The sequence below is a fragment of the Thamnophis elegans genome, chromosome 9 (genome assembly GCF_009769535.1).
Source record: "Thamnophis elegans isolate rThaEle1 chromosome 9, rThaEle1.pri, whole genome shotgun sequence".
In the NCBI taxonomy this organism is placed as follows: Eukaryota; Metazoa; Chordata; class Lepidosauria; order Squamata; family Colubridae; genus Thamnophis; species Thamnophis elegans.
The window spans coordinates 64,636-130,661 of NC_045549.1; the positions used below are offsets into that span (position 1 = coordinate 64,636).

At 56.5% G+C, this 66,026-nt stretch overlaps 6 protein-coding genes across 6 annotated transcripts in view; 4 read left to right on the plus strand and 2 right to left on the minus strand.

The window, feature by feature from the left end:
* Positions 1-889: 889 nt before the first annotated feature.
* On the plus strand, positions 890-15,034 carry M1AP (meiosis 1 associated protein). The gene is made up of 9 exons (XM_032224282.1): positions 890-1,381; positions 3,987-4,172; positions 6,053-6,227; positions 8,876-9,052; positions 11,401-11,562; positions 13,743-13,951; positions 14,138-14,347; positions 14,436-14,579; positions 14,874-15,034. Exons 1-9 carry the CDS (start codon positions 1,130-1,132, stop codon positions 15,006-15,008), a joined length of 1,650 nt encoding a protein of 549 aa, XP_032080173.1. The 5' UTR covers positions 890-1,129; the 3' UTR covers positions 15,009-15,034.
* Positions 15,035-15,855: 821 nt separating this feature from the next.
* DOK1 (docking protein 1) lies at positions 15,856-24,387 on the minus strand. The gene is made up of 5 exons (XM_032224011.1): positions 24,250-24,387; positions 18,618-18,914; positions 17,587-17,686; positions 17,131-17,303; positions 15,856-16,912 (listed from the first exon to the last, which is right to left on the minus strand). The coding sequence occupies exons 1-5, from the start codon at positions 24,316-24,318 to the stop codon at positions 15,881-15,883; spliced, it is 1,671 nt and encodes a 556-aa protein (XP_032079902.1). The 5' UTR covers positions 24,319-24,387; the 3' UTR covers positions 15,856-15,880.
* A 3,142-nt stretch (positions 24,388-27,529) lies between these two features.
* Positions 27,530-48,555, plus strand: LOXL3 (lysyl oxidase like 3). The gene is made up of 14 exons (XM_032224496.1): positions 27,530-27,616; positions 36,064-36,383; positions 36,609-36,772; positions 37,965-38,176; positions 41,443-41,662; positions 41,758-41,938; positions 42,162-42,316; positions 45,726-45,899; positions 46,302-46,461; positions 46,676-46,919; positions 47,013-47,128; positions 47,278-47,414; positions 47,718-47,829; positions 47,920-48,555. The coding sequence occupies exons 2-14, from the start codon at positions 36,080-36,082 to the stop codon at positions 47,991-47,993; spliced, it is 2,253 nt and encodes a 750-aa protein (XP_032080387.1). The 5' UTR covers positions 27,530-27,616; positions 36,064-36,079; the 3' UTR covers positions 47,994-48,555.
* Positions 48,556-48,911: 356 nt separating this feature from the next.
* Positions 48,912-51,941, minus strand: HTRA2 (HtrA serine peptidase 2). Its single transcript, XM_032224288.1, has 8 exons — positions 51,616-51,941; positions 51,287-51,491; positions 51,008-51,202; positions 50,827-50,859; positions 50,568-50,676; positions 50,246-50,315; positions 49,859-49,954; positions 48,912-49,776 (listed from the first exon to the last, which is right to left on the minus strand). Exons 1-8 carry the CDS (start codon positions 51,939-51,941, stop codon positions 49,611-49,613), a joined length of 1,200 nt encoding a protein of 399 aa, XP_032080179.1. The 3' UTR covers positions 48,912-49,610.
* Positions 51,942-52,026: 85 nt separating this feature from the next.
* Positions 52,027-55,415, plus strand: AUP1 (AUP1 lipid droplet regulating VLDL assembly factor). Its single transcript, XM_032223862.1, has 12 exons — positions 52,027-52,189; positions 52,281-52,424; positions 52,511-52,658; positions 52,769-52,956; positions 53,055-53,127; positions 53,215-53,288; positions 53,430-53,496; positions 53,575-53,683; positions 53,961-54,101; positions 54,667-54,812; positions 54,903-54,991; positions 55,100-55,415. Exons 1-12 carry the CDS (start codon positions 52,122-52,124, stop codon positions 55,146-55,148), a joined length of 1,296 nt encoding a protein of 431 aa, XP_032079753.1. The 5' UTR covers positions 52,027-52,121; the 3' UTR covers positions 55,149-55,415.
* A 6,103-nt stretch (positions 55,416-61,518) lies between these two features.
* DQX1 (DEAQ-box RNA dependent ATPase 1) overlaps positions 61,519-66,026 on the plus strand; it is a 5,840-nt gene continuing 1,332 nt past the window's right edge. Inside the window, exons 1-9 of the mRNA XM_032223861.1 lie at positions 61,519-62,024; positions 62,667-62,860; positions 63,053-63,428; positions 63,693-63,929; positions 64,476-64,575; positions 64,664-64,822; positions 65,106-65,297; positions 65,388-65,513; positions 65,594-65,784. Of these exons, the coding sequence (XP_032079752.1) occupies positions 61,767-62,024; positions 62,667-62,860; positions 63,053-63,428; positions 63,693-63,929; positions 64,476-64,575; positions 64,664-64,822; positions 65,106-65,297; positions 65,388-65,513; positions 65,594-65,784 (1,833 nt within the window). The 5' untranslated portion in view covers positions 61,519-61,766. The remainder of the gene's footprint in view (positions 62,025-62,666; positions 62,861-63,052; positions 63,429-63,692; positions 63,930-64,475; positions 64,576-64,663; positions 64,823-65,105; positions 65,298-65,387; positions 65,514-65,593; positions 65,785-66,026) is intronic.

Consider the following 66,026-nt stretch of genomic DNA (forward strand, 5'->3'; position numbering starts at 1 on the left):
CCTAATCTATGCGATCGGATGGGACGCAGGGAGGTTATTGGCAGAAGGCGGTCTCTCAAATAGCCAGATCCACTACCATGGAGCGCTTTATAGGTGGTGAGTAAGACCTTGAAGTGCACCCGGGGACCAACAGGTAGCCAGTGCAGCTCACGGAGGATCGGTGTTATGTGGGCGAACCGTGGTGCGCCCACGATCACTCGCGCGGCCGCATTCTGGACTAGCTGAAGTCTTCGGATGCTCTTCAAGGGCAGCCCCATGTAGAGCACATTACAGTATTCCAGCCTAGAATGTGTGGGGGGGTCCTTGGTGCTCTCCTCCGCGCTTGGTGGTTTTCCGGCAGACGCCTCACTGCCAGACCAGATCAGATCACCAGGGCTGGCCTAGAAGGGCTTTGGCTCTCCTGTTTTCCTATGTTGGAGTCATATGCGCCACAAGAGTTCAGAGTATCAAGGCCGCCACAGCTCAGCCCTGAGCTACAGATAACCTTTTATGTAGGATCCGCTGCGGCACAAGATCTCCTCTCAAAGGCTCCCTGGGCAATCCTGGGGCTGCCACGGGGGTTGGGGAAAAAATACAATCCGTTTGTATTTGGAAATTTGGAATTAACTTCTCATGTGTTTGGGTTCACACTCTTTGATTTGGGGTTGGCTTAATATTATGTTTGAACCCAGGTAATTCAACAAATGTTGATCAAACCATGACTTAATGTAATGTTTAAACCTAGTTTGTGCATATATAAGAATTATTTTGGAATTGCAGTCTTGTATGGAAGAACCACCAGATCTATTGAGACCAGCACCCAAAATTCCCAACCAGAATTCCCCTTAACTATTTAGGCCAAGAATCCTGAAAGTGGCCGTATGAACAGATTTGGATAGTCTTGAAGGTAGGAATTGCTGCACGCAATGCCCACATTCATACCGCACGGTTTCCACTCTCACAACAGGCAGGGTGCTGCCCTGCATCGGATGTGGGGCTGCTGGTCTTTACACCCTGATGCTCTTCTTCCACCCTTCCATTTCTCTCTCTGGCATCCTCTGTCTTCACCAGTGGCAATACACTGTGAGAAGAGCCAGCCCTTGACTTCTACTTTCCAGGCAGCCACAATCTCAACTGCGTTCAGAAAACCATGGGTCCCGGAAGGCAGAGACCTGGTGTTGTGGAGAAATGTCCTGCCACTCCCACTGCTCATTCCAGGCAATCTCCACGGATCTTGGTGATAGACATCCATCCTCCCCATTGGGACAAGACCTGCCACAAACTCTGTGAAGCCTTGGAAAATGTCTTCTGCTTAGCTTGCAGCTTGACAGGCTCACCCCGCATCCCTTCATTCAGCCTCTACGTGGTCCAGAACCAGCAGGAATGCCTGCTGCCCTTTGTGGTGAGTGCTCCGTTACACACGTAAGCCCATCTACAGCAGAGTAAAATATCTGAAGGTCCCCGTTCTACTTTTTCATTAGTGATAGCTATTCTGCTCTCATGCAACCTTTGGTCCTTTGGGAATGTGATTTCTCTCGCTTGGGAGATTTTATGGATTAAATATATGGAGTTTAGTGTTCCTCTATCCATGGTGGTCGGCAGCCCAAAGGCCTAAGATACTCAGGTCTTGCAACAAAACAGTCTTTTGTTGTAGTAAAGCTCATATCCTAAGCCCATCTTGCCATGTTTGAGTGTGATGCCATTCTTTGCCCGCTCCAGTTCATTTGGAGGTTAAGTTTGGGCTTCCATTTCTGGTTTATCAAATATGCACACTAAATTATACTCCGTCCAGCTAAATATCAGGAATGGTTTACTGTGGGAAGACAAGAGAAGGGAGGAGAAGACAGGCTGGTAATGGAGATGCAGCTCTCCATCAAACTACCCACTTTAGTAAAGCCACTCAATGTATTTGATGAAGCAAGCTGCAAGTCACAAAAACTGACACCTTTTTACAAAATGTTTTAGTCAGAAAGGGTGCTACCAGATTCTACTTAATTTTTGGTCACCATAGACTGTCATGGTTCTCCTCAAACTGTCCAGCTAAAGGTTATTTTTAATTGCGTCATTTTTCATTCTTTGCTAATCTATTCTGCAACTTTCACTTTTGAAATCCTTGGTGTTCGCTGAGCTTGTTTGTTAACCAGACATTTCATTACCCAACTAACACTATCAGTGCAAACAGTGTGCAGTTTGCACCCTGTTTATATACAGTGCCTTGCGCTGCCAGTGTTGATGGGCGTGTGGTTTCCCCCTTGGTAGTTCCTTGATAAGGGTGTTTCTTTTCCCCTTGATTATTTGTCTGGTGTTAATCCCTTCTTATTTGAGAGTTGGCTGTTGGCAAGGATATCGTCTTGCCTTTTTCTTTCTTTCTTACCTTTTTTATCGTCTCTTTTGACATCAGCTGTTCCAAGTAAAACTGCCTTTTGCAATTGACTGATGGTGATTTTGTCTGTATCTCAGTGGTATTCAAATGCTGCTCCAGATGTGTTGGAGTTTTTACACCGTGTTTCCCCGAAAATAAGACAGGGTCTTATTTTCTTTTGACTCACAAAATATGGCTTGGACCTTATTATCAGGGGAGGGCTTATTGTTTTGGGGTTGCCAGGCGGCTCCTCTCTTGCAAGCGGGCTCCCAAAGAGCTGGGCACAGCCTCGGGCGAATGGCTGGGTCGCACTGTCGCAGCAGCGCAATATAGCAGCCATGAAGCGACCATGCTCACAAGCAGCCACCCGGCAAACCCCCTTTCCAGCCTGGCACAAACAACTGACCTAGGGGTATTGCCAAGCCGCGTGAGCGCCTGTTCACCGCCTCCTGGCTCCCGTGGCTTGGCGCCTTCAAAATGCCAGTGAATAGCACTGTGCCTGGCTGGAAAGGGGGCTTGCCAGGTGGCTGCTCGTGTGCGTGGTTGCTTCATGGCTGCTGTATTGCGCTGCTGCGATAGCGCAGCCCAACCGTTCACCCCTGAGGCCCTGCCCGCTCGCAAGAGAGCAGCCACCCGGCAATTCCCCTCTCCAGCTGGGCATAGCGCCGCTCACCAACCTAGCGGTATCCCAAAGGCGCCAAGCAATGCGATCACCTTTGCCCTCCCTCCGGTTCCCGCGACTTGGCACCTAGGTTGGCTAGGTTGGTGAGCGGTGCGCTGTCTGGCGGGGGGAGGAATTGTCCAGGGGGCTTATTTGCGGGGGAGGGCTTATATTTTTGCCCACCAGAAAAATGTGGCATGGCCTTATTATCAGGACATGTCGTATTTTCGGGGAAACACGGTATGTACCTCCCGATTCCCAACAGCTCTGGATGACTCACGACAGTAAGACAAATGAGTTACAATAAAGCCAAGAGAAGGTGATAAGGGTGCAAGCCAGCCAGACTGGATGGAATGAAGCAGGTGGTCTCGCATCCCCCCCCCATTCACCAAAGGTGCTGAGAAGAGTCACCAGGGCTGCTCTAAGCAATGGCAGAGGGAGAGCTGCCTGGATCTCAGCAGGAACCTCCTGCCAGGGGCTGGGATTCAGCTTTGCTGAAACCAGAGTTATTGCCTCTGCAGCATTCCCCTTTTCACTCACGTCCTTCTCTGGACAAAGAGGGTGGGAAGTTCATTCCTGACGTGTAAATGCTTAAGTGCTGCCTTCCGTATTTTGTCCCTTTAATACGGGGGAAAGCCCAACGTTCCTCTAGTGGAACGTTGCGATGGTTTTTACTCCCCATTGTGCCACATTTTCTCTGGTGCGTTATCTAGCCCCCTTTAACTTTTTCTGATACAAAACATAGTTTTCAGACAAGCATATTTAGCCCCAAACACGGGTAGCTTCTTTCTGCTACTTTTTATGCTGATTTCAAGAGTCGTTTCACGTAAACCGTATCAGGGGGCAACATTTGAGCAACATTTCTCAGGCCCAGCCAAGGTGCCCTGGGTGGTGCAGGTAGTGGGGGGGGGCGGTGCCCTCTTCGCCAGGGCAACTGGGAGCAGGAGAGCCACCTGTTGTGCTTCTTCCCCATTTCCCCCGCAGGCTCTTAAAGGGGGCTTCGCTCGGCTCAAGAGCTGCTTTGCGGAGCTTTGTGCCTTGCCAAAAGAAGGGGCCTTCCAGCCCAGAGAAGAGGCGGTGGTTCAAGCGGTGCTGGACGGGTTGCAGCAGTTCAAACAGTTCACGGGTGAAGGCATGGCCGGAGCCTCTCTCAGCCGCTCTTCTGTGGAGGTAAGGAAGTGGGCGGGGCCGAAAGGGCGGAGGTCCGGCGCATCTGAAGAGGGGCCCAAAGCAGAGACAAGGCAGAGCAGCCCAAGCGTCATCCAGAGAATTCCACAGGGCCCCCCCCCCCTTGGGGCCGTCATGGGCAGACCCTGCTGCTGTTCTGCCGTAACCGTGGCCTGCTGGGTGCATCCGGTGTAAGGCTTTGGGCAAAAGCAACCAGTATATATTTTGGATAAAAGTTCGCTGGGAGTTCTTGGAGTTGGTTGCACCCAATGGATGCCAAGAAATGTTTCTGAATATTTCTACAAAGAATTTTTCTAGAAGAAAATAACAATTGTAAAAAAAGGTTTTTTTATTTTTTTCCTTGTAAAACAAACATTTCATCATTCGTCAATTAGTGTGTCGCCTGAGTACAAATTTTTTGTGTGTCATAATAGCTACAGCTTACCACCAAATTCTTTATATACATCTGTTTTTATTTTAACATTATACATATCTCCTGTTATAACATTTTTCTTCCTAAATTATTTAATTTTATGCTTTTTATCCATATTGATTTTCTAACCAATGATAAAATAGCCGCCATATATTATAATAATCTGATTCTTACTTTCTTTTAACTGCTAGTGTTAATCTACTCATTTCTGCACAGTCTAATATTTTCTTAATCACATTTTTATCTTTAGGGATTTCTTCAGCTTTCCAATTTTGTGCAAATACAATTCTAGCCGCAGTTATTACATGAATAATCAAATATACATTTTCCTTACTATGTTTCCCTGGTAAGATAGCCAACAAAAACAGTTCAGGTTTTAAGTCAATATGTTGCTGCGTCATCTTCTCCAACCGCATTCAAATTCTTGCCCAATATTTTTTCACTTTTGTACAATTATAATGAACAACTCCACCTTTTGGAAGAGATTTATTGTTATATTTACAAGGCTTATAAGCTGCTCTAATCAGATCCAATCCGAGCAGCATACAATTCCTTATCTTTAAGTTACAATAATAATGTGCAGAATGGTGCAGTCTGTTACACCCTTCTTTACTATAATCAGTATCTCAAGGAAAAAACACAGTCAGGCAAACTCTTAACAGCCAGCTCTTGCCAAATATGCGGTTTCATGGGGAGGGGGCAGTGATAGAGAAGACGTGTCGCACTGCTTGAGCGAGGGGACATAGAGGGCCTGCCCCTCTTCACCTGATGGGGCAGACAGACATTATTGGAAGAAGGCATCTGGCATATGTCCATGTCCTAAACCAAGAAGGGCTTTAAAGCTGCATTGAATTGCATCCAGAAGCCAACTGGTCACCAGTGCAGCTCCCACAGCGGTGGTGGGCCCAGCAAGAAGCGGCTGAAACTACTCAGGCTGCTGCATTTGGATCAAAAGAGTTTCTGGATGCTCTTCAAGGTCAGCCCCACACAAAGCGCATTGCAATCATTCTCTCCACCCAAGACTGAGTGATTAAGCAAAGCCTCCTGTTCCGGGTGGGGGGTGGGGGAGTGGGGTGGGGTGTTATAACTGAAAATTTCCTCCATGGTGATCAACCACCGGAAGTGTCTCTGAATCAGGGTTATTTAAAGGCCACCAAAACCCAACCAACCCTGGGAGGTAGGCTAGCTTAATAAAGGGCAGCTTTGGACCAAGGAGATTTTGTGGGATTTCTAATTAAATAGGGACTTGAGCTAATCTCCTTTGGACGAGCCGTCTCCTTCTCCAATGCATCTGACGGGCACTGTAGCTGCCCACCGGACACGGCAAGGACTGGGGAGCAGCCATCATGCCGGGCTCTGCTTGGAGCAGTTGGTACGAGGAGCGTGAGTGTGCTGTCGGTTAGTACGGCGAACCCTCCTCTGAACTGCTACGGTTTGACTTTTCTTCCAGATTACGATCCTGACTAGCCAGCCCAGCAGAAAAATAGCCAACCAATTGGATGTTGGATTGCAGGGTGTTGACCTGGTTAGCCTCCACCAACTACAGGTGGTTGAGGTTTCTCAGCAGGCAGTCCAGGAACTCTTGGGGGCACAGTGGGGCGGAGAAGTGCCCAGCAGCAGTGGAGGTGAGTACGGCAGCCTGACGTTTACGCCTAGAAATTGGAAAACCTGACACCGGCTACACCTAAGTCTGATGGGCGCGTTCAGTCTGCAAAATCTCTCCAGATATGGAATCTGAGCCTCGGAACCCAGGACAATATCAGCTGTTCTTCATCTGCCCCTGAAATCCCAAAACAAAAGGCAGCCTGTCATTAAATTGGCTCCCCTCACTGCCAGAGCAAGTGGGGGGGGGGAACCCTGTTCGCTTGTCCACCGTTTATTTCATTTTGTAACAACCTGTTGATGCAGAACCTGAAGCTGGCATGCCACAATTATTAGTGCATTTAGCTGATCTAATAAAGGTACCTGCTCAACTCTTAATTTTGGAATGGATTCAGATTTATTTTTCCATTTTTAAAAGAGTGAATCTGTTAAAATGGACTAAGATGCAGATTGTTGCCATCAACTGGATAGCAGTAGATTGTTTTCTTCCAGCTTCATTACTCCAAGATCTCGTTAGTCCCTGCTAGCTCTGATCCCATTAATCTGTATGAATAATCAGAATTTTGGCACCAGTGTGTGCAGCTGTTGCTCCCTTCAAGCACCTGTGAATCCAAAGCACCCTTTGCCCCTATATTACATTTGAATCGATCTTCATCACATGATCCTATGGCTCACCAACTCTAGTATCCTGATGAGGATATTGAGAAAGAGGCCACCCTTCATTCACTGTGCTGCTGCCCACCATGCAGCCATACCGGCTGCCCTCTTTTCTCCCCTGCGGCTGCTGAGACGGGCTGTAAATGCAAGCAGGCTGCCATGTATCCATGTTTTGGTCACGTGGCCACAAGGTCCCTCCAACAGCTGTAACCTCAAGGACCAGCTGGAATTACCATTTGTTCAGTGCTGTCCTAAGACTTGGTTCTTGGTTCTGTTAATGGACCCCAAAGTAGCATTTGCCTATCCCAGGCATTTTTGAGGTGCATATTCTCTGTATCCCAATTTTCTCTGCTTTTGGAAAGGATAAGGTAAGGGTAGGGTAGGGAATGGGGAAGAGTAGCTTAACACGTTGCACTGGAACTTCTTATACTAGGCAGAATTAGGATTCTGCCTAGTATAAGAAACTGCTTCACCTATCCCCTTAGGAAAGCATGGCTCTTGAAACTGTTATCAAAAGGAATTTTTACTGAGAGAAAGTGATTGCAGAGAAGTCAGACGGAATCTGAACCCTAACCCGTCCACCGGTAGCCAATACAATTCTGCATAGGTGTTTTGCCAGCTCTGAGGCATTAGCTTGATAGCATCCCCAGGCCAGTGGGGGATTCCGGATTCCATTCCAACCAGTACGGTTGAAACTGCCTCAGTGTTACCCACATGGATGCGCGCGGATGCGTCATACTTGCCTGCGACGCTTCAGCTGTTTGGTGGAGCGTCGCACAGGCACCGTATATGCCATGCGTGTGCACAGAAGCACCAAAGGCTTAAAGGACAGGTAAGGAGCTCGGGCGGGCGGGTGGGCCCTCTGGAGGCTCTGGTACATCCATACTGGGGCGTACCGCCTGCAACCCACCACTGCCCCAGGCACAGCGACCTTGGTGTTAGGCTGGAACCCGCTGGGAGGAAGCCCATCTGTCTTCAGGACAGCCCCCCTCCCTGAAACCCATGCGGTTACAGCAAAAGCATGCAGAGAATGGAGCAGCCCCCATAGCCCCCTCCCCACTTCTCCATAGGAATGGCAGCCTCCCAGCAGGGGGCCTAGCAATAGGATAGGACAGAATAGGAAATACGATGGGAGATACGGTATGATATATGACACAATAAAATAACATACAGTAGAGTAAAATAACAGAAGAGAATAGAGAACATAAAATAATTGAAAATATAAAATAATTGAAAATAGAAGAAAATAGAAAATAAATAGAAACAGAAAACAGAATAGAATACTTTATTGGCCAAGTGTGATTCAACACGCAAGGAATTTGTCTCCCGGTCATAAGCCCTCAGTATACATACATACCAACAATAAATAAATAATAAAATCAGTGTGCATACGAACATATAACCAACATGTACATATAAACAAGGTAATAAGAAACCAATAGGAGAAGGGGACATGCAAGATGGAAAGGACATTAGCAGTACAGCCCTACTCCGTGGATAAATATCCTCAGGCATAACAGAGAGAGCCGTGGGAACAGAGGGTTCAGCAAAGTGATGGCACAAGAGAGAGAAAAATGCCTTTGTGTCTAGTTGTTTTGGCATGCAGTGCCCTTTAGCGCCATCCAGAGAGGAGGAGTTGAAACAGTTTATGTCCAGGATGTGAGGGGTCTGTAGATATTTTCTGAGCCCCCCTTCAGACGGGTGCAGGTCCTCAATGGAAGGCAGGCTGGTTGCTGTTGTTTTTTCTGCAGTCCTAACTATCCGTTGAAATCTGTGTCTGTCCTGTTTGCTTCCTGTGCCAAACCAGTCACTGACGTACAAATGACAGGCTTGAGAATTCCCTTGCAGAACAGTATCAGCAAATCCTTGGGCTCTCTGAGCTTCCTGAGCTGGTGCAGGGACAGCATTCTTTGTAGTGCCCTTTTGATGATGACGATGAGCCTCTTGAGAGTGGGCGGCATACAAACCCAATGAATGATGATGTCCTATTTGATCTCCTCCTCGCCTCTTGCAGAGGGCACCACAATCCTGAGCACAGAGGTTGATCTGCAGGCTGTGGAGAACGATGTGGTGGCCTTAGAGGACTTTTTCAAATCCTGGCTGCACGACCATGCTCCGGATCAAGAGCACCTTCATCTCCTCCTGCCTGCCAGGACCACCAGCCGCTCTGAGGCACCAAGCAGCGATGCAGGTAACCTACCCTTGCCCGCAGGTGCCCACAGGGGCATCCGTGACACATTGGTGCCATTTTCTTGGCAAACAAATTACAATAAACAAAAGTAGTAAATCGTAGAAGGAACCACTGTCCAGGGCAATAGCCCCACCGTGTGTTCTTGCCGGCCAGGGACTGAGCGTCATGTGTCCCTGGCTCTCAGGGTATGTCCTTCTGCCCTCCCGAGTCAGTGCAACGTTTGCCAGGCAGAAGTTAGGAAAGGAATCTGCAAGGGCGTCCGAGGGGCTCTCTGCTCCCCAGATTGAACTGTCCCCCAGGAAGGAGGGGCCCAGGGAGAAATAGGGCCACGTCCCAGATAAGGCTTTGCATGTGGCTATTCCCTTCCCTTCAGGCTCTTCATCTAAGTCCCCCTAGACCTCACATCCATGTTATACCTTCCGTGTTCCGTGCCTTGGGGGGGGGGAGAGGCTATTCTCCCTTTTTCCCTCTTTCATTTTACTTTCCTGTCCAAATAAGGTTTGTTCCATTCTTGAAAAAGTGGGGAAAACGCTCTGACTACAACAACAGGAAAGATGCAAGGAATACAAGTCTCCTTTATTCAGTGGCAGCTGTTCTTTTTCAATTCATTTTCTTTCTTTTAATTATACATTTAATTTATAAATAATTCATCATCTCTCTGGAGCGGGGTCGTTCTGCAAGGCTGAAAATCGGAGGGCAAAAAGATATCAAAGGAAGGGCTTCTTCCCAAAGCTGCCCTTGTTGGTGCTGGGCGCACCTCGGCCGCTGGGGGAGAGGCGCCACTTTCTCCGCCCCAAGACGCCGGCTGGGCCGCGCCTCCCCAGAGTCCTTCGGCTGCCTGCAGGGCTGCTGGCTGCACTTAAACTTAGCGCTTGCACAATGGGGGGGGGGCTCTCCTCCTCCTCCTCCTCCTGGAGCCCCTTGCAAGGCGGGGCATCGGCTGCAGCCAGTGTCTCTCGGCAGGGGAAAAAAGTCCCGCCTCTCCCAACAAGGGCCGGAGAAAGAGGCAAGCAGGGGGGAGCTTGGCTTCCGCTCAGGAACGCAGAACGACCCTCCATCTGCCCCACTCGCCCTTCTCTTCTCAGGGCAGGCGGGGTGGGTGGGGGGGGGGCAGCTGAGGGGGATCCAGAGCAGGGGGGGGGGCGAAAGAGCTTCATTTATCTGGGAACCTGAGACGATTCTTCATTTAAATTGTATGGTAAAAAAAACACCCAGAAGAAGAAGAAAGAGCAACATCAGCAAACCCCCTCCCACCTCTCCTTCTTCTTCTTCTTTTTTTAAAATGGTTGAAGAGAGAACACACACATGAGAGAGAGAGAGAGAGAGAGAGAGAGAGAGCTCCTCTTTCCCGAAGTGGAATTGAGTGGAGGAGCAGTCCGGCTGGCTTTCTTTTTGGCCGGGGGGGGGGACGGACGGACACACAATAAAAATCCAATTTCCCCCAATAAATGGGGGGGGGGGAAGGCCCGGCAGTCCAGAGTCCAAAAGGGGGCAGGGGTGGGGTGGGGTCTGTTCGTTGGAGGATGGGGGAGGAAATCCCTCGAAATCTGGGCAGGAGGCTATTCAGAGAGGGATCTGCCTGGGTCTCTTCTTTCCTCCCCCTTAGGCCCCCCCCCTCCCGGCTTTCTTCCTTAGGCTGATTTTAAGGGGAGGGGGAAGCAACGTGGGACAATAGCTGCTAAAAGGCTGTGAGGGGGGAGAGAACCCCTTCCGTGATATCGACCAGCTCTTTGCTTCCCCACCGCCTTTGAGCATAAAACGCAGCAGCCCCAGACCCATTTAATTTATTTTCAGAGTCCCAAATCTTTTTTTTAAATCTTTCGGTTGAAATAATAAGATCAGCTTTCAAGGAAAGAGACGGGGAAGGGGGTATGTTTCTGTGGTGGAGTGGCCTCCATGGAGAAGACAGGATAATTTTTCAGGAAGGAAGGGAAGGAAGGAGGGTGAAATAAGAGGAGGGAAGAAGGAAGGTGAAATAGGAGGGAGGGAAGAAGGAAGGAAGGTGGAATAAGAGGGAGGGAGGGAGGTGAAATCAGGAGGGGGGAGGAAGGTGAAAGGAGGGAATAAGGAAGGAAGGTGAAATCAGGAGGGGTGATGGAAGGAAGGAAGGGTTGAGGATGTGAAGGGGGGGGGGGGTCGTGTGACTGGGTAGGAGTGCATGAGTTGGTCACCCCCACCCAGGTTTTGGCTCCCAGTGTGGAAAATGGGTCCAAATGGCTCTGAGTGCTTAAGGTTGCTAACCCCTGCCCTGGGCTAAGGGGGGGTTGCTGGACAGAGAGACAACACCCGCACACCTGCTTGAGTGATGTGCCACTTGGGCCCTTCGCTCTGCTCTCCTACCTCCACAGCATGGCTGAAGTGTGATGTCCAGGAAAGATTTCTCAGCCCTGCCCAGCTTCCTGCCGCTTGTGAGGGTGGAACAGCAGGAGTGGACAATGCTGCCAGTCCATTCTGGATGGCCCCTGGCCTGGCCCCACGCAGACTGAGAGTCCTCAGGTACTGGATTGGGTGAAGGGCTACTGTGACTCCCCTCACCTGCTTCCTAACAAGGATGACCCCCCCCCAGCCCTGCCCCAAAACAGATTTAACATGGGGGTTTCCTCTCCCCTCGGCAGAGCTCTGGCCTGAAGGCGGCCTGCTGGGCTTCGATAATACTGCTGCTGATGGCCCAGTTAGAGCTGGGAATAGCCCCCCACACACACACCTCCCTCCATTGGCGCAAATCTGGTGCAGGCACATTTCTGTGCAGTTCTGGGGCAATACACACACACACCGGTCATTTTGGCTTTGGCCGTGACAGACTGGATCCCTGGGTTGTGTGTCACATGCTTGGGGGTGGGGGGTGGGGAGGATTGGTGGTCAGTATATCAATTCCATGGACCACAGTATTTCTGGAAATCACTTGTCTTATATCCCAGAACTCATCACCTAAGAAGTGTCATTGGAGGGATGCATGGCAGACCTCTAGTCAGCCCAGGCTTGTGTCAAGGCGGTGTGCCCAGAAGGGGGGCAATCCCCACCCCCACCGCCAAGAGAAGCTGCTCCAGAGGCCTCCTCTCCCCCCTCCGCAAGCGCTCGGTAGCACCGTAGCATCAGCGCAGAGAAATCACAGCACAGCGGCTGGGAAACTACTGGCTGTTTTTGGCAATGCCACTGTTTTCATAAATTACAGTTTTGTTTGGGAAAGGGATCTAGGACGGAAGCAGCAGAAGTGGCTTTGGGGGTCAGGAAGGGAAGTCTCAGCCGGGGGACTCCTACTTGTCCAAGGGTGGAATAGCAGCTCTGGAAAGGAAGCTGCAAGGAACGGCAGATCCCCCCCCCCTTTTCTTTTAACCCTGGGGCTGGGAGACGGGCAGGCATACCAGCCACGTGGTTGTACTTCATTCCCCAATCGGCCTCCTGGGCTCTACGTTGCTCTCACCAAGGGCTCCAGCTCCGGGCTGCCTCTGCTGGGTGGCGGCGCTGCAAAGTATTCCGGGACGTTCTCAGAATGCCACTTGCCAAGACAAAGGGGCGCCGTCTCCCTCCCTCCCACGGAGAGCCTGGATGTGCAGCCCTTCCTGGCCGAAGCAGCAGGGCACTCTGGAGCCCAGAGCCCAGAGCTTTTGACAGGGGAGCTAAAAGCCCACAGAATGTGTCTGCGGCCAGTGCAGGTCCAGTGGGGGTCCGGACGGCTGGTCTGCCTGTGAGCTGGAGGAGCCCCACGCAGAGCTTGCCCCACACCCAAGCTCTCGAGGCAACGTTTATGGAAGGAATTAGCCCAGGCCCCCAGGGAGGGCCCCGAAGACCCCGCTCAGGCTCAGCCCATGGAGCGGCACAAACGGCCAGCCCAACGGACCCCCCGAGACCCTCTGAAGCCCCAGGAAAGCACGTTAGGGGGCCGTCTGGAAAGGGGCCTTTGGAAGAAGCCCTACAGGCTGGGCTGGAAGCAATTAAGCAGACATGCCAGAACCAGGAACCTGAAGGTTTATTACAGAAAAGCTCTTTTGAAGAACTTGGAGCAGCCCCAACTCTTCTTTTGCTGAACTCGGTCTTCCATTCCTGCACTGCTGCTTCCTCTTCCCCAAACGGGATGGTCCTTAGGGCTGAACCCACCCCAGCCGTAGATAAATCTGCGTGATCAGTCAGGGGTGTCCGCTTTAGGGAAGGGGAGGCTCCTGTAGGCCTGGCCAAGACAAGGACACGGGTTTTACAGCTCAGCCACGTTCTCCAGCCAAGCATGAGGATTTTGCCCAGGGAGGGGGTGGGGGGAGGCAGCCAGCCCTCCACTTCCAAGCATTTGTGCAAGGACCGATAGCAGCATTTGGGGCTCTGCAGTATTTGAATCGCCTGGAGCCCATCTGTCGCTCCCCCTCCCCCGTTTCCTCCTCCTTTGGATGATTCAGTTCACCAGAAAACCCTCCCCCCCCACAGGCTGCTCCTCCCCTTCTGGAAGCTTCCTTCGAGGGAGTGAAAAAGGGTTTTTTGATAAGCCCCCCTCTTCCTCCGACCCACCTTCAACTGACCGTATCTGTCAGGCAAGGGTCAGCACAGCTCCTGCCCCTCCCTCCAGGGTCAGCCCCCACTGAGGCAGGCGGGGGAGGGAGGGGCTGCAGGGGCTACTTTGGCTGGGGGGGGGCGCATTTCCACCCATCAGCAGGGCGTCTTAGTCCCCACTGAGTGGCCTCCTTGCAAAGATCTCCCTGAGCAGCGTCCCTGGATCCTCGGTCAGTAGCTGGATGGGGCCAGGAGCCCAGTGACCCGCTTCCCTGTCGCAGGGCCCTGAAAGCTGACGGAGTCTGTGCATCCATGTTTTTGGGCCTCCCTCTAATCGTAAGGCCCACAAGCTGTTGGCAGCTGAGCTGGGACGAACTGGAGACCAACCAGCAGCGTTTCCAGGCCTTCTGCCACTGCCTGCAAGTGAGTCCAAAGGGGAGGGGGGGGTCCGCAAAGGCCACCTTGCCAACCGCCCCGAAGCCACCAAGCCTTTGGGGCAGAGGGGGGGCCTCCTCAGGCCAGCTGTCCTGCGTGTCAGTGGCACCTCACGCCCACCAGGCAGGAGCATCACTCTGCTTTGGCACAACGCACATCGCTTTCGTCTTCCAGAGGAGGAAATGGCTGCTGCTTGCCAAATACGAGGCTTGGGCTGGGCCAGATCTCAGTGGAGGCCTCTCCGCCAGCACCTTCCAGGTCCTGCTGCCCTCGGACTCCTGCTCCCTGCTGCTGCGCCCGGTAGTGGCCCGAGAGCTGCTTCTGCCTTGCAGCTTTCCTCCCCTCCCAGCTGAGCTGCCAGAAGCAGCACTCGCTCAAATGGAGGTAAATGAGGAGAACCCGGGAAAGGGATGGGGCACCCGCACCCCACCCCTGCCTTCCCCTGGGACCGACCCAGCCTCTTGCGCTGCAGGGCATCCTTGGCGGCCTGGAGGTTGAAGCACACTACGATCCCCTGCGGGCAACCGGTCATCTGTATCAGGCCTTGAAGAGGTGCCTGGGCCGCCTGCCCACCTCCCGGGCTCAGCGCTGGGCACCGAGGCAGTGGCCCCGCCAGGTATCAAGGGGCGCAGGACATGGGGAAGGGCGGGGACAAATGTGGGCCTGGCAGCAAGGAACCGGCCCAGGAGGCAGGGGGGGCTCCAACATGGCTGCCTAGGAGGGCAAATGCACAAAGCCCCCCAGTAAGGGCTCTGACCTAACACCCAGGGCACCTCCCAGCCTTTGGGACGGGCTCTCCCACTAACCAAGCAGGATCCCTGCCATCCCAACAGCAGGAAGGGCAGGGACAGACGGATGGATGGACACACAGACTTTTGCCCCAGCAGTGACGGAGATTCTTCCCCCACAGCACGGTGGTCGTGTGCATCCCAGCAGGGCCAGGGCCACAGTGGCCCCACTGCAGGTGGCTCTCCCGCCTGCTGGCTCCGGCAGCCGCCCCCTTTTTCTGAGCCAAGGAAAGGTGATCCCAGAGCCTGAGATGTAGCAGCCTTGGCCACAGAGGGAAGACTCTGCCGCCCTCACAGCCTCAGAGCCAGCCTGCACCTCCCCACCCTCACCCAGAAGACTCCAGGGAGGACGGGGGTCTGTGTGTGTTAGATGTTCCCCGCAAGCCTCGGGCAAGCGCTGGGGCCAACCTGCCTGTTTCTCCCCACTTCCACCAGCCTGGGCTCCATGCAGAAGCGAGCGGAGGGGGAGGGGGGGTTGTGGCACTTCCTGGTTTCCGTTGTTCGGCCCTCTTCCGCCCTGGCTCAGCCACATCCTCTGCTCTGTGTCAATAAACCACCTTGTGACAGCCTGAGCGAGCAAGTGTCTCCTTCAGCGCCTTCCCACAACACACACACACACACCCCCCAGTGTGGCTTCCGCTGCCCCAGGACCCCTTCTCAGCCTCCTGCAAGCAGGGCAGCCTCAGACACAGAGCCGGGAGCCTCAGCCCACCACGCAGGCTGCCCCCGACCTGGGTGTGAGGCTGGCAGTGGGCCAGCAGAGGCTCTCCCCAGCAGCAACCAAAGGAAGCGCCAACCTCCTAAATGGCTTGTCAGGTGCCAGGGAGGCTTTCTGGGCTCACTGCTGAAGGCCGCAGTCCCAAAGAAGCCATGTCCCAGAGGCCAGGAGGGGTCCGTCCTACCTTTGACAGCCATTCCCACCCAGTGGCTTCATGCTTTGGTCTGTGTGGCCCTCAGGCTAGGTTGGGGCCCTCTTGAAAGAGGCAGCCTTTGTGCCCAACAAGGTTGCTGTCACTTGGGCTCTCGGCCTGCCTCTTCCGAGAAGACACATGCATGGCCGGCCCCCCTCCCCAGCTGGCAGCCTGCAGAAGGTCCCCCTGGAAAGGCTGCTCCGGCTCGGGGTCCCTTCTCAGATCTCCCCCAGATCTTCATACACAGCAGCCGGCCGGCCTTCGTCCACCGATTGCTCAGGTCCCAAAGGGCCAGGGGCCGAGGGTGGTTTGATCACGCGGCTGTAGAGGGGGTCGCTGGCGTTGTTGCTGTTGTTGCTGTTGCAGGCCCCCTCCAGGCCCGGGGTGGGGGCCGCTCTGGGCTTACTGGCCTCCAGCTGAGCAGATTTCTTGTGCGCCCGGGGGGGCTTGGGGGCAGGGCTAGGCCTGGAGGGTTTCAGCCCGGCCTTTTGGTGGAAGGCAGGGACGGCATAATCACCGGTTCCAGGAAGGTACAGCAACTCATAGCCAGCTTGGCTCTCCAAGCCCTGAGTCCGCCAGGCCTCGCAGGGGAGGCGTGCCTCGTCGTAAATGGCGGCCGAAGCAGGGGTGGGCCACGGGGCCCTTCCTTCAGGCTCATCATAGATGTGCTGCTTGTCGCTCGGCAGCCCGTGGCCCTCGCCCGTCCGTGCCCTGGGCTGCTCCTCTGCCAGGCTGGAACCCCGGCCTGGACCTTCTTCCTGCCACTGGCTGTCAAGGGGGTCAGCGTACAGGGAGTCTGGGCGGAGCCGCGTGCCCTTCAACGCATCCAGAGGCTCAGAGTAGACGTTGCTGGTGTCCTCCAAAGAGCCAGCCGTCCCGGAGAGGGAGGGCCGCAGCGAGGGGGAGCTCAGCCAGGGGTTTTGCCCTTTGGGCACGGTGGCCTCCTTCCCCTCCCCAGCGACGCTGGCCCTGGCTGCCAGGGCACCCCTGGGCGCCCGTCTCTCCGGAGAAGCAGCCGTGCCCTCGCCCTCCAGGCTGAGGGAGTTGGCCATGGCACTCTGGAGGGAGAAGATGCCGGGGGCCTCCATCTCAAGGGAGCTGCTGCTTTGCCGATGCTCTTCCACCTGGGCCTTCTGGGCCTGGATGGCAGCCTCCACCACGTGGAAGATCTCGCTGCCCTGCTTGGTCTCAAAAGTGAAGTTGCCGGCACCGGATTCACAACGGCGGCCAGCTTCGAAGGAGAACATCACCTGTGGAAGGGACGCCTGGGGCTGTGGTCAACCAGGGCGCAAGTAGGGCAGCCCCCGAGGAGCCCACCCTCACAAAGCAAGCGCCGGGGAGAGGTTTGTCCCCCTCTGGCTCAGTGAGTCCAGCTACCCTGCTTCCCAGGTCTCCCGGGGGGGGGGCAGGGGGGAGGGAGAAGACAAAACCCCAGAGGCCCAACTCCTTTCCTGCCCAAAAGTCTCACCTTGTCCCTGCCGTATCTGCGGAGGAGGCGATAGGGCCACGTGTAGAGGGGCAGGCTGGAGGGGGCCTCTCTGAGGATGAGCTCGTTCCAAGAAGCCTTCAGCAGATACCTCCCTTGCAGCTTGCAGCGCTCGGCCGCTTCCGTCTTCTGCACGGTGACCCAGAACTCATTCACTGCAGCCAAGGGGAGAGTCAGCGTGGAGGGCTGTCCTTGCAGGGAGGCCCCCGGGCACTGCCAGTCCCTCCCTTGCAGGATGGGGGGTGAGAGAGCACATCCCATGCCACCCAGGAGCGTCCTAGACTTCCTGCCCCCCTCAGGAGCTCCCAAGGCAGGGGACTGACTTGGAAACTGGGAGCAATCCCACCTCTCGGCCCTCCCGTGTTGCTCCCACAGAATAAAAGTCTCCGAGGGGGACCAGCTGGACCATCCAAGTTACACTCAGCGCTCAAGCCCTACCTTCTTCTCTTGAGTAGTAAATGGAATTTGTGGCCATTTCCAGGTCCCGTTCTCCAACGGCCTCCAACGTAGCAGAGGGGGTCATTTTCCCAGGGTTAGTCTGTGATGAGGGGCATAAAGGGTCTCAGTGGCAGCCCTTGCCTGGCGCTTCAGCAAAAAGGACCAATTCTTCCCCGGTCGCCCAGTGTCCTTGGCAGGATTGGCAACTGCTGTCCTGTCAAGAGCTCAACCCCTCATCTTGGGGGCCCTTCATGCAACTCTGCATGAATCCAACGAAGCTCCCCAACCCAGAGCTCTCCAGGTGAACAATGGTGCCAGCCTTGCCACTGGAAGCTCCCCCTGGCAGTCTCTGGGCTCAGCACTCCCGAATGAGAGCCCATGGCCCTTTCTCTATTCTCCCAGGACTCCACTTCCAGGAACTCTTTCTGGGCTGGCTGGACCCTTTTTAAAGTAAGTCCCTAGATTTAGACATAGTGCTAAATTTGGGTCAGATCAGTCACTCGGGCCCACTCCCCACTTTCCTCTGCATCAGTAGTGGGTTCCGGATCCCGGTGCAACCGATACGGTGCAACGGGACTGGGGGTCCACTACATGAACGCACACAGCACACACACGAGTACTTACCGCCTGCAACGTTCCGTGACACCTCCGCAAGACTCCAGCTGCGCGGCAGAGTGTCGCGCAGGCACCGTATGCTCCGTGCACAGAAGCCCCAAACACCTCAAATACTGGTAAGGAGCGCGGGCGGGCGGGCCCTCCGAAGCACCGTACCAGAACGGTACCCGGTGCACCCATACCGGGGCTTACCGGTCGTAACCCAGCACTGCTCTGCATGCACCACCCAGCTGTCAGTTTCTCAGGAGCTTCTTTTCCCTCCTTCCCTTTGGCTGCTTTGGCTGTGGTGGCCCTCTGTCCACTTTTCCACCCCAAAACGTATCCCGCCTGGATGGGTCTGCGCCCAGAATGCTTAGCTCTACCTTTGCTTTAGCTACTCCCTCCCACTTCCACCACCGCCCACCAGCCCCGCTCACCAGAAAGGCTGCCTCGCAGAGCTTGGCCATCCAGTCAGCCGCCTCCGATGGCTCAGAGGCAAAGACGTAGGTGCGGCTGCTGGTCTCCAGGCAGAAAGCAGCCAAGCCGTCCTTGGGGCTGCAGTCCAGGGCAGGAGCCACACTCACACAGTCTGCCAGCCTCACAATCTTCTTGTCCAGCTTCTTGGTACTGATCCGGTCAGCTGGAGCAGCCCCTTCCTTGCAGTCAAAGAACTCAAGACGGGCAACTCCATGAGGACTCGCTGGGTACAACACAAACCAGCTTTTCTTCCACCGCTGCAAACAGAGACAGACTGTGACAGCAGATCAAGGGCGGGGCAGAGGGGGGCAGCCAAAAGGGTGGGGGGTTCCTGGATGAAACAGATTCCCTGGGCCCCTTTCCGTCCGGAGTCAGGCCTGACGATGGGACAGAGAGGCACTCGTGGACGATCTGTGGCAGGAGCGGGAAGGGGGCAACCACTCTCCCTCTCCTTGACCTCTCAACTGCCTTCAGCGACCTTTGGGGCGAGCTGGGGCTGGCACTAGTTCAGCTCCTTTCCCCAGGGCCGACCCCAACCAGAGTTGACAAGGAGTTAGAGATCCAGCCCTCGGCCACTCCCAGGGCTCGGTGCTCTGTTTAACTCGAAGCCACGGGGTCAGGTCATCCGCCACCAAGAGTTGAGATATCATCAATAGGCTGATGATACTCGGCAGTTTCCTGCTCCTCCTTAAGCAGGAGCTCTAAGGCAGCCCCCAAAGGGCACCCCAGTCTCGAATGAGGAAATGCAGCCCCATCTAAAATAAAACATGGAAAGTCCCCAGAACCGGGAGTCCTGATTTCTGCTGCCACTCAGTAGCATCAGGACTGAGCCCGAGTAAGCTCTACCCTATTCAGGCCTTGGGACGGGATCTCAAAGCCATCAAGGGATCAAGATGTATCATTTCCTCACCCAATGGTGTCATGTAGATATGTTGAAAGTGGGAGTTTGGAGCCCTGTGGCACCCCCACAACTGAGGGGCGGTGGACTCGACTTCTTCCCCCCCCCCAAAGTATCAAATGGATGGGACCACTCCCAACCCCCTCCCCTTTTCCAGGAGGCCACTGTGATCCATGGCCTTGAAGGCTGCCTAGAGATCAGGAAGCCCAAGGATGGCTACCTGGTCCCCATTCCTGTTCTGCCAAAGGTCATCAGCAAGCATGCTCTCTCCCCGCCTGAAACCTGGCTCCAGATAATCCCTTTCCTCCCGAATCCCTTGGGGCTTCTCCCTAGCCAACCTCTTTGCAACTTCCCTAAAATGGAGAGCACACACCAAGGCTTCCTTCAGAGCTGAAGCAACCAGCTCCCGTCCCAGGGAAGCAGACAGCATGATAGGGATCCAAGCAGAGGCCGCCTCCCGGGCGACTTTAAAAACCCAGATCTAGCAAAATCTACTTCATCGGGAGACAAAATCAAACACATCCCAGATAAAATGCTCCAGACACCTCAACTGGGCTTATCCAGATGAAGCCCCACTCTGAGCAAATCTGAGAGGTGCAATGACAATAAAGGAAACGGAACTGAGGATCCACCAGATAATGAGAAATCCAGCATATGTCCCTGTGCTTCATCCTTCCATAGCAGGGATTGAATTATCTTAAATGCCAGATGGCTAGTGGCAAACACAGTAAAAGTGGCAGTTCTCACCTTTTTCAAGCATGTGATTCAGAAATAAATCAGAGGCCAACAAAGGGGAGAAAAAGTACTCAAATAATTAATAAATAACTTAAGATGTTTCTTAAAAACATCTGCAGACCCAGAAGCTGGGTTGGACAAAGCATCCCAATTCTAATTCCAGAGAGACCAACAAGACACAGGAAACAGCCCACCGCTTTCTTCCCCAACTGCTGATGCCTCCTCCACCTATCTAGAAGCCAGAGCTGGATTTCTCTTCCACGGCTGGCCTAATCCCCTAACCAAAAAAACTGGCAACTCGTTTTGGGATAGAAATTTCACAGCCAAACTGGGTTCTTGTTCTTCTCCCTGGCCCTGAACCACATTTTCTTGCTAGACTGAGAGGATAAACAGTATGATCAGACCACCCAGCCTCTTTGCCCATCTAAGCCGAAAGCCCAAGGATCGCACAACTTAGGCCCTTGCTTGCTCAGGTGGCTCTTTCCTGTCCCTTCCACTGGCTCTACAATTTGCAGGTTTTGATCAAGAGAGAAAAAGCCTTTCCAAATTACCCCCCAAGGTGGAATTTGCCCTTCTCGAGGTAATAGGGGGTGGAGTCGATTCTCCTATGTGGAGAGTGCTCCGCAACAGCAAAATAAAGCAATTAAAAAAAAAACACAAATTCACATTAATCCAGCAAAGGTTAGAATAAATCAACATTCAACCAGTCAACTAAAGATCAAAATGAAAAGAGAAATTAAAACTGAGGCATGCTTAGGAGTAACCAACAGCTGAAAAGAGAGGATGGAGACCCTCTGGCTGCTCCTACCAAGAATTTGCAACCATCAAGACTGCTCTTCCCAGTAGGCCCACAGACCTCTGAGGATCACCTTTGGTCATTTCTAGTTGCTCTCCTTCAAATCTGGGGAGAGGGCCAGCAAAGAACTGGCTTTGGCGACAAAATCAGCTACTTGTTGGCAGGAGAGAAAAAAAACTGCATACCGTTTTCAGAGGAGTTTCTCACTGACAGGGTTTCAAGGACCCTTCTCTTTCTATCTCAGATCCCATCAGGGATATGAGGAGCCTTTTGCCTGCCTGCCTGCCTGCCTGCTTGCAATTGCATTTACTGCTCAGAAGCCTGTTTCCTCCTTGGGGAGTCCTCAAAACGTTCCCCCACTAATTCTGAATCCTTGGGCATTTCATCAATCGCCAATGTCGGGACAGGACCATGAAGACTTCTACCCCCTTTTACAGCAAGAATTCAATGTTAATACCTGCCCCATTTCTAGGTCTTTGCTTCTGAGGAGAAGAAACGCTGGCAGACAAGACAAGGCTTGACGTGGACAGCAGAGGAACCATCCCCGAGACATGAGGCGGTTGCTGAGGGCCTCTCAACCTTCCCTTATCCCTTCCTCCCCTTCCCCTTCTAGGTAGGTTTCTTTTAAAACCAACAAGGGCTATTTTGCAGTTCCTTGGCTGCTCACTTATGTCTTGTGTTTGTGGCCACTGTGATCAGTTTCCAATCAGTTCAGTAGCTCTTCTACTTTGTAAACAGTCCTGGATGTCATTCAGGGTCACGTCCAAAGCTATCTAGCATAATTGGGTGGAGGATCGTCACTTAGTAATATTTATTAGATAAAATACAGCCACATTTGGGACATAATATGTGACCTCAGGGATAAACCATTTCAGATTTTGTGCTGCAACTCAATATTGCCTGGAGTCTTTCTGTCTGGGGAATAAAACTGCTTCCCTCTTTTTTTTTTCCTTTTCCCACTGCCTTTCCATTCCCAGAGTACTGGAGATGGCTAAGTTAGTCGGAGGGCTTGAGGCAGTCTGGGAGCACCTGCCCCTTTGGAAGATTCCTGCTTACTTGTCATCTCAACACCCCACAGCTTCCTTTCCTGATCTCCCTTAAAATGTCAAATTCAGAAGTGCCATATCAATCAATCATCTTCTCCATCCTACCAGCTTTCCTTTGTGCGAATATGGTTGCTCCTGACCCATATCCTGGGCCTCAGCCTTCTGGCATTGACATAAATGCCTCTCGGGAAATGATTTCATCCAATGGGAAGTCCCGGTTGCCATTTCCAAAGCTAATTAGCTTCTCTCTAGTAACTACCTAAAAGTAGTTTAATTTTATTAAACTTGTCAGGCCATACAACTCTGCACCAGCTCTGAACAGGTGACTAAAAACTGAATACAGATAAAATACCAATAAGAAACCCCAAACATTATTTTTAACCTAAACTTTCAGAGGACACACTGCTCCCTCAACCCAAGGCCTGAGGAAAGAGGCCCTTTTAAAACCAGTAAGCTGGGGGGCTAAGCACATTTGATGCTGTTCCAAAGGGCAGGTATTGTAGATGGCACTACTTGATTGACAGGACCAGGATCTTATCAGTTGGGCAAAAACCACCTTTGCAGAGCTGGACCTTGTGCATGGCTTCACAGTTGATAGCCAGCACCCTGAATGGCACTCAGAAGCCGCCTGGTGACAAAGGGTGCGATGCGCATGAAGTACAGAGTAAGGATAATGACCTGGACAGAAATATGCACAGAAAGTGTTATCTATGCAAAAGGAGCTGAACACATTTTAAGTCCGGAGTTGTGAGCTAACATTTGGAAGCAGCCTCTGATTCCCAGGATTTCAAAGAGGACGAGGAACAGCACAATTAGACTTGCAAGATTCTGATGTTAGAGCCAATCTCAGTAACAGTAGTTGCAGCCTTCTTTCCTGCGGAATTGATTCCCTGACCTGATCTACCTTTAGATGGGTAGCCACATAGATTGACTAAAAAAGTAAAAGAGGAGCGAGCAACTGACCAGAATTAAAGATGACAAGTTAACTACCTCAGTAATCCACCTTCAACTCTGGAGCAGTTTCTCCTGCAGAGACTGAGCAGCAACCTAGTAAGAAAGGCCAAAGAGAGGACCGGAAAGGGGCAAAGCAGCCACCAGCAGCCATGCTTCCTACTCCAAGTCCAGGCAACCCTCCTCCACCCCTGCCAGAGACAGCGGCTGCCTCTTGCTCCTTTGAGAATTAACCTCTGGGCCAGAAAGGCAGAAAGCTGCTTTCTTCTGCTCTGGGTTTCTAGACAGAACACACACCCCTCCCAAGGGGGGGAGATTAATCCCCCACATTCAGAAAGATCTTTGGGCCCTGACAGCTCATGCCCCCCCCCTTTTCTCTCTTACACTGCACTGTTTTAATAAAGGGCGATGCTTGCAGCATGGATTCCTTGTGTACACCAGCAGTTTTCAAACTTTTACAAGTTGCGCCACAGGACAGCTGAAGAAAAATTCCAGGAACCCTGAAGCAAGAGGCTAAGCTCTGGCGAGAGAAGATTGCCTGCCTTTGAGAAAACGTTGCACCGCCCTTTGCCTGCCAGGAAACGCCCCCCCACCCCCACTGGTTCTGCAGAAGTTTGAAGAGCCGGATCTGCGCTACTCAGCGGGCAGCTCTGTAGGCGAACATCCCGATACACGAAGCAGAGCCAGGGGTGGGTTTTTTCTGCCCCTCCCCCGTCCGCAAAAGGCCGAGAAGCCTCTCCGGGTGGGCTGCGGGGAAACCCTGGAGGCGAGCAGCCCGGGGATTGCAACCCAGCCGGAGGGTCTTCCTCGCAACTGTGCCCGGCGCCTGCCTCCTCCTGGGAGCGACGGCTTTTCCGAATTCAGCCGCTCTTCCAACTGGCGGGACACCGGCAGGGCCAAAGCCCCGCGCTCCCAAAAGCAGGAAGTGCGAGCCCGCCCGGCTTCCTCCCCGGCAGCGGAAGGGTCCTGCCCGGCCACTCTCCCAGCGGAGGGCAGCGCCGTCCAGGAAGGAATAGCGCTTCCCCCGCAGGGCGGGAGCGAAAGAGAAAGGGGGCGACGGCTGCTGGGCAAGGGGCCAGCCGTTCCTTCCCCGGGCTGCACGGGAAGAGGAAGGCGCGCAGGAGCAGGGCACCCCCCGAGCGGAGACCCCCGCCTCGCGCGCCTACCTTGGCCCCCAGGAGCAAACCCGACGGCTGCTGGAGCAGGAGCGGCCCCGACTTCACCGGGGGGTCCATTCGGAGCCTGGGCAGGGCGGCGGCGGGCGGCGGCGGCGAAGCAGAGCCACTCCGGGTCCGTCGGAAGAGGGCGGGCTGCTGGAGGGCGCGTCACGCGCTCCGCCTCCCCCGGAGTGAGCTGCGCGCGAGCTCGCGGGCCCGGAAGAAAGGCGCGGCGGCTCCGAGCACGTGCCGAGCGCCAAGTCCCGCTGGAAGGAAGCAGCTTCGCCCGCGTTGTGGCTCCGGACGCGCCCCTTGGGGAAGCAGGCGGCTGCCCAGGCCGGCCCATCTGAAGAACGGGCGACCGGAGCGCCTTGGCCCTGGCCTGGCAGGAGATGGAGCCTCGATGGCTGAAGCGTCCTCCTGATCTCTGGCCCGGGGCCGGAGCAGCAGCTGCGGGCCTTTGCTTGGAGCGGCGTCCTTCCAAGGGCTTCGGGAGGCTGTTTTGATGCCATAGGGACTGGACCTGGGCGCTTTGAAGATAAGACTCGGTCATAGCCACCTCTCTGGTCCCACGCCAGGGACTTGGGGGCCCAGGGCTGAAAGGAACCCTTGTTGAGAGGGACCCTATAGGAATGAAATACCTCAGAGAGCACCATGTGGGACTCAGTCTGGATGCCCTCCTGTGGGGCATCCCCTGAAATGACACAGGCCCATGATGCCAGTTTTATTCTGTTTAGGGCCAGGTCAGTGCACTTTTGTTCTCCCAAGCCTTTAAAAAATAATGTTGATTTTTATCATGCTGCCATTCAGGGTTTTTTCTAAATTAGGGCTGTGGTTTTTCTTGTCCTACGGTTCAGTCTTCCTAAACACACAGTTTAGGCACTCTGTGTCTGATTCTAAGCTCCCCTGGGGAATTTTTTTTTCCTAAAGGGCAAGTTGCAAATGCCGAGGAAAGTGGGATGTCATCCATCTAGTTTCCACTTACCAGCTTCTTCGGTGGATGAAGGAAGGCGAGTGGGAGGCTGCTCAGATCACATCTTCCACTGCCCAACCAGATCAGCTACATCTGACCCAGAAGGACTTGGGCCGGGGCCTGCGGAGAAAGCACTGGCATGGAACGCACCCTTGGGAAAAGGCAATAAGGAGCCCATGCCAGTGGCTGACTCTCCCCGAGAGAGCAGGGCGGGATACCTGGTTGGGGGGGGGGGCCTTGCCTCTGTCCTGCTTGTGATCCTCCCAGGCCTCTTGTTCAGGGCAACCGACAGCCTCATCAAGCTTGTCCAGAGGTATCTAGCGCTTTCCTTAAAAAAACAACAATCCGCATCAAAAGGGAAGAAGCAAGCGAGCCTTTTGGTCTTGCTGTTTGTCCATCTTTTTATGGCTTCACTAGCAGAGAGGATTTATGTCCGCCTGAGGCTGCTGGTGGAAGTCCTGCGAAAAGTCTCGCCAGCTCCAAGAGGCCCCTCTCAGCCCAGGGCCTGGGGGAAAGGCCATTCTTAAAGAAGGCTTGGGATTGGGCAAAATGCGGGAGAGGCGGGTCTCCAGGTGGCAGCTGCAGCAACTGAGAAGGCCGGGATCTCACTGAGTGACCATCCTTAGCACACCTTTCTTGGGGCGCACAGCACCAGCACAGACCACGGGAGACGGGGGTCTCGGTCCGAGCCCATGAAGTGTTTTGTGCTAAGCAGCTCAAATTGCACCCAGAAGCCAAGCGGCAACTAGTGCAGCTCCCACGGAAGGCTGTGATTTGGGCATCACTGCTCATGCCCCAGATTCTGTCTGCACCAGCCGCAGCTTTCAAGGGCAGCACCACCTACAGCACATTGTAGCACTCCACATACAAGGTGATCGAGTCACGAATGGAAGATCCTTGGCTTGCGCCTGTGTCAAGGCCTTCTTGCTTCTGGAGAGGAAGCGGAGAGTCCAGCCAGGTTGCACACCAGCTTCAAATAGGGCTGCTCGACCCGGAGGGGCAAGGATTGGGAATGACCCGCAGGCTTCACCTTCCAATTCAGACCGCAGGCCCTGGCAAGGGCCAGGACTTGGGCAACACCTCTCTGAAGAGGAATAGTAAATAAGGGTACAAACGTGTTGGTTTTAGTAGAAACATTTGTTCCCTGCAACTGACTTCCTGTGGCGCTGTTATTAGGGCCTGTAGAATATCTGGCAAAACCTGTGATCCATGTGGACTCCTTACCAATCTGCAATCTATGAGCATAGAACCTATCCTGGAATGGAGCTGTAAAGGCCTGTAAAACTGACACCTTCGATATGTCCCCCTTCTGCCTAAGAACGTTTGATCTGTGCCCTTAAGAACAGGGGGCCAAATGGCCAATCGTGGGAACAGGAAAGAGATAAGGCTGATAAGGCTAGTGAGGATGCTTCTAACTGTATAAAAAGGAGCTACACCACCCCTGAAGGGTAGTTCTTCCCTCCATATCCTTGTCTTGACTTGGATGTGTTCTCAAACCTCTATGGGGCTCAAACCTCACATCTTGGTCAGTCAAGGATGACCTGAACAACTATCATCAGTGTCCTGTGATGTTAGATGACCTGTAGCTGATGAAGGGCCTCCAAGGGGGTTTCATGCTAAGTAGGAAGTGAAGAGTATCCAGCCCCAAGGTATCCCAAAAATCCATCCCCCCCCCTGCCCCCAGTGAAACCAGCCACAGAGAAAAGACAACCATCATAAGGCTGTGCCCCACGGCTACCTCTGCCCAGAAGGGCAGCATCAGCACAGTGCTGGCTCTATCAAAAGTAGTCGAGCATACCAGCGTCATCTGCAAAGGTAACATTTCCCCTTTTGGAGGCCAACAGTTGGAAGGTTGGGTGGTTGCAGGTTCTGTGGTCCTGCTGGGTGTTCCAGCAAAGTGGGCTGGCAGAGGTGAGAGCGGGCGCGGGCATTGGGTTGCCCTTCAGGGCCAGGAAGGAGGACAAGGCCAGCTCCCACCAGGCTCACCTCCTCGGCACAAAACCTTTCCGTGAGGCCCTCGGAGGAAGCCTTCGGGGCCTTTCCGGGTTGGGTGCAAGGAAGGACTCTGCGAAGCCCACAAGCGCGGAGGCCAGAGATGCCCTGGGGGAGGAGGGGGGGAAGACCGACCCGCCCGCCGCTTCTCCTGCAGCCCTGGCGAAACAGGGACGGCGCAGCGGCTGCCCAGTCCTCCAGACCCTCTCGGCCTCGCTCGGCGCCGGCTGCGGTCGGAAAGTTCCGTCGCTCCCGAAGGCATCCCGCTCCGTCCCGCCCTGGACTAGAGCCGCCGCTCTCAGGACGCCCCCGGACAGGCCCCGTCAGGACGGGGCGGGGTGACGAAGAGGCCGGCCGGGGCGGCCCTTGTCTCGGCCTGCCAGCGGCGGACGGAGCGGCTGGACGGAGCAGGTCAGCCGGGGGAGCTTCCCTGGGGCGCGGCGGGAGGGCAGGGCGGCCAGGGGAGCCGGGCCTCTGCCTGAGACGAAGCGGGCTGCGGCGCGCGGGACACAGGCGGCTCTTCTCGCTTCCCGGCTGCCGGGCAGGCGCGGCGACAGAGGCCGGCCAGCTCCGCCTCGCTGCAGCTCGGCGGGAAGCTCCGTCGCGAAGGCGGCCGAAGACCTGGCGAGCGAGGCGGGAGCGGGAGCGGGCGGCCTCGGGATGCTTTGGGCGCTGCTGATTGGAAGGCAGAGTGAAGGCGACGCTCCTTCCCGCCGAGCTTCGGGGTTGGGTTGAGGGAGAGGGGGCTTCAAGGCTGCCCGCTGGACTCCAGAACAGCTCCAGCCCCCGCTTCCAAACGCCCCCGCCGGAACAGAGGCAGCCCCGCTCCTGGTGGAGCTCAGCGATAGACTGCCTCTGAGCGGGGAGGTTCCCGTTCTTCCTTGCAGGCGCCCAGTTAGCCAGTTGGGTGAAGCGAGCGCGAGGGCTCCGGCCCACGCCCGCTGGCTGAGCGAAGGCAGCTGGACTTTAAGAAAAGGGCGGTGGGGCGAAGTGCCGCAGGAGCCGCTTGTCTCCCCAAGAGCCCCTTCAGCACCCCCTCCAACCCACCGCAAGGAGAGCAGGGAACCCCCCGGGCGACCCCCCTTTCCTTCCATCTTTTTTAGGGGGGGCGGCGGGAGCTTTCCTGAGTGGGAGAGCAGCCAATGGTGGGAAAGTGCTCCAGCCCCCACCCAGCCCCCACCCCGCTCTCCCCCAGCCTTGAGGACGTTCTGTAACGGCCTGGCCCTATTGCCTGGCCGGGGGGGGGGGGGGGCTCTATTCCTCCTCCTGGGGCCTCCGGGATGGCCTCAAGGCAAAAACCCCACTGGTGTTTGGTGGGGTCGGGGAGGCGAAGTGGGGGAGCCCATCCCCTCCTCCTGAAGAGCAAGCAGGGGATTTGGCCCCATCCTGCTTGGTCTCTGGTCTCTCCCGCAGTCTGGGCCTTTCTGTGGGAGCCATTTGAGGGGAGGGATGAGGATCTGGGTGCCATCCTGTGTGGTGCTGTGCTTAATTTCCCCTTCTCAAGAGGCCGGTTTTGTGTTAGGAAACAGGGTCTCATTAAAGGGCCACCCAGCCTCTATCCGAAGGCATCCGCTGAGGGGGAACCTGGCACATTTCTGTAAGGGCCACATTACCCGCTTCCTTACTGGACCCATCCCCCTCTTGGAAGCCCTCCTGTTAATGTTGAATGGGCAAAAGGCTCCAGGCAGAGGAGAGGAAACACCTCTGGAAATGACCAAAACTGGATTTAATTATTCCAGGGGTGGACAGACTCTGCTCTGTCCTTGGAACCCATTGGCCCTTTTAGCAATTGCGGCACATTGCTGGGTGAGGCTCCTCTTCAGGGCACTGGATCCCCTTTGCCAAGTAAGGCCTCCCCCGTCCAACCTTTGGGACTTTCACTTTGTGTGTCCGAACTGTCCATTTCAGCCTGCTAAATTCCTTTCAGCTCAACCTTTGTAGATATTTTGGAATCTTCTACTAGCATAGAGATTAAGCTACCAAGTCTGAACCAAGCTCCTTCTTCTGCCCATATTTGAAGGTGGGGCTGACAGTGGCTCGCCTGCTGGCACTTTGCCAGGTTTCCAAGATTCCTCAAGGACCTTACAGAGAGGTTTTGTGATCACCTCTGCTGGTTCATAGGCCGCTAGGATGTCATTCGCTGGGACTCGGATTGGTTTGAATTCACCACGTTCTCTCTTATCCTGAGCTGGAGCAGCCCAGGGCACCAGCCTGGACTCCAACTAGCAACCTAGGAGTTAAGAAGGGCTGCCTGCTCTCCACCACCCACCACCTCAGCCCCCCTGCCCCCAGCAGGATTCCTTTTATTCCTAGCCAAAGCCACGGACAGTCTTTTCTAGGTGTTCTCGCTTTGAGTTTCTCCCACAAACCTCTATTCCCCCGCCCCCATTTCCCATACAGGTGTCCTGAGACCCACTTTCCTCCCTGGGTCGGTTCAGCATCTGCTCCCTTTGCTCTTTCTTCTGGAAACCCCTGGAGCACCACACTCCCCCCCCTCCACTCGCCTCTCCTGCTTTTGCAAACGGAAGTCACAGTGCAAGAAACGGACTTAATTGCCACAAGGGATGCTCCCCCTCTAGGAAGCCCCTCCTGAGCATCCGGTTGATTGGGGGGGGGGTGCTGCTTCTGCCTGGCCTTTGCCAGAATTCATGAGCCAAAGTAACCTCTATTCTGCTTAACCACTGCTGTACAACCTCTCCTATCCTGTTTGAACATTTTAAAATTTGGTGTGCACTTTCTATCAGAATATTTAAATAATCTCAAAGCGTTTGAACTAATCTAGCCTTCTGTTTTCAGTTTCAATTTCCTTTTAACTATGGCATTATTTCTGGGGACTGGGAGGGGGGCCTTCCTGGGCAAATTCCGGTGTGTTTCAGTTGGGTGGGAATGTAGAAATTCAGAGGGGGAAACTCCCCCAGTCAGTAGCCTGCCTGGGGCAGGACATCTCCTGAAGCCCCTCACCCGTGACCCATCCCAAAGGGAGTGGACAGTGGAGATGGAGCTAAAGCTGCTTTGGGGCTCTGGATAATGGCCAAAGGAGGGTAGTAAGGCCACGTTTGGCTTCCACACATTACAACTTCAAGCCTGCCAGGGATCGTTGCATGCTGGTAAAAACTCAGCTAGGCAGAATTGGACCCCCAGGTTCACAGAAGGTCTCCACTACCACCCCATTGGAAGATTTTTCAGGTAGTCAAATTGTGCCTCATTTTGCAAATTGTCATCCCCGGCTGAGTCTCCCATAAGACGTCTCTTCACCTCTCAACTTGTAAATTGGATGCAGGATTTCTGTGTTATGGTTTTACTCTTTCATGAATATTTTATTTATTGGTTTTATTGTTGTTGTGAGCTGCCCAGGATTGCTTGATGGGAGACATATACATCCTTTAAATAAAAAAATAAAAAAATTGGCAGCAGTGACCACAGCCGCCTCTAAATCGCAGCCCCACATTCGGCCATTTCCTCCGGCTGCCCTAGAGGGCAACCCGCCTCTTCCAGTGACTCGGCAGCTCACGGCCCCATCCCCCACCCCCACCCCCGAGGAGCCGGGGCAGTGCAAGTGGCACCCTTTGAAAGCCGGGCAGGAACGAGGCTCCAGCATTCAGAACTATGAAACTGCAACACAGATCAGTGGTGGCTTCTGCGCCTTGTGCACCGAGCCCCCTCCCCCTCCCTTCCCTCAATGGAGCTGCATCCGGAGGGTCCTGAGTGAGGGAAGAGAAGGTGGCAAGTCGGAGGGAGCCTCTGAAACCAGGCACCAACCAAGGCAGGGCAGGGTGGTCACCCCATAAAGGGCAAACTGTGCCCTGCTTCAAAGCCTCTTTTCAGGGCAGCCCAGTCAGGCGACTGGCTTCTGGGCGGTGCCATTGCCAGCGGGGGGGGGGGCAGCCATTTCCCAGCTTCCCTGAGCAGCCCCTAAGGCTCCCCCACTTGTTCATGTCCCCCTCAGCAGAGGAACAGGGCTACAGGTGGGGTGGGGGCTGCAGTAGGATCCTACCTAACACAGCCGCTTGGGTCATCCCAGAGCCAATATGGCATCAAGACTGACCACTCCATAGCTAAAGGCGATGTTGAACGAGGGGGGAGGACTTTGCCCACGGGAGGAGGGGATGGAGGGGCAGAGGAGGCAGCCACCTCAGGAACCCCCAGGGACCCCCAGTGACAGGCGGAGGATTTGCTGCTCTGCTGTCCAGGGAGAACCCCGTCTTTTGTATTTGTATTTGTATTTGTATTTATTGAGTATTTGTATGCCGCCCTTTTCCCTGAGGGGACTCAGGGCGGCTCACAACAATCAGGGGAAGGGAGTGCAAGACAAGACTTAAAAAGAAAAAAAAAAAAAAATCGTGAATAAAAGAAAATTATCCATAAAACACAACATTCACTCAACATTCGGGCGGGGTGAGAGTAATCCTATCCCCAGGCCTGACGGGATAGCCAGATCTTGAGGGCTGTGCGGAAGGCCTGGACTGTGGCGAGGGTACGGATCTCCACGGGGAGGTTGTTCCATAATGTCGGAGCTGCAACTGAGAAGGCTCTCCTCCGCGTAGTCGCCAGTCGGCACTGACTGGCGGATGGAATACGGAGGAGGCCTACTCTGTGCGATCTGATGGGACGCAGGGAGGTAATTGGCAGAAGGCGGTCTCTCAAATAGTCAGATCCACTACCATGGAGCGCTTTATAGGTGGTAAGTAAAACCTTGAAGTGCACCCGACGATCAACAGGTAGCCAGCGCAGCTCACGGAGGATTGGTGTTATATGGGCGAACCGTGGTGCGCCCATGATCACTCGCGCGGCCGCGTTCTGAACTAGCTGAAGTCGCCGGATGCTCTTCAAGGGCAGCCCCATGTAGAGCACATTGCAGTATTCCAGCCTAGAGATCACAAGGGCTCGAGTGACTGTTGTGAGAGCCTCCCGGTCTAGGTAGGGCCGCAACTGGCGCACCAGGCGAACCTGGGCAAATGCCCCCCTGGTCACAGCCGACAAGTGATGGTCAAAACTCAGCTGTGGATCCAGGAGGACTCCCAAGTTGCGGACCCTGTCTGAGGGGTATAAATTTTGCCCCCCCAGCCTGATTGGTGGCACGTTGACCAAATTTTTGGGAGGAAAACACAACAGCCACTCGGTCTTTTCCGGGTTGAGTACCAGTTTGTTAGCTCTCATCCAGTCTTTAACAGCCTCAAGGCCCCGGTTCATCACGTCCACCGCTTCATTGAGTTGGCACGGGGCGGACAGATACAACTGCGTATCGTCCGCATATTGATGGTACTTAATCCCGTGCCTCCGAATGATCTCGCCCAGCGGTTTCATGTATATGTTAAATAGCAGGGGGGACAGAACCGAGCCCTGCGGCACCCCATAGGTTAGGGGCCTCGGGGACGATCTCTCCCTCCCCACCAACACCGACTGCGACCTGTCCGAGAGGTAGGAGGAGAACCACTGTAAAACAGTGCCGCCCACCCCCACCTCCCGCAGTCATCGCAGAAGGATACCATGGTCGATGGTATCGAAAGCCGCTGAGAGGTCGAGGAGAACCAGGATGGACGCATAGCCTCCATCTCTGGCTCTCCAGAGATCATCGGTCAATGCGACCAAAGCGGTTTCAGTGCTGTAACCGGGCCTGAAGCCAGACTGGAAGGGGTCAAGGTAGTTAGCTTCCTCCAAGGTACGCTGTAGCTGTAAGGCCACCACCTTCTCCACAACCTTCCCCAGAAAGGGGAGGTTGGAGACTGGACGATAGTTGTTAAGAACTGCTGGATCCAAAGACGGTTTCTTCAGGAGGGGCCTCACCACCGCCGCCTTAAGCGCGGTGGGGAGGTGTCCCTCCCGAAGAGAGGCGGTAACAACCGCCTGGATCCAGCCTCGTGTCACCTCTCTGCTGTTGGCAGTCAGCCAAGAGGGACACGGGTCCAGTATGCAGGTGGAGGAACTCACAGCTCGCATAGCCTTGTCCACATCCCCAGAGGCAACATCCTGAAACTCAACCCAGAGATGGTCTACCAAGTTATTCCCCTGTGTCCCGGCTGGATCTGCAGGGGTGGAGTCCAGTTCCGATCGAAACCGAGCAATTTTGTCCGCCAAGAACTGACTATATTCCTCAGCCTTACCCTGCAGGGTGTTCCCCGTCTCCCTCCTATTTAGGAGGGAGCGGGTTATCCTGAACAGGGCGGCTGGGCGAGACTCGGCGGACGCTACCAAGGAGGCAATGTGTGATCTTTTGGCGGTTCTCAATGCCCAAACATACTCCTTGGTGCAAGCTGTCAACAGTGCTCGGTTCGATACGGACCTGTCGGATCTCCACCGGTGCTCTAGGCGTCTCCTCCGGCGCTTTATCTCGCGGAGCTCCTCGGTGAACCAAGGGGGTCTCCGCGAGCCGCTGACCCGGAGGGGCCGTAGTGGCGCAATTCGGTCTAGAGACTCTGATGCCGCCGAGTGCCAGGCCGCAGCAATAGTCTCCGCCGAACTGTGGGCGAGAGCATCTGGAATGACCCCAAGCTCCGTCTGGAACCTAACAGGGTCCATCAGTCGCCTGGGGCGGAACCACCTGGTCGGTTCCTCCTCCCTACGGTGGGGGTTTGGCCTCCGGAAGTCTAGCCTCAGTAGGTAGTGGTCTGACCACGACAGGGGAGTGATCTCATTTCCCCTCAGACCAAGATCATAACTCCACTGCTCCGAGAGGAATACGAGGTCGAGTGTATGTCCTGCCAAGTGGGTAGGGCCTCGAATTACCTGGGTCAGGCCCATGGCTGTCATGGAGGCCATGAACTCCTGCGCTCCATCCGAGTGTTCACCGAGCGAAGGCAAATTGAAGTCCCCCAGAACCATTAGTCTAGGGAACTCAATTGCTAGCTCGGCTATTGACTCGAGGAGCGCAGGGAGGGCCGCTGCAACGCAGTTGGGAGGCAGGTACGTTAGCAGCAAACCCGCTTGACCCTTGAGGTCCAACTTCACTAGCAGGGACTCACACCCGACAAGCTCCGGAGCAGGGAGCCTACGAGGAGCTAAAGACTCCCGGACTACAATAGCCACACCGCCACCCCTTCCCTGGGCTCTCGGCTGATGAAGCACCTGAAACCCGTCTGGGCACAGCTCTACGAGGGGGACTCCTCCCTCCGTGCCCAGCCATGTTTCAGTAATACATGCCAGGTCTGCCCCCTCGTCTACAATCAAGTCCCGGACGAGGGGAGCCTTATGGGTAACAGACCTGGCATTTAGCGACAGCAGCCTGAGACCAGGGTCCTGATCGCTCACGCCATCTGACCTTGGAGTGGGACTCATAGGGCCGGAAGGAGGGATCTCTGCAATATAGCGAACCCTCCTTCCCCTATAATGGCCAGCCCTAAAGTCCCCGCCATATCTGCCTCTCCCTGTTATGATCGCAATGCTCCGACTCTCTCCCGTGGGCATAATTCCCCCAACCACCCCAATGGCCCCCGCTTGCCCCGTCTTCTGCAATCTCAGAGCCAGAAACAAGGCGGGCATGGCTGCTGCCCCTGGCAAGGTGGCAGAGGTTGAAGGGAGCCCCAAAGGGTCAGCCTAGAAGTTCAAGTAAGAGTGGAAGATGGTCAGAGGGGGAGACCTTGCAGGCTTTCCTGGCTCCCATCTGAGAGCTTGGGCCAGCGGCAGGATTGGAATCGGGCCTGGGGTACTTGGGGGTGGGGCTGTTTGCCAAAAACGGACCCCCTCTGAGGCACCAGACGTGGCGCAGGATGACCTGAGAATACATCACTGAGGGGGGATTCCCCCCTCCCGAAGGAAGGGAGCAGTCCTGGCCAGAGAGCTCTGGTCACAACCAAAGCTGGGGGGAAAGAGTTCCTAGGCTGCCCTCGTGTCTGCCCTACAGCCGGTCTGGCATATTAGGGAATGACCAAGCAGCTGTCTTGGTCATGGGGTGGGGGGCCAGCTTCTCCCACCCTTAATGTGAAGTTTCCCAACAGGCAGTACTGGGAGAACTTTCCAGAAGGACTCCGTCAATCAAAAGCTGCCTTGAGAAAATCCCGCCCACCCAGTTCCCCTTGCAGAAGGCCAGGAAACTCCCGCCAGGCCTGCCCTCCTTCCCTCTTCTGCTCTGGCCATGGAAGAACCGGCCCATGAGCTGCCGAGGGACTGGGATCCAGCCTGGCCTTCTCAGCGTCCCCAACCCATGGTCCTGCCCACTCAAATCAAAACACAGCCTCCGCTTTCCAGGAAAGAAATGCCAGCAGCTGGATAATCCTTTCCCACCTGCCCCCCCCCCACTGCTCAGTTTGTGGGGGAGGTCAAAAGAAGGGCCTTACCTGGGGGGGGGGGCTACTCAGTTGGTCCTCCATGAAAGACAGGGATTTCTTCTCATCTCACCAGTGCCCCTGCCTCTTGGGGAAAGGGCTCCCTTCCCTAATGGAAAAGGCTCCAAGGACGGTGTTTGAAATGCAGAAGGGTGAAACACACCCCCATGCTGCTGTGTGTCCAGCGTAACTTCTGTGGCCAGGGATGAGGAATGTCCCTCGTGGGGCCTGGGGCTGCCTTCCTGTCCGACAGAACCCAGCTGAAGGAGGGAGGGAGGCAGGCAGGCAGGTAGAGGCCAAAGAGGAGGAGGAGGAGGAGGAGGAGGAGGAAGAAGCAGGAGCAATGCCCAGGTCAGGAGGAGAAGGGTGATGGGGAGGGGTCTGCCTGTGCTTTTTGCCAATCTGAAAGTCTTCTTTTGGCGTCCTCAAGACTGGGTGCCTTCCAAGGGCGGCAGGGGGCTCTTCGCTCGAGCCCCCTGCCCCACGAGCTCTGACCACTACAGGCTCTTCCTGCTGCTGTGGGGAGGGCGAGGCCAAGCGACCCGGGCTGGCATCCTTGTTCTCAGCCAGCAGTGAGCACTAACCTCCCACCCCATGCAGGCCTGACCCAAGGAAGATGCGTCTCGTTCAGCGGCCGCTCCTTGGCTTCCTGTGCGGCCCCTGGCTGTGGGTGAGTCTGGCCCAGCCACCCAGCCGTGCCCCCACCAGGCAGAGCCCGCCATCGCCCAACCTGCGCTTCCGACTGGCCGGCTACCCCCGTAAGCACAACGAGGGGCGCGTTGAGGTTTTCTACAACCAGGAATGGGGCACCGTCTGCGATGACGACTTCACGCTGGCCAACGCCCACATCCTCTGCCGGCACCTGGGGTTTGTGGCTGCCACAGGCTGGACTCACAGTGCAAAGTATGGCAAAGGAGTTGGTGAGCATCACTGGGACAGGGATGGGCCCACCAAGGGCAGATCTGCCCGATCCTGCCCCACCCTGGGGCTGGAGAAGGTGGGTCATCGTGGAATAGGAACGCGCCACTTCCCCCAAACTCCAGGGCTCCGAAGCTGAAAGCCCTACCTGAGGTAGCAAGCGTGACTTTAAGCAAAACGCCTGAGCCAGCAACAGCATTCCCAAAGGTCTGGTGGTCACTCCACAGGGCGCATTTGGCTGGACAATGTGAGCTGCGGTGGCCACGAGAAGAGCATTGCTGAGTGCCAGTCGCGGGGCTGGGGAAACAGCGACTGCTCCCACGAGGAGGACGCGGGTGTTGTCTGCAAGGACGAGCGCATCGCCGGCTTCACTGACTCCAATGTGATTGAGGTGAGCCGGCCCAGAAGACGCAGCTGGGGAGGGACGCCGCAGGCCAGAGCGAGCGGTGCAAGGACAGCATAAGGAGCATTAGGCCAGTCCAGGGCGGCACTCAGCCAGTGCGATGCCTCTGCCTCTGTCACTGTGTCCCAAACAGTTTCAGGGAGGCCCACGAGGCGGCCCTCAGGGGCCTGTGGGAAGAAGTCATGGCCAGGAGGCTTAGAAGTCAGTCCTGTCCCCCATCACCTGTTCCAAAGGCTCCTGGAGCGCTGGGTGGCCATGGTGGTCTCTAAAGGCTCGGGGCACAAAAGGACCCTTATTAAACTGAGCCTGGGAGGTTAGGTGCAGCTCCCAAGTCATTTGGAAGATCCTCTTCCTAGCAGGACTTCCTTCTTTGGGCTGCTGTCTCCAGGGGGCTGAGATGGGGCTTCTCCGTGCCCCGACAGAGGCCATGAAGTGGCCGGAATCACATGGAGGCACCATCCCTCGCCCTTCCCTGGTTAGCACAGGTGAGGCTACTCAACAACATGCAAATCAGTGTGAAGTTTCTTGTGTTGAGTAAGCTCAGGCAAGACAGTTTGTTCATTAATTAGACTTTTGTCAAAAGCCTTGCTGACATCAAGATAAAATTATGCCAGTCCCATTCCTCCTCCCCTCCACCACTGACTCTGAGGAAGGAAGAGGTGGGGGGTGGGTGGCATGTCAGCTGCCAAGGCCTAGTGAAAGTGGCCCATCTTGCAAATGGGCTGCCCAATTATTTGTTCCAACACATTTCCTGGTATTAACATCAAACTTGTTTTCTTTCCCTCCTTTTGCAGGAACTGCTCTCGTAGGTGCATTTTCTACAGTCTCTTCCAGATCCCCATTTCACCCATCCTCCATTTTGACTCTTCTCCTCGCGCAATGCTAGACATTTTCCTGGCCCTTCATGGCATTCTGTTCCATGCAGTCCCACCTCCTCTTCCCTTCTGCCTTTTGGCAGACGCTCCTTCTCCCTAAACAGAGCAGCCCTTTAACAGTTGGGGGAGGAGGGGGCAAGAGAGAGAGAGAGAGTGGAGCCCAGGGCCATGGAGCTACAGAAGGAAGGCTCACCTGGCAGAGGAGAGAGAGAGAAAATTCCCCCCAACCATTCTGGACAGACAGACTGGCCGGGGCCTCAGGAGTGAATGTGCTAACATGAGTGACGTCTTCTCCTCCTCTCTAGGCAGAGCAGAACCAGGTGGAGGAGGTGCGTCTGCGCCCAGTGGTGTCCCAGGCCCAGCGTCCGCTGCCCGTCACAGAGGGCATCGTGGAAGTCCGCCACAAAAGCAGCTGGGCCCAGATCTGCGACGAGAACTGGGGAAGTCAGGAAAGCCGTGTGATTTGTGGGATGCTGGGCTTCCCGGCCGAGAGGAAGGCCAACCGCAACTTCTACAAGTAAGAGCCCACAGGATCCCTTGCTTGGCTGCATCCAAGCAGGGTTGTGGGGAGCCTGGAAACCTTCAAAGGGTACCGCGTCCCCCTTCCCTGTTTTCTGCAGGGGAGGCTGTCCCGGGGGTGACCTTCCCATGATGGTTACCTTGCATTCAGTGGTGGGCTTCATATTTTCCCCCTACCGGTTTGGTGGGCGTGGCTTAGTGGGGGGGTCATGTGACAGAGTGGCCGTGACCGAGTCGACATCGCTTACGGCAAGGTGGGGGGGGGCACCAAGCCACGCCCATCCAAACCACACCCACAGAACCCACAGAAAGGTTCGGCCAAGTCTTCTAGCGTCCAACCTGGCTGCTTCTCCCCCCGCTCCGTGTGTCCGAGCCCAAGAAGGAGGAGAGAATCAGCCACGTCGAATGCTGCGGCAGGGAGAGGCCAAACGTTTCTGCCTCCCTTCGCAGTGGAGCTGCTCGGAAGGCAACTCCTGCGGCTGCTCGTCCCTTTATGCTGCTCCCCACGTCAACGTACCGAAAAGACTGAGGCTGGAGGCTGCCCCCAAGCAGCTCCTCTGCAACACCCTCCCTTTGGTGCAGCAGGCCGTTCCCCTGGCTGGGTCCGGTGACCAGCCGCAAGTGGAACCAGCAGGCAATGGGGTGCGCGTGCATGGCTGGCACAAACAGGGCAGCAACAGCAGTGATTTCCCGTGACCGTCGCCGCTGTCGTGTTCTTTGCACCGGCTGCACACACGCACCCCATTGCTTGCCGGTTCCATTTGCGGCTGGCCGCCGGACCTGGCCAGGAGTCTGCCTGCCTCACCGGAGGGACACTGTGCCGGAGAGCTGCTCAGAAGGCAGCCAAAAACAACTGGTGGCTTGCGGCTTCCCGCAAAAGGCGGCCGAGCCTTGCCGTGTCCCACCACCACCACCACGGCAACCAGAAAGGAAGGCAAGTAAGTGAGGCAGAGGGCAAGCGGGTGGCGGCTCCAGGGCAAGGCCGGAGCCAGGGAATGACGCATTACCCAGCCCAGCCAAGGCAGGCAGCGAGTGGGCAGCGGCTCCGGGGCCACTACTGGTTCAACAACCCAGGCCAAATTTCCGCTACCAGTTCGTGTGAACCAGCTGAATACCACTTCTCCCCCCCCCCCCCCCGCCTTTGCCCAGAGGGCAGGGCAGATCTGGAGACAGGAAGAGGCTGCCTGGGGTAAGGGCAGGGCTCCCTCCCTTCTCCAAGCAGATCAAAGGAGAAAGCCAACCCAGTCAGGTGGCAGTTTTCCCTGGCCATCCTTCTCCTGGCTGGGGTGGCAGATCCAGCTGTGAATGGGGCAACTTCATTCAAAAGCACCCCTTGGTGTCCCCCCAACAGGCTTCTGGCTTTGTGGGCAGGAGGTCTGTGGTTTACCTGGCTGGCTTCGCTCACTCCTGGCTGAATGCCTCTCTGAGGAGTGGGCTACTGGGGAGCAAAAGGCCTCTTGCTAAGATCTCCGAAAGGGAAGGTCAAGTCCAGGCTCCCTCTGGGCAGGAAGCACCCAGGCCGCCCCCAGAGGCCAGAACTGGGAGTGGTCCTCCTGACGAGTGGGCGGAGCAGAGGGCTAGTGCTGGAAAATGGGGAGGGGTCCACGATGCTATCCAGTCCAACCCACTGCTCGGCCGAAGCCTCCCGTACTGTGGGCTCTTCAGCCGTGGGGTCAACATCCCCACGAAGGGCAGCCTCTCCCTCTCTGTCTTCCCTGGGAACAAACGCCGAGAGGGGCCGGAACCAGAAGACAGCGGGAAGGTTGCCGTTTGGTCCGGGCTTCTTGAGGTCAGGTGGCTTCGGGGGGAGGGAAGGGCAAAGCATAGGCCCCTCTCTGGGGTTGATGAACTTCCCTGAAGTCCTTGACGTGACACCTGGAGGCAGTGCTGGGAGACACACCGGCTGGGGGTCCCAGAGGAGCCCGGGGCTCTTTTCTGCTGCCCCCAGGGGGAATCCAGAGCCTCTCTGGGCTGTCATGCAGCGTGGGGGCTTCTGAAAATCTGGCTGTGTGGAGGCGCTTCCGGACTGGGACAGCCCTGTGGAGCGCGAGCCGGATACTGGAGGCATCCGTAAATCCTTTTCCAACCAGCCAGTCCTATTCAAAGGCAGAAGCTTTCGGGAGCGGCAACAGAAGCCCTTCAGGGAGGCTCCTGCGGTCATTGGAAGAGCTGCCCCCAGCCTTGTCCCGAGACCAGGGCGTCTCTCCTTGCAGGAGTAGCTGCGAGGCCCCCGGGCGGCCACCTGGCAGCTGCCTTAAACAGAGCCCCAGTGTGCTCTGCCTTGCCCAGGGAAGTTTGACCGCTGACTCATTGGGCCTCCGTCCGCCTTGCGAGGATCCTTTGCCAGCCAGGAGGGCTGTGGGGAGAAGGCCCAGATCCAGATGATGATGCTCTTCTACCGTCTGCCTCTCCTGCTGTGCAAAGCAAGGCAACTGGCCAAAGCATGAGCGCATAGATGCCCAAAGAGCTGAGAAGCTGGAGACCCAGGGAACCTTCCAGAAATTGGCCTATTTTGCTCCATTTGAGAGGCCGCTCTGGGGCTGCTGGTGGCTGCCACGCAGATGCTTTGAATTCTGCATCAAGCCCTCCCCCCTCCCCCCCCCCGGTTTGCATATTGGAGCAGCACTGGCAGCGGGGCTGAACTGCTGGCGTTCTGCATGACAATCATGCAGTGTGCTTGGGAGTGGCAGCCTTTTGGCCAGAGCCACGCAGGTTGCAGAAGGTGCCCACTGCCCTGATGGCAACCACTATCCGGACCCATTGCGAAGGAGCCAAGAGGAGCAGCTCTTCTCCCTCCTTGGAGCTTCCAAAGCTTGTGAGCGGCCCCTCTGGAAGCAGCGCCAGAGCCTCACGCGCCAGAGCTGGCCGTGGTCTTTCCTGGGCGAGGAGGACGCCCCTGGGTTCCACTCGCACCACACCGCCCTGCTCCAGCCCAGCAAGGCTGCTCTGCATGTGGCCAAGCACTGATGGGGTGGACACTCGCGAGAGAACGGCTGCCCTTATTCGGTGTTTCAGCTTTCCTGGGGTTGCCAAGCCTGATGCCAAGGAAACCAGTGGGTGGTCTGTAGGGCACCAACGGGTAACTGGGACTGAGCAGATGAGCATTTTCTGAGTGCCACCGGGGCTTTTCACTGCTGTAGGAGGGGCCTGCCTGCTGAGGTTCTCCATCCCCCATGGAATATATGGGGCAGGGCAGGAGGCAGAAGCCCAAGGGGTCTGTGCGAAATCGCATGGCTCACGCCGCCCCTTGGTCTTCTCCTGCAGGCTATATTTGCAGCGCCAGCAGCACCAGTTCCGCCTGCACTCGGTCGCTTGTGCCGGGGACGAGGTGCACCTTTCGGCCTGTCCCTTCGAGTTCTACAAGGGCAACGTCACGGGGGCCTGCAAGGGGGGCATGCCGGCCGTGGTGAGTTGTGTGCCGGGCCCCCTCTTTGCTGGAGGAAATGCCCAGAAAAAGAGGCGGGGGCAGCAGCCACAGCGACAGGTGAGCAAAGGACTATTGGCACCCAGGATGCCTCCGGGGAAGGCGGGCTGGGCACTGAAGCTCCTGGCGCTGACCGTCCCTGTGCTCCTCCGCAGCTGTCGGTCCGGCTGAAAGGGGGAGCCAAGATTGGTGAGGGCCGGGTGGAGTTGCTAAAGAATGGCGAGTGGGGCACCATCTGTGACGACCGCTGGAACCTGCTGTCAGCCAGTGTGGTCTGCCGTGAGCTGGGATTTGGCAGTGCCAAGGAAGCCCTGACGGGAGCACGCATGGGCCAAGGTGAGGGGGGGGGGGGCACCAGCCGCATCATCCTGTGCCACTCTGGGCTTATTTGAGGCAGGCTTCTCCAGTGGGCCGCAGGTGTCACAGTTGCCACTCAGGCGTGATGGGCGGCTCACAGCAGCCTTCCCAGCAGCCCTGCTAGGAGCTGGGATGCAGCAGCCGAGGGGGGCGGGGTGTCAGTGCGAGGAAGGCTGCTCTTGACTTTCCCCTCTCTGGACAGGGATGGGCCAGATCCACCTGAGCGAGGTCCAGTGCCTGGGCCCTGAAAAGTCTCTCTGGAGCTGCCCGCACAAGAACATCACCCAGCAGGACTGCAGGCACTCGGAGGACGCGGCTGTCCGCTGCAATGTGCCTTACATGGCCCACGAGACCACGGTTGGCTGGGCAGAGGAGCGGGGGTGGGGGTGGGGGGAGGGTGCAAGCAGCGCCTCTCTCTTAAAAAATACTTCATTGAAAAAACTGTGCCGTCTCAGGGCAACAACAGTTGCCAACAAAGCAAAGCCAAAGAAAAATCAATAGCAAATCTTAACGTACTTAACAAGCTAATAACGATAACAATAATATATTTACAGTAATTATAATACAACCAAAGGGGGGGGAGGAATATGAGCTTTAACTAAATTTCTAGTTACGTTAACCTATTTACAATTTTTCCATATTATATCCATAATTCTATAGCATCTTTATTTTCTATACTAACAATTATTGACATTCGTCAACTTCCTTCTCACAATCCCAGATTTTCCTAATTATATCATCGTCCAGTGGGGTGTTCGCATTTTTCCAATATTTAGCATATATTATTATTGCTGCCGTCAATATATGTAACACTGTTACATATAAGGTTGCTTTATCATAATTTTCCGACAGTGTATCTAAAAGGGACGTTTCTGGTTTGAACTCAGTATGTAGCCAGGTGAGAACTGTGGCCTGATAATATAGTTCCCAGTCTGGGAACCAAAACAACCATTATTCCTAAAGTCCTGTAGCAATTTCAGTTTTATTCTCAATTTTTTACCTTGCTAAATATACTTCAAAATCATTTTATTTAGTTTGTCAAAAAAATTCTTTTCTAATTTTACTGGTATGGTTTGGAACTACAATTCTCCCTATCATCGATAACTCTCCATTCCTCCACCTTTCCAAATCTATTTTAATTTGTGGTATCAGCCTTGTATAATTGTCCTCTTTGAGTGTCCCACACTCTGCTGTTAGGAAAATACCAAGGTACTTAACTCTTTTTTCCATCTGTAAGCCAACGTTTTCCGTCAACCCCTTTTTCTTTTTGTTGGTGAGATTTTTGACTAATACCTTGGTTTTATCTTTGTTTATTTTCATCCCTGCCGCTTCTCCATGCTCCTCAATTTTCTTTATCAATTTAGGGCAATTCTATGTGTTCTTCTAGTACAAAAACTAAATCATCAGCAAAGGCTCGGAGCTTATATTTTTTGTTTCTAATTTCCATTCATTTTATCTCTGTGTCTTGCCTTATATTCCTGGTCAATACTTCTACTAAAATAAATAGTAATGGGGAGAGGGGACAACCATGCCTTGTTCCTTTTTGTATACTAAAACTTTCTGTCACATCTCTATTAACCAATACTTTTGCATTCTGTTGAGTGTAAATTGCTTTTATCATATTCATAAATTTCCCTCCAAATTCCATAAGAATTTGGAAGAAGAGCCAAGGTGGCGCAGTGGTTAAATGCAGCACTGCAGGCTACTGCTAGATCAGCAGTTCAGCGGTTCAAATCTCACCGGCTCAGGGTTGACTCAGCCTTCCATCCTTCCGAGGTGGGTAAAATGAGGACCCAGATTGTTGGGGGCAATATGCTGACTCTCTGTAAACCGCTTAGAGAGGGCTGAAAGCCCTATGAAGCGGTATATAAGTCTACTGCTATTGCTATTGCTATTGCTATTAATTGTTGCGACATAAATTGCCAATTTATATTATCAAATGCTTTCTGCGTGTCCAGGAATATTGGTTGTTTATCATTATGTGTTTCATAATATTCTAGTACATCCATACTTATTCTGACATTATTTCTAATTTGTCTCTTAGCTAAAAGCTCATTTTGATCTGGGTGGATGAATTCATTTAAAAAGCTTTTTAATCTTTCACCAATTATTGATGCAAAAATTTTATAGCCTGCGTTTAGTAATGAAATTGGTCTACAATTTTTTATTTGGGTTATGTCCGAATTTTCTTTTGGGATCAGAGTAATGTAGACCTCATTCCATGTGTTCATAATTTTAGCTTCCGTTAATATACTTCACTGTATACTTCTAGCATTGACAGACTCACGGTGTCTTCTAATTCTTTATATATCTCTACTGGTAGACCATCTAGTCATTGATATTCTTTCCTCCAGCCTATTCTTTAACCGTTTCGAGGATTTTAGGTAAATTGGCTTTCTCCAAATACTGTATTATTCTTTCCTCTTTAATTTTGTCAGATTCGTATAATCTCTCATAAAAATCATGAAACTATATCTCTTTTCTTTTCAGATTGACTACGTAATATGCCTTCCTCATCCTGTACTTTTATTATCCAATTCTTCTTTTCTTTCTTCAGTCTATAAGCTAGCCACCTTCCCGGTTTATTAGCATTTTCCAAGAAATTTTGCCTTGTTCTTTTTATTCGTTGTGCCAATTCATCCTTTCCTATAAGATTTAATTTGTGCCTAATCAGCTCCATTCTATTTCTTAAGAATATTCTTTGCGATTCTTTTTGTAACTTTAATTCAAATTGTTTATATTCTTGTTCTAAGGCCTTTTGATTTTGTTTTTTTCTGTGCCATATAGATTATAGCCTTATGATTCTTACGATACTTTGGCAGCAGCCCACGTGTTCTGTAACATGCTCTTCCTTTCTATTTTCTTTTTTTTAAATGCCATTTCTCTTTCCATCATCTGTATGAATCCCTTATCTTTTATTATCGGTTGGTTTAAAGTCCACCTTTGTCCCTCCCAACTGATTTTTATTGGATTGTGGCCTGCCCATAAATTTGGTTCAGTTTCAATTTCTTGTACATTTCCAGTTAATTCCAACTTCATCTAAATCGTAACTCTTACACCCTTTCTCTGGAGCAGCACTTCTTTCTCCTGGCCAGTCAGCTGACCAAGGCCTTGGGGGCAGCCGGAGAGCAGGAGCCCCTCTCCCCACAGGGTGGGGCAAGGCTTCCACGGCTCCCAAAGGCCCCCCAGCAGCCGCCTTGTGGATGCCTCACCTGATCCACTCAGCGGGTAGCAAAAGGACCACTGGCCCCCATTCTCAAGACTCTGCAGCCGTCTGCATGTGGCTGCACACAGCCAGCTTGAGGGGGGCGTTTCTCGGAAGGGGCCACCCTGGCTGGTCCTCTTCCAAAGTGTGGCTGCCACTTGTCTTAGCTCTTCTCCCCATCGCACCCCAGGAACTCCTCCCGCTCCCAGCTCTGCAGTGCCCCACCATTCCCCCCTCCCCAATTTTGCATTTGGACCAGGTTCCCACTCTGGTGCCCCTGTGCCACCCTTGGCATCCAAAGCTTTCCCCACGCCTCTTCCTCTCTGGACAGGAGAGCTGGGTCCAGGGAAGAGGGGGGATACGCCTCCTGAGTGGTCCATCTTTCACCCCCCAGCCAAAAGGAAGCCTCTGGAAGATTTGGGGAGGAAGTATTGCAAAGGGAGCAGGGTGGGGGGTGCCTGGGGCCATCTTGGGAAAGCCGGAAAAGGAGGAGGGCGAATCCGAGAGATGGGGGGACTCCCTGGCTCAGGCAGGCCTCCCCCCCCCCCACTTTCCCCACAGATCCGCCTGAGTGGGGGACGGAGCCGCTTTGAGGGGCGGGTCGAAGTAGCCATGGCAGCCAGGGGCAACCGTGCCCGCCAGTGGGGGCTGATCTGCGGAGAAGGCTGGGGGACCCTCGAAGCGATGGTGGCCTGCCGCCAGCTGGGCCTGGGCTTCGCCAACCACGGCTTGCAAGTAGGTCACTGCTGCCCCGGTCCAGCCTGGCCGCTGGGAGGGAGGCCAGGCACATCCTCATGGACCCTGGGGGAGGGATTCACCTATGGGCCTAAACACAAATGTGGGTCCCACGCACCAGGGCAGCAACCGCTGTCCTGAAGGGTGGGGCAGGGCGCATAACGGTTCCCATGTGAAATCAACCGAAGGCCACCGGAGGCTAGAAAGGAGAGCTGGCTCCCCAGGGGCAGCGGGATATCCTGGTCAGCGGCTCCCCAGGGGATCAGGGCCGCTTAACCCGAGCTCTTCCAGGCTGGAGAGGGTGGCGGCTGCGGGTGGGGGGCTCCCATTGGAGGGCCCGTCAAGCCATCCACCCACCTCCGACTGGGCTCACCGAGGGTCCCTCTCGTCTCCCTCCTCCAGGAAACCTGGTACTGGGACGCCAGCAACGTGACCCAGATGGTGCTGAGCGGGGTGAGGTGTGCTGGGCATGAGATGGCACTGAGCCACTGCCAGCACGACGGCAGAGTTTCCTGCCGCAAGACGGGGACCCGCTTTGCTGCCGGCGTCATCTGCTCTGAGAGTAAGAGGGTTTGGGGGGCCTTCTCCCCAAGTTTCTGGCCTGGCCAGAGCCCCAACTCCCTCTCCTGTCAGGGGGCTCCCCTGCAGCCTTCAGGGAACATTGGTTCGCTTCACTCAATGAAAGGGTCCGGTCAGCCGAATCCCCCCCCCCCACACCTGATTTGCTAGACAGACACGGCTCCCCAGGCAGCACCCGTCTCCTTCCATACTTACAGCTGCCTCAGATCTGTTGCTCCATGCGGCACTGGTGCAAGAGACGGCGTACATCGAGGACCGGCCTCTGCACATGCTCTACTGCGCAGCAGAGGAGAACTGCCTGTCCAGCACTGCCCGCAGCGCCAACTGGCCTTACGGACACCGCCGGCTGCTGCGCTTCTCCTCCCAGATCCACAACAATGGCCGGGCCGACTTCCGCCCCAAGGCAGGACGCCACTCCTGGGTCTGGCATGAGTGCCACGGGTGAGAGTGAGGAGGGGCAGCACAGACACACACACACACACGTTCCCCCTACCCAGCACAGGGCCTCTCATGCTCTGGGCCCTCCCGTTTCAGGCACTACCACAGCATGGACGTCTTCACGCACTACGACCTCCTGACGCTCAACGGGACCAGGGTGGCTGAAGGGCACAAGGCCAGCTTCTGCCTGGAGGACACAGAATGTGAAGAAGGTAGGCGGCCCTGTGTGGGCAGTGACCCAGCAGGGCCAGGTGTCCAGCCACACCCACCCTCAGATCTTCGGGCTAGGGTTAGGGTTCCTTCCCTGCCTGCAAGGCCCAATTCAGCCTTCCTTCTCTCCCTCCCTCCCTCCCTCGGGCAGAGGTGGGCAAACGCTATGAATGTGCCAACTTTGGAGAGCAAGGCATCACGGTGGGCTGCTGGGACCTCTACAGGCACGATATTGACTGCCAGTGGATCGACATGACAGATGTCAAAGCCGGGAACTACATCCTGCAGGTGAGGCTCTGCGGGAACAGGCAGGAGTGGCCTTTGGTGGTTTCAGTCACCAGTGTTGGGAATCTGGGCACAGGGTGTGGGAGGGCATAAATGCGGAGGCTGCCAGGCCTCAGCTGCAGAGCTGGACACGGGGCGGAGATTGCCAAGGCAAAGTTGGGCCTTCTGTCCTGCAGCCCAGAGAGATGGGGGAGGGGGTTGAGATGGGACGCCCGATAAAGCCAGCCTTGCCGTGCAGCCCCAGTGGCACCCCGTCCTGTGAGCCTCCCCTCCAGCTGCCCTCCCATCTCCCCTCCTGCTCCCCAGGTGGTGATCAACCCCAGATACGAAGTGGCAGAGAGCGATTTCACCAACAACGCCATGAAATGCAGCTGCAAGTATGACGGCCACCGGATCTGGGTGCATCGCTGCCACATAGGTACGGATGCCGAGGGGCTGACCTGGCAGCGGGCTCTTTGGGGCCTCTGGTGCCAAAGCAATCCACCCCTTTTCAAATGCCTCCCCACAGGTGATGCCCTGAGCAACGAGGCCAACGGGCCCTCCGAACTGTACCCAGGGCAGAGCAGCAACCAGGTCCTATAGGCGGCAGCTCCCTCCTCCTCCTGGGCAGAAGGCAGGCAGGCGTCATCAGTGGCACAGCAGCGGGCAAGAGGGCTCCCGATCCCCCCAGCTGGCAATTCAGCAGTTGCCTTGCCGTGAGTGACTCCTGGGCAGCTGGAAGGCACTGCCTGTCCCCACGGCTCAGCCAGGACCAGACCTCCGCCCCACAGCTCCCCGACTGTTCCTTCTCTGACCACAAGAGGCGCTGCAGGCATCCCAAGACAGCTGCTCCTGCATCTAGCTGGGAAGGGGGCCTCTCTGGGCAGCCACCCAGCCAACGGCCCTTATCTGGGGCTTCAGCGCTGCCTGCACTGGGGGCCGGCCTTGGCCCTCCTATATAAAGTCAATTGTCTGTGTCCCAAGGCGTGTCCTGACTGACTGTCTGGGAGAGGGAGGAGGCCGCTGCTGCCTTGGCCTTTCCTCCGTCCTGCTTCAGGCCTGTGCAGCCAAATGGGGCCACCCTGTGGGAAGCGGGCGCTTTCCGGCTACCCTGGGGCTCTCTGCAGGAGGATCATGGGTGGGGAAAGTGCTCTCTCTTGAGCGCTCACACGCACACGCACGCACACAGACCCCCGAATTACTGAATGATTTAGCACTGCAGGGGGCTGTGTGCAGCCTCCTGCTTTGCCCCCTCCAGAAAAGTTCGGCCTCCTTCCCTCTGCTGGCTCAGCCAAGGCAGAAAGGCTGCAGGGCAGGATTCGGAAGGAAAGCCTTACCAGGAGGAGAGGCATGGGGCCTCCGCACTCCCAAGGCCCAGGATTCAACCCCTCTGGCTTCCTGCGGCTCAGGGGACTCCCCGCGGCAGAAGGGCACAGCAGCTCCTGCCCCCTAACAGCATCCAGCCGAAGGGAGGCGGAGGCCTTACAAGGAACAGCGCCGGAGGGAAAACAGAAACGCTGCTGTCTTGAAAAATGTAATTGATTTCAGGGAACACACTCCCAAGCCTTACATCAGGCGTCCCGAAGTTCACAGCTGTCACAACTGCTGGACTCCGGTTCCCAACGTCCCCAGCCTGGAGGCGGTATCTGCAGATGGGACAGGCTGGTACGAAGCACGGCTTCCTCCTGACTGCAGAGCTGCTGCTCTTGGTTGAGACCCCTCGGCTCCTTTCAGAGCACGTGGGAAAGGGCTGGGGGATCCCTCGCACGCAGGGCAGAAACCCCCATCGCCTTCAAGGATGTGCCCAAGAGGGTTCCAAACACCCGGGTGGCCAGGGTCCAGAAGACTTCATGGGGAGGGTCCCTCTTCCAAGGGACAGGCCAGGCAAGACGGCAGTCCGGAAAAGATCACCCCCAAGGAGGGTCTCTTGCTTGCCACTCGTCTAGCCGGGAGGGGCCTAAGTCCTCCAGGGTCACTTTTCATTCTAGGGGCCAGATACAGGTTCGCCACTGAAGGCTCCTGGAGAGAGTGGCCCCCTGCCCTGCCCCTTCTCCAGAGCTCCAGACCGAAAGGCCCCGCCAGAGGAACAAGAGGCTCTGTGCCAGACCAGCCGGGTCCCGTCCATTGTCCTGCCAAGGCTGTGGGGCCCGGCCTGCTCTCCGCTCAACCTTTGGAATCTGAGGGGCTGGGGGGTGGGGGCTGAGTCCTGCTCCGAGTCCCCTATTCGGTGACTTCTGGGGTGATGGTCAGCAGCAGCACCTCATAGCCACGGTGGACCTGCAGAGTCAGGCGGCTCTGGGTCCGCACGGCTTCGTAGATGTCTTCTGCCCGCCGGGATGTCCTCCCGTTGATCTCTGTTACCACATCCCCTGCTCTTAGGCCCGCCCTGCGGGGGGAGAGGAGAGCAGGTGAGACCCGCCTGGCAGGAGGAGGAGACCCCGGAACACCCCCCCCAGCCCAGCACTCACTGATGAGCAGGGGAGCCCACGATGACCTTGTGGATGAGGACCCCATAGGAGACGTCGGGGAAGGACGGGTTCCTCCCCTTCAGCTCTGACAGGATGCTGGGAAGGGAAGGAAGAGAGTCCTCCGGTGGGCCAGCCTTCCTGGCAGCGCTAGGCCCCTCCTCTGCCCCCAGAGCCAGGCCTGCCCTGCCCAGTGAAGCAGGGAGGGGGCAGGACAATCCTGAATCCCCGCAGACCCCCAACTGAGGGTGGAGACGGGTCTGCACTGCTGCAGCTGCTGCTACTTTGGACAAAGCCGAGCTGGAAAGAGCCACCTCCACCAGCTGGAACTTAGTTGGGCCAAGAGGCCCTCCAAATACCCTGGAATTGAAGCCATGCCAGTGGTCCTACCTGGGAGTCAAGGTCAGCATCATCACCCCGATATAGCGGCGTTTGCCCTCAGAACCCCCAAACCAGGACTCTGCAACAGGAAAGGCAACTGTCTGTATGGGCCCACTAGCCCCCCCCCCCCATCCAGCACCTAAAGCGTTGCTTCCAGGGTAGGAGAGCCGGGAAGGGGGGTGGCCCCCCTCTGCAGCAGCATGTATGATGCCTGCAAGGAAGGAGGGAAGCTGGGCCAGAGTGCACGCACACACACACACACACACACACACGCACACAGACCACCTTGAGAGGCCCCCAAGAGCCAGCCTGCCTCACAGCTCCTGCTCACCCTTGTGCTTCTGCTCCTGCTCCAGGAAGACCCGCAGGCGGTCGGAGGGAATGGCGAAAGAGATCCCGGGCGTCACCTTCATGGTGTTCACCCCAATCACTTCCCCGTCCTAGAGATGACAAAGGCCTGGCCAGTCACCCAAGGGGGCAGCAGGAGAGGAGCCATGCTGTGCAACACCGAGCCATTCCCCCCCCCCATGCAAAGGCTCTTCCAGGAGGGCCAAAACTGGGGCGGGGGCAAGGGGTCTCCTCAGGCTTACCAGGTTGAGCAGGGGCCCCCCGGAGTTCCCAAACTGCGAAGGAAAAGAGACGGTCAGCCAAGGCAGCAGCAGCTGCAGCTCCTTCGCCACCCTCCAGCCTCCTGTCTCACCTTCAGGCCTGACTCCCAGCAGCAGCAACCCACCCCCGCCCCACGCACAGCCCCCTCTCCGGGGCGCTTACGTCGATGGCGGCGTCGGTCTGGATGTACTCCATGTCGGAGGAGGCCAAGCCCAGCTCCCGGCCTCCGCGCTGAACCGAGCTGACGATGCCCGAGGTGATGGTGTTCTGCAGGGCGAAGGGGCTGCCCATGGCCACCACGAACTCCCCTTGACGCACCTCGGAGGAGCGGCCCAGGCGCAGCGTCGGCAGCGGGTGCTACGCGGGGAGGAGAGCGGTCTCAGCGCCGGACAGTCCCAGCCACCAGCCCGGTCCCCGGGGAGAGGGCGGCGGGAGGGGCACCTTGGGGTTGATCTTGAGGGTGGCGATGTCGGCCACCTGGTCCACCTGCCGCACCACCGCGTCGTACAGCTCCCCGCTGGCCAGCCGCACCCGCACCCGCCGCCGGTTCGCCACCACGTGGGCGTTGGTCACCACCAGCCCGTCCGCCGCCACCACGAAGCCCGACCCGTTGGAGATGGGCACCTCCCGGCCGGAAAAGGGGTGCCTGCGGGGGGGGAGGAGGAGGAGGAGAGCGCCGGTCAGTCCACGCCCCCTCGCCCCCCCCCAGGCGCCCCCTCGCCCCCCCCCGGGCGCCCCCTCCCCCCCCCCCGGGCGCCCCCTCGCCCCACCTGCCCAGGATCTCGATGTAGACCAGCGCCGGCGCCGTCTGCTCCACCACGTCCGCGATGAAGTTGTAGGTGCTGCGCGGGGAGGTCGGCACGGCGGCGCTGAGGACCGGCAGCCGCGGGCGCTCCTGGCCTCCCGCCCCGCTCAACAGCAGCCCCAGCGCCGCCGCCGCCCCGCCCGCCGCCGCCCACCGCAGAGACGGGAAAGCCGAGCGCCGCTCTCCGCGCGAGCCGCCCCCGGGGCCCCCCGCCGCCGCCTCCGCCGCGAGAGCCGCCCCCCGCCGCCCCGGGAGCGCCCGCAGGGCCCCCGCCAGCAGCCTCGTCGCCATCTCTCGCCGGGCGGGGCCGCGGGGCAGGCCGGGAGTTGTAGTGCGGCCCGGCCTCTCCAACGGCGCCGGAAGGGGCGGGGCCGCGCGCCCGCGTTCCTTCCGCCTGCCCGCCAGGCGCCTAAGATGGCCGCCGCGCCCGCGGCCTGCCCGTGAAGGCCGGCTAGGCGCCCCCGGGGAGGCATGGAGCCGCCTCCCGTCCCGGCCGCCGCCGCCGCCGCCAGCCCCGAGCGCCTCTTCGACTCCCACCGGTGAGGGCGGGAGAAGGCTCCGCTGGGAGGGGGGAGGGGGGCTGGCGGCCGCCGGGCCTCACCGCCATTCTCCGCGCGCCTCTCCCCGCAGGCTGCCGGGCGACGGGCCCCTGCCGCTGCTGCTGGCCCTGCTGCTCTACGCGCCGGTGGGGCTCTGCCTGCTGCTGGTGCGGCTCTTCGTGGGGCTGCACGTCTTCCTGGTCAGCTGCGCGCTCCCGGACGGCGCCCCGCGCAGGTGAGCCAGGCACGGGGGCCTCTCGGGCGGGCGGGCGGGCGGGGCTCTCCCGGCCGCTACTCGGCTCTCGGCTGCTCCGCCCGCAGGTTCCTGGTGCGCGCCATGTGCTCCGTGCTGGGCCTCTTCGTCTGGCAGAGCCGCCCGCGCAGCGCCCGCGCGCCCCGCGTCCTGGTGGCCAACCACGTCACGCCCTTCGACCACAACGTCCTGGGCCTGCTGGCCTCCTGCAGCGCGGTGAGCAGCGGCGGCGCCCCCCCCCGGGGACGGGAGGGGGCGGGGAGGGGGCCGCCCCCGCAGCCCTGACCGCTCCGCGCCCGTCTCCCCCCCCCCCCCCCCCCGCACAGCCGGTGCTGAACGGCGCCGCCGGCTTCGTCTGCTGGTCCCGCGGGTTCCTGGAGGTGGCCGGCGCCGAGAGCCGCGCGGAGCTGCTGGAGTCGCTGAAGGGCTACTGCTCGCAGGGCGGCAACCCGCCGCTGCTGCTCTTCCCCGAGGAGGCGACCACCAACGGCCGGGTGGGCCTGCTGCGCTTCAGGTGGGCCCGGAGGGGGGAGGGCGGCTGGGGCCGTACCGCCTGGCCTGGCGCCCGTAGCCCGGCTCACCCGCCGCCGCCGGCACTTCTTCCCTTCGCAGCTCCTGGCCCTTCTCCATCGTGGACGCCGTGCAGCCGTTGGCTCTGCGCGTCTGGAGGCCCTTCGTGGCTGTGGTGAGTCTGGGGCCGGGGGGAGGAGGAGGAGGCCTTGCTGTGGCCGTGTGGCTGCGGCTCTTTGACAGCCCCCGTTTTCCCTTCCAGAGCGTGGCTGGGGCTTCCTGGGTGACTGAGCTGCTCTGGACTTTCTTCGTTCCTGTCACCGTTTATCAAGTAAGGTACTAAAGCTCTCTGATTTTTGTTGGATCTGGGCTACCGGATCCCTTTGGATCCAGATTCGGAAGTCCCTCAGCTTGAAGGACAGCAAGGACTCGGCGGTTGGGGCTGAAATCCTGAGGGCTTCTCACTCTCCCCTCAAGGTGGCTGCCCTCCGTCTACAGGCAAGCCGAGGAGACCCAGGAGGAGTTTGCCCTGCGAGTTCAAGAGGTAGGAACGGCAGCCAGAGAGGCGGGGAAAATGCTCAGGAAACCAGGAAGTCCTAGCTTGTCTCTCTGCTCTTTGTAGCTTCTAGCTCTGGAACTGGGCGTGGTGTCTACGTGCCTCACAGCCGCTGACAAAGCAGAGCACCTGAAGCGTCTCCGCCACCACCCTCCAGCTTCCCGTCCTCCCCCACGTGAGTCTCTGCATCAACCCCTCGCATGTGCAGCTCCCAGCTGCCCGGAAGGTTCTGTGTTGGAGCAGCAGTTGGAAGTTCTCACCGAATCTTTAGTCCCACTTTGTTTGCAGCTGGACAGGATGTGCCAAGGAGGGTACCAGGTTCAGCATGACTGGGAGAGAAGGCCATTCTGAGGGGGTGGGGGCAGAGGGGGCTGCAGGAAATGGCCTCACTCCTTCCTTCTTTCCTTCTTTCCTTCCTTCCTTCCTTCTTTCCTTCCTTCCTTCCTTTGCAGATCCAAGCCAGCCCTCTGGGAGTCGGCCTCAAGTCCCCCGCAACATGGCCTCCACGGAGAATGTACACTTGATAAGCATGGCCCGGCGCGTCCAGGAAGTTCTACCCCAGGTGCCCATGGCAGCTATCCGCAAGGATCTAGGTGAGGAAAGAGAAGGAGCAGCAGGTGTGGTGCTATGCCCTTCAGCTGAGATGGGGCCTAAGAAGAAGGGAAGGGTTGCAGCTTGGGAACCCGGGAAGGGCAGGCAGCCTTTTGCAGCACGGAGGGCCTTTGGCAGATTTTCTAGGAAGGCCTTCGCAGGAAGCCCTGTGAAGGCCTTCCTAGGATGAATGTGCCTCTCTTACTGGGCAACCCTTGTAGGAAGGACAGACAGCAGGCATGTTTCCCAGGTGCCTTTGAGGGAGATAAAAGTTTTCCCAGTGATAAACCGCATCGTTTTTCTTTCTGCCCTTTTTCATTTTTGGTGTTTTGGAAATACGGACAATCATTTTCTTTGTGCATTTTTGTCATTTGACTGAGTTCCTTAAGCACGTGGGCCTCTCATCCTTCAATGGCGTATAAGGGAAAGCACATGTAAAGCATCGGTGCAACTGAGATGCTTGTGGGGAGGAAGCCTCAGCTACGAGGGGTTGTGTGGTTACGAGGAAGGACCTTGAGCTGGTGCTTACTTTCATTAAAGGGGGCTCCCCGTTTCTTCCTTCTTTAGTTCAGACGAACTGCGTGGACACCACAATTGCCAATCTTTTGGAGGGGCGGGTTCCCTTCGTACCGGAGGCAGAGACCGAAGGCTTTGTGGCTGCAGCTCCCTCTTTCTATGGTGCTCAGGATCCTTCCACCTCCCAAACGGCCCCGGTACTTGCATTCAGATCCAGAAGGCTGCGGGTGTTTGTCTGCAGGGAGCGCCTTTGGGCAGGTTCCTAAAGGGGCCTCTGTTTTCCTTAGGCATCGGGGAAGGTCTTTGCCAGATCTCCAGAAGCCAGGCAGCTCTCCCTCCACGAACGGAAGCAAGCGCTCTGGGACTATGCCAGGAGGTGGGGGACCCTCTTCTTCTGTGGGCAGAGAGTTGCAGGGGAAGCCCCCGCGGGGGGGGGGGGGTGACATAAAGTGGCCCCTTGAGCTGATGTTCTCTCTCTTCGCAGGAGATACAAAGAGAAATATGGCATAGCCCACGCGGAGGAGAGCTGCTGACCAGCACGCATCTTAGCTTGAACTTGTGGCTCAGTTGACAATGATCTTTATGGGGATCACTGCTATCCTAGGGTGACCGAGGTGGCAGCTCTTGACAAGTATTGTGTGTGCCATCCATGGACTGCCTCTGCCGGTGGGGAGGCTTCGGCTCCAGCCAAGCAAAGGCTGCCAGTGCTCCTGGGTCTCCCACCGCCACACCTGGACCCAGCATGGTCAGGCCCAAGAGTCTGCCCCAGGTTTGGGGGGGGGGGGGGGGAGTGTCTAACTATGAAAATAAACACGACTCTTAATGCTCATCTACTTGGTCGGGTGCTGCTTCTTTTGGTATGAGACACACACACCACACACACCCCTGGAAAGGCCACATTCTCTTTGGAGGCTTCCGACGGCTGCCAGGGCCCCCATCTTGACCTGGACTGTTCTGTCAAAGGGAAGATTCTAGTGCAAGCGGCTAATCTTAGATCAGTGGCAGGGAGGGGGTTCTGGAACTGACAGTGTGAAGCCCCTGGGCTGCGTCTTCACTGAAGGGCCTCTCAGGAAGCGTTCCGTAGTTTGAGCATCTTCCAGCGGTCCAGACCAACCCTCTGAATTTTTAGGAACCATGAAATTGGCTTGGACATTCTGAGAGATGCTTGATTGTTGCCAGCCGCAAAAAAAGGATTTTTGTATTAATTGTTGTTGAATTTCGTTACCCGTCTTCTGATGGTTGGAGTTTCCATAGAATAAGTGTCCGCCACACACTCTAACGTTTTCATCTAGGCTACGTAGTTTACTGGAGTTAGCCATGGTTGGCCGGTTTGTGGCTCAGTGTTGTGTGAACCCACACACACACACACAGCTGGAATAGTTGTTGCTCTGCAGACCAGCTGGCTGGCCACGTCTATGCCCAGAGCTCCCTGCCTTGCTTGCCAGCAGCCATGTGGGTGGTAGTTAAGTCTGATTTCTCAGCTGTTACTAACCAGTCCCTAACTGGTTACCAACTGTGTTTGCATGACAACCTTACCTGCAGATCGCTTAACCCAGATCTCGAGGGTTGTGGGGCACCCTGAACTGTTCTTGGCAGCCCCGAGCGGGGTCTCCCGGTGCAAACTAGGTTGGCTGGTTTGCAGTTAAAACATCTGGTGCGAACCCAAGCAGCCTTCTGGGTGCAGCGTCCCCAAGCAAAGCCATTTCTAGAAGGATCCTTTTCAGCTTCCCCCTGAAGCCACATCCCTTTCCAAGGGCTCAGGTGAGGGTGGTGGTAAATGCAAAAATAAGAGGGAGACTAATCCAGAAATGTTTGGATTAAAAAAGTTAAGGCAGCTCTTGATCCGTTGCGCAGGGAATTCTGGGGAACGCTTGGCATCCTCTCCGTTGTTTTCACAGAAAGGGAAGGTTCCCTTCCCATCGGAAGAAGGAGAAAGAGGGAGAATCCTCCCACTCGGGACATTCTGAGGCTTTTGAGAGGGAAGAAGTCAATTGCTGCTTCTGGTTGATGTCCTTGTGTTCTTGTCCTCGTCCGTCCCCTTCTTCCCCTCCCCCAATTTTGCTTGCCTTTTGTGTCATTTCTGCCATTAACTTTCTGATGTACGATGAATAAACACCAAGCTATGATTTTGCTAGCTGAACTGAGTAGCGTGTATGCTTCTTCTGAGCTAGATACGAGGACTGAGGAGAAGTGTGAAGGGTGCAAAAAAAAAAGGAAATTGTCAACAAAATTCAACACTCTCCAGTAACTTCGATCTTTCTTATATTGTTTGGGCTTTACAACTTAATTCCCACTACACACACACACACACACACACCGTCTTTGCAGGTCACCTCACTTAGTGTTTCCCCCTACCTCAGTCTGTCCCAGGGACAAAGCCAGGCAGCTGTTCTCGCAACAAAAAGCACAGTCACAAATTGTACAGTAACAAAGTAGTTCCCCTTTCTGGACTTAAAGCAACGTGGCCTGTGACTAAAGGAAAATATTTCTCCTACCCATCTCTCCTTAGGAAGTAGAACATCTCTCAAAAATGAAATATTAAGCAAAATAAAAGCATTTTTAAACGTTAAAATGAAAATATTTTGCAACTAAAAAGAGGTACAGATTTATTCAGATAATGGGAGAACAGCAGTAGGAACACCATTTTCTGTCTTCCAACCAGTGAGGGCTTCCATTCTTGGTTTATGCAAAGGAGATCCTGTGGGAGAAAAAAATCACTCTTGTGCAGATGCTGCCAGTAGTTCAGTTCTTGAGTCCAGACTAAAATAAGAACCTCTCTGGATTCTCCTGAGACGATTTGACTCCCTCCTCCAAAGGCTGCCCCCCACCAATGCTCTGGAGGGGGTCTTTTATGCTTTGCAGAAAGAGAGAAGGGCTTGGGGTGTAGAGACTGTATTCAGCTTTTGTACCTCTGTTTCTAGGTTGCCCCAATATTTAAAATAAAGGAAATTTGGCTCCCCAATTCCCATTTGGATATTTTTCTGTTCTTTATCCTGACGTTTTCTTCACAGTTGCCTCTGAAGAGTCCTGATGTTCAGGAAATGTCCATTTTCCCCATGAGTAACCTCGGATTCTGAGTCTGTGGCCCCGGAAATGGACTGTGTGCTCTTCCTGAAGCTGAGGCTTGGCACCCTCACCCGAATGGCGGGTGGGGGGGAAACGCTGTCAAGAAAGGCTGCTGAGATCTTTTGCCCATCCAGGAAGTCACCAGAAGACTAGGAGAAAATGAGCAAATGAGCCCCCACTTAGAGCAGTCTGTGGGCACAGAAGGGCCCTCCACCTTGGAGGAAGTCGGGGTCTCTGGGGCAGGTGGAAGGAGCTCAGGAGGGGCCATGAGCTAAACATCAGGGTCCTTTCCCCGGGGAACAAACGCTTCATCCCAGCAGCTTGGCAGAAAAGGAAAGCTGCTCTGGTGGAGACCTTGTCTGGTGAAGATGGTCCAGCTGTCCTTCCCAAAATGTGCCGAGAACCAGTCACAGCAGTTTAGCTGTGGTCTGACCAACACGGAACAGGAAAAGGGGCTGATCCTGATCTCGGCATTTGACTTGGCGTATGCAGCGATGGCCTTTTGACTCCCATGTTGAATTGCAACAACCTATTCAGTCTGCACCCACCACATGCATCTCCTACTCCTCCCTCCCCCCCGCGCAGTGCTTCCTCCCTACCAGCCAATGCTCCTGCCTTGAATCCTTTCTACTCAAATGTTTACTCTTGTCCCTTTTAACATTGTCTTGCTGGCTTTGGCCTCCTGGATCTCCCATCTGAGTCACCCACAGAGTCGGTAGGTGTGTCTCAAAACCTCAGAATGACTTGAGCAGCTGGGTCCCACGGTTTCCCATGGCAACCTCCCCCCACCACTTGCTTTGGAACCATGGATAGATGTCCACTAGGTACAACTGTTCAACTACGTAGGGACAGTATTGCCCAGCCAAATGGTGTCTTCACTGAAGGAGATGACAACTGGTGTCATCAGACCTCAGGTCCTTTCTGTTTCAAGTGGCCAAGGGCCCACACCACCCAAGGGGGGAGGCAAGTTCCAAGCATTGGAAGGGATGTAGCTTGTTCAGGCAGAGCCCTTCAGAATCCTGACCATCAGAGGAGCTGGGCAGCCTCTGGCTCAGAAACCAAGCAGGGCTGGGGATGCTCCGGGGAGGAAGGCTGTGTGTGTGTGTGTGTGCGCGTTCTTGGGAAGAGCAGGAGGAGAAAGCAGGTGAGCACCCTAGGCTGCAGCAGTGTGTGTGGGGAAGGAGGGCTGGTACTACAGGAGGGACTATTCTCCTCCCTGGGGCCTTCAGCACAACATCTTGGAAAGAGCAGAGGTCCCATGTCTGATTGGAAAGCTAAACAACTCACCATCATGACCTCTTGCCCTTTTTATTCAGGCCCAGACCTCTAAAGCTGAACTTTGGGACTTTAACTGAGTTGCTTGGCATTTGAGCTGACTTGGTCAATCCAATGCAGGACAGGGGGTCACCTGCAGCCAGACCTCTTTGCTTCTGCTGGAATTGGAGGGGGGCAGCTGGTGGAATCACCTCAAATTTGCCCCTGTAATTCATGCTTGGGAGCTGGTCAGCCAGCATCTGTCGCCTGAGCTGGGAGCTTCTGGTTCTGGACCAAGAGGGCCAGGCCTTCCAATGACCATAGAAAAGGTTCTGGTCTCCCCTCCTGTGAGACCAGCCTGCCAACTGAAATGGCCCTGCAGTGTGTTTTCAGGTCAGAACTGTCTCCAGGATGAGAAGGGCAGCGGTCTTCCCACTGAGTCTAGCCTGGTTCTCCCGAGAATAGAATAGGATAGGATAGAATAGAATAGAATTCTTTATTGGCCAAGTGTGATCGGACACACAAAGAATTTGTCTTTGGTGCAGATGCTCTCAGGGTACAGAAAAAGACAAGATCCATTTTTCAAGAATCATAAGGTACAAACTTAATGATAGTCATAGGGTACAAATAAGCAATCAAATCATACATAGGAAACAATATAAATCGTAAGGATACAAGCAACAAAGTTACAGTCCTGCAGTCATAAGTGGGAGGAGATGGGTGATAGGAACGAGGAGAAGACTAATAGTAGCAATAATAGCAATAGCAGTAGACTTATATACCGCTTCATAGGGCTTTCAGCCCTCTCTAAGCGGTTTACAGAGTCAGCATATCGCCCCCAACAACAATCCGGGTCCTCATTTTACCCACCTCGGAAGGATGGAAGGCTGAGTCAACCCTGAGCCGGTGAGATTTGAACCGCTGAACTGCTGATCTAGCAGTCAGCCTGCAGTGCTGCATTTAACCACTGCGCCACCTTGGCTCTAGTAATAGTAATGCAGCCTTAATGAATAGTTTGACAGTTGTGAGGCAATTATTTGCTTAGCAGAGTGATGGCATTCAGGGCAAAACTGTCCTTGTGCCTAGTTGTCTTTGTGTGCAGTGCTCTATAGTGTTGTTTTGAGGGTAGGAGTTGAAACAATTTATGTCCAGGATGAGGGGAATGTAGATATTTTCACAGCCCTCTTTTTGACTCATGCAGTGTACAGATCAGAGGTGGGTTGCAAATCCTAGGGCTACTGGTTCTTGCGTGCGATGCTTCTGTGCATGCGCAGAAGCGTCCGGGCGGGTGGGTGGAGCCTCCCGTCACCGTCACTACCGGTTTGCCCAATCCGGGCTGAACCGGGAGCAACCCACCTCTAGTACCTCAATGGAAGGCAGGTTGGTCGTAATTGTTAGTTCTAATTATCCTCTGAAGTCCGCGTCTGTCTTGTTGGGTTGCAGAGCCAAACCAGACGGTTATAGAGGTGCAGATGACAGACTCAATCATCCCTCTGTAGAACAGAATCAGCAGCTCCTTGAGCAGTTTGAGCTTCCCGAGTTGGTGCAAAAAGAACATTCTTTGTTGTGCTTTTTGGATGACGTTTTTGATGTTAGGTGTCCATTTTAGGTCTTGAGATACAATAGAACTTAGAAATTTGAAGGTATTTACTGTTGATTCTGTCTTGTCTTGTAAGAGGGTTTCTCCTAAAGTTTACCACCATTTCTACGGTTTTGAGTGTGTTCAGTTCCAGATTGTTCCGGTCGCACCAAGAGGCTAGTTGTTCAACCTCCCCTCTGTATGCGGTTTCATCATTGTCTCGAATGAGACCAATCACTGTTGTACCATCTGCAACCTTCAGTAGTTTAACGGATGGATTGTTTGAGATGCAGTCATTGGTATAGAGAGAGAAAAGGAGAGCACCCAGCCCTGGGGGACTCCTGTGCTAATTGTACAGGTAGGTGGTGTGATTTTGCCCAGCTTCACCTGCTGCTTCCTGCCTGCTAGGACTTTCTGCCTGAGGTGCATCTGGTGAGCCCCTTTAAAGAAGGGGAGGCGCTTTAGATGCTGTCTCTAGGAAGCGAAGGCTGTGAGCCAAACGGCCTTTTCCCCAGGAAAAGGTTCCCCCTCCCCAGCTGCCAAGCGCCCACGTGCTTTTCCCCCCCTCCCTCCACACCTGCCAAAAGGTGCAACGTCGGCCTCCCTTTGGCGCGTCTCCTCCGTACTTGGAGGGGTCCTTTCAGGGCCCCCGATCAAGCGCCCCCATCCTCCCCCACGCCTGCCTGAGACGGAGCTTGGCAAAAAGCGGCGGGGCCGCCGAGCTCGAACTTTCTTCCGGCTCGTTTTGCCTAACCCAGCGCCTCTTTCCTAGCGCGGCAGGTGAGGCCGGCGGCGATGAACCACGTCGAGCCGACAGCTCCGCCTTCTCTGCCCGCCGAGGCGAGGCGGCGGGAGCGAATCCGTCCCCGGAGCCCCTCTGCAAGGTTGGCCGCGCGGCCGGACTCGCGCAGCCCGCATCAGGCAGAGGACTCCCGCGCGGGGGCGGGGCTTCGGCCACCCCCCGCCAGGTGTGCGTGACGCGCGGAGGGGCGTGGCGTCCTAGGCCCCGCCCGCCTCCGCAGCCTTCCCGAGGCGCCAGGCGACGCTGCGCGAGACACCCGACCCCCCCGGCCGGACCCGCCGACGCGGCAGGTGGAGGCGGCCCAGCCCAACCCGGGCGGGTGAGGACGGAGGCGCCGTGGAGGAAGCCGCCGCGGCCGGGCTGGAGAAGCGGCCGGACCGACCTCCAGCAGCAGCAGCAGCCCGTCGCCCCCGCGCGGGATCCCCGGAGCCAGGCCTCGGCCACGCTACCATGGCGGCGGCGGCGGGCGAACCGAGCGTGGCGCCGCTGCTGCGGGATGAGGCGGAGGAAGCGGCGGGCGGCGGCGGCGGAGACCTGGAAGTGAACCCTTTCGATGAGCTGCCCTTCTCCTCCCGCTACTACGAGCTGCTCAGCCGCCGCCGCCGCCTCCCCATCTGGGCCGCCCGCTTCGCCTTCCTGGAGCAGCTGGAGAGCAGCGCCGGCATCGTCCTGGTCTCCGGCCAGCCGGGCACCGGCAAGAGCACGCAGGTCAGCTAGGCCGTCCAGGGCTCCAGCGGGCGCCGCTTCCCCGTCCGGCGGACCGGCGAGGCGACCCCCGGCAGGGCTGGGCGCGGCGCTTCTGGCCTCGGCGAGGGAGCCGCGTCGACATGACTTTGCCCAGGAGGGGCGGGGCGGGGCGGGGCGGGGCGGGCGGAGACCGGAGTGGAAACCGGGATCCCTGCTCTCCCAGCTGCCTGGCCGGCCAAGCCCTGGCCCAGCCCGTGCCGGGTGACGTGGCTCCGGAGTCTGGGCGGCCCATCGCCGCGGACGTCCCAGCCTCGGGGTGTGAGCTGCGCGCGGGCCCCGCCGATCCCCGCAGTTAGAAGGCGTTGGGGGCGGAACCGGCCGCCCGCCCGCCGCCTGGGAGGAGACCCTTGGAGGGGCCTGAAGGAGGCAGGAGGCCGGCAGAGCCTTGAATCTGCTCTGTGCAGCTTCTCAGCTGCCTTTCTTAAGAGTTGGGGGGGGGGATGACCTAAGGATGCACTTTGAACCTTAGTGAACCCCTGAGCAGAGAAATGCGGGACCTATGGGTCGGGGTTGGGGTCGGGGTTGGGGTCGGGGTCGGGGTCGGGTTGGACCTGATCAGCAGGGGGAGGGGGCCTTGTGCACTAGCCCATCCTCTCTCCCCAGGTGCCCCAGTGGTGCGCGGAGCAAGCTCTCTCGGTGCAGTTTGCCCACGGCCGCGTGGTCTGCACTCAGCCTCATAGTTTGGCAGCCCTCAGCCTGGCATTGCGTGTGGCAGATGAGATGGACCTCAATGTGGGCCACGAGGTGGGCTATTGTGTGCCCCACGAAGACTGCTGCGTCTCAGAGACCCTGCTCAGGTCAGTGGGAGCCCTTTGCCTGGGAGCCGTTTCCGTGTTGGGGCCTCACTGGTCCCAACCAATGATGCTTGTGGGGGGAAAAGTGTTTGGAGTAAGAGGGGCATTCGGAAAGACCCAAACAAGGTGCGGAGGGTGATCTCCCCTCTTTCAGCCTGCTGCTGCTGCTGCAGGTGCCCGACTTCTGTGTTGCAGGTTTTGCTTGGACGAAGTCCTGTTGCAAGAGATGACCTCGGACCCCCTTCTGCGGCAGTACGGGGTGGTGGTGCTGGACGAGGCGCAGGAGCGCACGGTGGCCACGGAGCTGCTTCTGGGGCTGCTAAAGGACGTGCAGCACCAACGCCCAGAGCTGCGCTTGGTGGTGGTCACCGAGCCTCTCCTGGAGGAGCAGCTGTGCCGTTTCTGCCAGGATGCCCCCGTGGTGCGGGTCCCGGGGCTTGGCCCAGCCCCATGCTTGACCTACAGAGACCCCCTCCCAGGGGGCCATCTGCCTGCTGCCTGCCAGGCCGTGCTGGAGCTTCATCAAGAAAAGGAGACTGGCGATGTGATGATCTTCGTGGCCAGTGAGCAGGTGGGACTTGGGCAGAGGCCGGGAAGGGGCAGAAGCTGCCCGCTAAAGCAGTGTGGCAGGAAGCTTGGGGCCCTTGGGTGGCATTTGGGGGACCTGGCAAGAGTGTCCAGCCTGTGGGGAGAGGCAGGTGGGCTCTGGGCTGCGTAGATCGAGAGGCCCCGGGGCCAGCCGTGTTCTGCCTTTGGGCATCCTTCCGGGGGTGGGGATGGGGCCGTGGGTTCTGCCCATGGAGGAAAAGGACCTCTTTGTGTCTCTTCCCCCCAGGAGATCCAGGAGTGTTGCGAGGCCCTCCAAGCAGAGGCTGCCAACCTGGAAGCCAGCCTGGGGCCGCTACTGGTGCTGCCTCTGCACGCGGCTGTGGGGAGGGACAGCCAGAAGCTGTACGAAGACAGCCTGGGCGATCAGGCACGCCGAGTCATTGTCACCCACTGGTTGGCAGACGCAGCGTTCTCTGTGGGCAGCGTCAGGCACATCATTGATACGGGGATGGAGCTGCGCAACGTGAGTCTGGTGGGCAGGGAAGAGAGGCAGGGGGTCTTCCAGGGGGTTGCTCGCCTGCCCTCTGGCCCCAGGGGCTTTGCAGTGCTCTGGGCCCAGCCAAGGCTGCCTGGGAACGGTTGACTATTAGCCCTGAAGGGGCCGCTGAGCCCATCAGTGGAACTGAGGCACCCGGATGATCTGGCAGCCTCTTTGGAAGGCGGAGCCAGCAAAGCAAACAGCCAAGGAGCCTGTGCACTGTCCCTCCCCCCCCCCCCCCACGCACACGCACACTGCAAGTACAGGCAGAGACCTCAAATCCTCCCGTTTGGTCTGCGTGGGACATTTCAGGGGCTTCCATCCAGGCTTCCACCAAAAGTGGAGCCTTCCTTTCCCCTTTGGGTGGGGCAAGAAATGAAGGAAGCCCTGGGTGGGTGCACCTCCTGGCTCCTGTGGCTCCTCCAGAGACCCTTTTTGGGTAGCCTCAAGGGGCAGCTGTCCTCCCCCCCCCCCGGTCTTCTCCCCCGCCACCTCTTGCCCAGCAGCCCCTGGCGGCTCTCTCTTGCACAGGTCTACAGCCCCCAGATCCGGGCTGCATCACAGGAGTTGCGCCCCATCAGCCAGAGGCAGGCAGAGGCTCGATGGCTCAGGGCCGCTGGCTCTCCTCCAGGTGAGTGGCTGGGCCTGGGTGGGGGCTCCTCGGGGAGAGGCCTGAGGGGGCTTCCCAGGTTTCCTCCAGTGACCTCCCTGCCCCACAGGGACCTGCTTGCGCCTCTATTCAGAGGCCTGCTATGAGCAGAGGCTGCCGGCTGTCTCCCACACCCACCTCATGGAGGCTGACCTCCGCCGCCCCATCCTGCTGCTCAAGAGGCTGGACATTGCAGACGTGGGCCAGTGCGACTTTCTCGACAGGCCAGGTGCGGAGAGGGCCGGGCAGGGAGGGGGCCGGGCCTGCCGGGCCAGCAGCAGCCATTTGTTGGACGGGAGGGGAATCGAGGTGTTCCAGGATAACGTTGCAGGGTCCAATCTCGGTCGGTCACCGAGTCCAGAATTTTTGCCTTCTTTTGGGGTCCTTCTCTCTCTGGCCGCCTGTGGGCTTCGGGCTGTTCTGTGTGTGCTGCTTATGTGGTGCCCGTTGCGTGTGGCTTTGCAGCTGTTGATTGGGAGGGGTGTTGATGGCATCTCTCCCTGCCCCCACAGCCCCCGAGTCTCTGATGCAGGCCCTGGAGGACCTGGACTACTTGGCTGCCCTGGACGATGACGGGAACCTCTCTGAGGTGGGCATCATTATGTCGGAGTTCCCTTTGGATCCCCAACTGGCCAAGGCCCTCCTGGCCTCCTGTGAGTTTGACTGCGTGGAGGAGATGCTGACTCTGGCCGCCATGCTGACCGGTACGGGCCTGGCCTGGGTGCCTCTGAGGCCTCCACCATCCAGTCTCTCTCCCTGGCTCCCCTGAGCTCTGCCGCTCTCCCTCCCTGCAGCCGGGCCTTGTTTCCAGACCCCGGCAGCACGCTGGGAGGACGCGGTGGTGGCGCGGCAGCAGGCTCTGCTCCATCCAGCCGGGGACCACTTCACGCTCATCAACGTCTTCAACGCCTTCCACCAGCGTGAGTGCCAGGCAGGGGCTCCGGGCAGGCAGAGGGCCAGCGGGAAGCACTCCCCACACCCCTCCCTCCCTTTCCTTTAGAGAGCGACCCGGAAAGCTGGTGCCGGAAACATGCGGTCAGCGAGGCAGCCCTGCAGCTGGCCGGAGCAGTGCGGACGGAGCTCTTGGATGTGATGCAGCGGATTGAGCTGCCAGTTTCCCCCCCGGCCTTTGGCAGCGACAGCAACATCCTGCAGCTGAAGCGGGCCCTCCTCACGGGCTTCTTCCTCAAGGTAGGGGCCCCGCCCTGCTGGTGGCCGAGTCAGACTGCGGTGCCCGGGGGTCGCCTCTCGGGCATGTGGCCGGCAGGTGCATGCAGTACCCTCTGGTCCCTGCAGAGGGAGGATCCGGCGCGGGGATTTACAGGGCTTAGCCAGGACTGTGATCCCAGAGAGGAGAGCCAGCCGCTGGGCAGTCCGATGGAGACCCCGTGCCATGCCCTCTCGAGTGGAGAGGGCTCTGCCTCCTGGGGCGG

Bases quoted from the DNA above. Each gene is read 5' to 3' on its own strand.
- DOK1 (XM_032224011.1), bottom strand. From the start codon at position 24,318: ATGGACCCCCCGGTGAAGTCGGGGCCGCTCCTGCTCCAGCAGCCGTCG. The intron at 17,687-18,617 runs GTGAGCGGGGCT...CCCTCATCACAG, and splicing joins TCTGCGAGGCAGCCTTTCTG to ACTAACCCTGGGAAAATGAC. The intron at 17,304-17,586 runs GTAGGGCTTGAG...CCTTGGCTGCAG, and splicing joins TTACTACTCAAGAGAAGAAG to TGAATGAGTTCTGGGTCACC.
- HTRA2 (XM_032224288.1), bottom strand. From the start codon at position 51,941: ATGGCGACGAGGCTGCTGGCGGGGGCCCTGCGGGCGCTCCCGGGGCGG. The intron at 51,492-51,615 runs GTGGGGCGAGGG...CCCCCCCCGCAG, and splicing joins TACATCGAGATCCTGGGCAG to GCACCCCTTTTCCGGCCGGG. The intron at 49,777-49,858 runs GTGAGTGCTGGG...CTCCCCCCGCAG, and splicing joins GTGGGCTCCCCTGCTCATCA to GGCGGGCCTAAGAGCAGGGG.
- M1AP (XM_032224282.1), top strand. From the start codon at position 1,130: ATGGGTCCCGGAAGGCAGAGACCTGGTGTTGTGGAGAAATGTCCTGCC. The intron at 13,952-14,137 runs GTGAGTCCAAAG...TTCGTCTTCCAG, and splicing joins CCTTCTGCCACTGCCTGCAA to AGGAGGAAATGGCTGCTGCT. The intron at 14,580-14,873 runs GTATCAAGGGGC...CTTCCCCCACAG, and splicing joins CGAGGCAGTGGCCCCGCCAG to CACGGTGGTCGTGTGCATCC.
- LOXL3 (XM_032224496.1), top strand. From the start codon at position 36,080: ATGCGTCTCGTTCAGCGGCCGCTCCTTGGCTTCCTGTGCGGCCCCTGG. The intron at 38,177-41,442 runs GTAAGAGCCCAC...CTTCTCCTGCAG, and splicing joins GCCAACCGCAACTTCTACAA to GCTATATTTGCAGCGCCAGC. The intron at 47,415-47,717 runs GTGAGGCTCTGC...CCTGCTCCCCAG, and splicing joins CCGGGAACTACATCCTGCAG to GTGGTGATCAACCCCAGATA.
- AUP1 (XM_032223862.1), top strand. From the start codon at position 52,122: ATGGAGCCGCCTCCCGTCCCGGCCGCCGCCGCCGCCGCCAGCCCCGAG. The intron at 52,659-52,768 runs GTGAGCAGCGGC...CCCCCCGCACAG, and splicing joins TGCTGGCCTCCTGCAGCGCG to CCGGTGCTGAACGGCGCCGC. The intron at 54,992-55,099 runs GTGGGGGACCCT...CTCTCTTCGCAG, and splicing joins CTCTGGGACTATGCCAGGAG to GAGATACAAAGAGAAATATG.